This window comes from Pygocentrus nattereri, chromosome 9 (genome assembly GCF_015220715.1).
Source record: "Pygocentrus nattereri isolate fPygNat1 chromosome 9, fPygNat1.pri, whole genome shotgun sequence".
Lineage (NCBI taxonomy): Eukaryota > Metazoa > Chordata > Actinopteri > Characiformes > Serrasalmidae > Pygocentrus > Pygocentrus nattereri.
Window position 1 is genome coordinate 38174741 of NC_051219.1, and position 70493 is coordinate 38245233.

A 70493-nucleotide genomic window follows, 5' to 3' on the forward strand; every position below is an offset into this window, starting at 1 on the left:
TAAGTTCTACCTGATGGAAGTTGTTTACCTTAGTGTTCTGTGCATATGATCATTTTAATCACCCTCACTAATTAATGACTCTATTAAAATATTGGTTTACCAAGAGTGACACTGGAGTATTTTCACCTAACATGAGTTCATGAAGCAAGAGTCTTCTTACGATAGCACTAATAGAACATTTAGAGCCATAATTAATATTTTAATTACTTTCCAAACTTAAGTACAATTGAAGGCAAATCAATTACACTTACTTTGGGGGCAGTTGTTATGGAACTGGCCCTGTAACTGGGGATTGCTGGTTCGATCCCCAGTGCCGACAGTCCGTGACTGAGTCCTTGAGCAAGACACCTAACCCCCAATTGCTCCCCAGGCGTCGTGGATAGGGCTGCCCACCGCTCTGGGCAAGTGTGCTCACTGCCCCCTAGTGTGTGTGTGTGTCTTCACTAGTGTGTATGTGGTGTTTCACTTCACGGATGGGTTAAATGTGGAGGTTTGTGGGATTAAAAAAAGTATCACTTAAATACTTTTGTACTTTTACTCAAGTGGAGGTCTAAAGGGACTTTTAATTGAGTAATATTTTGCCTGGGGTGTCTCTACTTTAACCCAACTACGTGCTTTGTGTACTTCGTCCACCACTGGCAAAAGGTGTGTCCTAAACTAAATGGAAGGCAGGTTTTGAATGCGTTGGAGGTGTTAGCGCCCACCTGTAGGGGGCGCACCCTATAGTAAGCGCTACTAGTTTCCCCGACTGTGTGACAGGAATGGGGATGTTGCTCATGGTGTATCGTCGCTGCTAAAGCCGGCTGAGGTTTATTCATGTTTGTGGTGGTTAACGCTTAATAGACCCCCTAACCGTAGAGCTCATTGCGGCAGAAGGACAGAGATGTGACTGGGCTGTTATCCGTTGACAGCATACGGCGTTATTTATGTAGTTTTACTGCCTTAGCTAGAGTTGCTAACGGCGGTTTATTGCTGCAGTGTGACAGCTGCGACGAGAATGTCCGGTTATTCAGGACTGGCATGAACAGACTTTGTGCCCTCATTCTTTACTGAAAGACTCTGACCTGCTGCCTCTCTCGAGCAGAGTTTACTAAGCTATGGGAAGAAATGTGGGACATATGTTTGTGGTCACACGTTAAAACTCGTGACAGTCTCGTAACTCGGGTTCATTTAGCTTGGCTGGGTCGGGATTAACATCCCGTGTTAACATCATGTCTGATTCCTGTGAAACACCAGAGACCAGTCATGACGATTACAGAGTCAATGGATGTGGGACACACTCTGAGGTCGCTAGAAGTCCAGCTGCCTCGGTTCCAAGCTTACTGTCAGTTAAGAAGAGAAAGATCGTGCTTCACTTTGATCTCAACAACACCGTCCTTGTGTCTGATGCCGTTACTAAACAAGGAACAGTTGCTGCCCTTGAATACTTTCTGTCCACCGTGACCTGGGGACGGATGGCAAAAGGTAAGGTTTAGAAAGTCTTGACTGCCAGGGTCCTGCTTTACAGAGCAGCACGGCACTGTCTGGATCTTAGATTAATGGAAGAATCTTGTTTGTAACTTTTTGTATTGTACTAATTTACCTGGTTTATTATAGTACTGAGCAGAATCTGAGACAACCCCTCAGTATTTTCATTTACTGTGAGAATGGCCAGGAACTACAAGTTGTTCAGTTTTTAATATCAGGAAAAAACAGAAACTTAATCTAATGTTGTTGTTTTTTAAGTATATAGTGTGACCACCTTTTGCTTTTGACAGCTGTCATTCTTTTCAGAGGCTCAGTTACAGTTTCAAAGAAATCTGTATATTTTTCCACATCTCCAAAGTTCAGTCTTACAAGTTGGTTGCGTGCACCCCAAATACAAATTTAGACTCTTTAGTCTGTAATACCTTACACCACATCTCAGGTGTCCAGTTTTGGTGTTTCAGTTAAGTTTTTGTTCTTTTTTTTTCCTTTGTCTCAAGATTGGCATTTGGACAGCTACACGTCCTTTCAGACCCACAGTGTTGAGTTGTCTTTTCACACACACCCTTTCTAAACTGCTTGTCCTTCTGGGTCATGGGCGGAGCTGGAGCCTATCCCAGCAGTCATTGGGCAGAAGGCAGGACACACCCTGGACAGGTCACCTTAAGAAAGAGTGTAGCTGTCTTGTTCTGTTTTTCTGATTTCCATTTTCTTTGTATCTTTGAATAATTTTTTGGAAACGTCTCTCATGCCTGTGAATTATCTTATATCTAATCCCAAAGAACTTGCACTTAATGGCCATTCTGATGGGAAAAGAAGGGTGGTCTCTGACTTTTTCACTAGTAACTGCAGCAGGGTTTGGCTACTCTTCCTAGACACCACATCACTGTTTTCTTTGTAGGAAAGTGGGAGTGGAGGTGTGAGACTCCATCTCTCCTTCCACCCTGTGAGGGTGCTACTACTTACTACTCCCACTTTGGTAGAGTAGCAAGCTTCACCACAGTTGGGCCGGGCAAACGTTTCCGAAAGGTTCTTGAGGAGCATCTGGAGCTCCTGCAGTGGCCTTCTCACCTGGAGCCAGATAAGGAGCTGTGTGTGAGAGGAGAAGATGGCAAGCTGTACCACTGGATTCTTCCCTCCTTCTTTCAACTGCTGCAGGACCTGGCGTCACAGGGGCTGGAATTTTCCATCGTATTTCGCACCTTTGGCACTGACCTGCCCCGCGTTTTGATGGTTGTTAAGCGAGCCCTCGAGCAAGGAACCCATCCGCTCTTTCCTGACCTCCCAGCACTAAAGGTGGGTCTTTGTTATGTGTGCTTGCTATTTGAGACACCAGGGTGGGCAGAGTCCATTTGTTTTTGTAACACCTTTGCGAAGCATTCTCTACTCAGTTTTTCAGGACTGAAAATAGCCATTCAAAGAAATAACCTTTCCATTTAAAAGTGATATTCAAGAAGGATTTCTCCACTTGCAGATGAGTGTGAATGCAACAGCAGGCCTGATCAGGTGCAGCACTAAGGGTGCCGTTCTGACTCGAGGAGAGGAGCGTGTGTCCTCGCGGGAGGGGGAGCGGAGTCTGTATCAGTACATGAGCTCTTCACAGGGGCTGGGTGGCTTCCAGGACCACTTTGACTGGTAAGAATCCGATCCCAGAGGTATTGAGAAGCGTTGTGGTTATTGTTGCTCTGTTTTCATGGAATAATTCAGTGAAAAAAAATCACATTTACACAATTTTCTCCTTACTCCAAATCAACCAGCCAAAACACATTTGGTAACCTGTTTACTTTAGTTTTCCACTGGAGCTGTGAGGCTAATGTAGAAAACAAGTGAGGAGAGCACAGCACGAACTACGTGTTTAAATGACCTCACTTGCTTTAAACAATGTTGAGCTGAATTGTAGCTTCATGGTGTTTGTTTGCTACTGGTTTTATCTGTGCTGCATAGCTTTGTTCGTGTTTTATCCGTAGCAGTATGTCATTCAGTGTTAGAAACCGTATTGAGACATACTGACACTGTTATGTGATGTTTTAGGTATGTGTAATGCTAATTGGTTTAGAAAACATCCTGCAATTTATATGTTGTATATAACGTTGGTGACAGATGTTGGTATGACCCTCCAGTTAAAGAGGCATTCTGGCCGAAAACTACCATTCAGTTATTTGCCATGTTATGTAATATTGCATCCTGTAGACTCATCAGTTTGACAGAATTCATGACTTTTCATTCTTTTTATGTTTTCGTCTGTCAATGACTTCTTACCACAATGCCCAGTATGCATTGCACAAATACAATAAGGAAATCTATTGATGTAGAGGCTCAAAAATAACAAGGCAATATTCAGCTTCCTAACTAACAGCAATCTGGCTTCCTTCTGCCTTGGCCATTTTTTTTAAACAGCCCGCTCTTAATTTTCTTGTAATTTTTCAAATTTCCAAAGTACAACATTAGAAAGGGTTTATCTAGTTTCTCAAATCTCATTCTAAAGACTATTGTGGCACCAGTGTAGGATGCCAGTTGACATGTTTGTGACAGATGTAGCAATGTTTAAATTTTACTTTTTTATCCGGAGTGCTTCTTTATGTGCAAGCCTTGCTAGAAAAAGACTATTCATAATAAAGGTATTTCAAAATAGGTGGGCCCGGAACACATACTCCATTTTGGGAGGAAAACCACTATGGATTGACCCTTTTGACTCCACAGTCCAGCACATCTTCATTGATGACAACATTCGTCAAAATGATGAGGACACAATCGTGCATCCAAAGGTATGTGATGAGGCTCTGTCATTGCTTCAGTAAATACTCTCTGTTCTTATGTCAATGAAACAACTATGCCTACAATCCCTTTCTGCAGGTATTTTTGGATCCAGAAGGCTCACAGACACGTACAGCCTCCACTTCAGAACTGTATGATCTGTGTTTGATACAGAACGATCTCCTTAGAGCCATTTCAGACCCCACCTACTTCACCCAGCGCATCCACATATGCATGGAGAACTATGAGAGGAACCTTCAGCAGTGATTAAGCTAATCTGACTTTGTGTATTTTTGTGTGTGTTTTATTTATGCACCTGGAAAGAGATGGAAAGAAGATTGAAGAATTATGTTTGTGGTCATTTGATCACATCTGTGATCTTAAAAGATCAACTTGAATATGCAGTCTCTTGCACTAAACCTCAACTCATCCAATTTTGAGCATATTGATGTAAGAGTTCTGTAGCACACTGTATCTCGTTGGGTGTGTGTTCATAACCAGTTCAGATTATCAGCGCCACTGACTGAAGCATTGAGGCTTGAACTCTTGTTCGCCTATTCAAAAGTCACAATGTACGTAGAGTGTACGGCCAAAAAGACCTTATGTTACAAACTAGTGGCTGGACGGGACGTTAGATAGGAGGAATTCCATAATTAAAATATCCATTATAGGGGTGAAGAATATGGCAAATCACGATACAAAGTATTTTCATATTATAATACACATGCTTAGAATTTACAACAATACATATCATAATACATATCCTTAGAGTTTTCTGAAGTTTGACACTTTGGAACAGCCACATTACAGTACTTTTTAAATCATTATCCAACATTTTGTAGGCTGCACTGTATTACGTCCAACTATACAGGACCATTTACAGTAAAATACAAACGTTTGCCCACACTGTCATATATGTTGTTGATGTTCTAGGTGAAAATAAGTTAAGAAATCCTTTATATTGAACATATTGTAGTGCACAGTTTCTGATTATTTGCTGAGTTTAGCATTTTGGAAAAATACAACAGAAAAACTGGCCACAAAAAAAAAAATCAGCAAATAAACAGCCTGTTCTCTGTAGAGGATATAATCATTTATTTTCACTTGGGAAATCAACAAAAAGTGGAATTTAACTAGTGGGCACCCAAACTTCTGCATATTACTGTATGTTCTCGTGGACTTCTGACATTGTCAAAATTGAAGCTTGCCATCTCCAGACAACAGTGTAAAACATTACTCAGCTACTCCACTCGTCAAAATCTTTTTGTAACGAAACCTAGTTTGTCTGTGTTCTTTAAGTACTGAAGAAACACATAATAGTTTATCATAATAATAACGATATGGTCATATTTCCCAGTTCTGATCTGTGGAATCTGTGGAAGGGGTGGAATATTGAAGGAAGTGTGGAAGGGTGGAATATTACTTCTACAAGTAAGGCAAGGGAAGGTTTCTTCTATTTTTGGTTCATGACTGATGTATTTTGAAACATTATCCTTTATCTCTAATTCCGCTGTAGTCAATGTCTGTTTAAGATTTGTAACTGAAGTTTCCAAAACCGGTAATAACTGAACCACCAGTTGAGCTTTATGTTAAGTATCAAAGTAGATTCTACGTCATGTGACGACACTGTTATACTACTGGCCTACTTTACTGTGGCATAATGAAGAAAAATGACTTTTACATGCAGTAACAACTTCTGTGGTTTAGTTCAGAGATGTTTCTCTCGACCTCAGTATTCTCAGGGTTTATGATGTTTAACGTTGAGCATTATGAGGTATGTTTTGTAGGATTATTGAATTATATTTTACATCTTAGGATCCTCTGTGGACCGTTATACTTGAATTTTTGACCTGTTTTGCTTTGCTTACTTTAAAGGTTATGGAAAATGTTAAGTCTTTCCAGAATGTACTTCTCATTTATGCTTTACATGCATCTTTTTGCCATTTGTTGTTAAAATGTAGAGGATGGGAAAAGAGAGAGATGTTTATTTCTCCCATCTGACTGACAGTAAGACTTGATGAGAATTGATGAGATTGATGATGTCAGTTGATGAAAGTTTTTGGTGATGAAATGACTCTGCAGGTTGAATTTCACATTTGGCCACAATGTTTTATTAGTGTACAAAATATATTTTATTAGGGCTGAAGGACTATTTATCTTTATATTGATAGTGCACTTGTCAAATTGGTAGACCTGCTGTTTTAATTAAAACCTTCATTATTTGTTGTTGTCTTAAGTTTAATCTATCTAAGTTATGTTGCAGACATGTGACTATCATCGCCATATATTTTTTGAGCTTGCAGTAAAGTTATATATGATAGTTAACGATCATTTTATTTTTAAATTGTTTAAGGAGTTATTCTGGCTGTTTTCTTTGTTTCTAAAGCATAGGCAGTAGGGCGTATGGAGTAGGGAGTAAAGTGTAGGCAGTAGGGCGTATTGAGTAGGGAGTAAAGTGTAGGCAGTAGGGCGTATGGAGTAGGGAGTAAAGTGTAGGCAGTAGGGCGAATGGAGTAGGGAGTAAAGTGTAGGCAGTAGGGCGAATGGAGTAGGGAGTAAAGTATAGGGAGTAGGGCATATGGAGTAGGCAGTAAAGCGTAGGCAGTAGGGCGTATGGAGTAAAGCATAGGCAGTAGGGCGTATGGAGTAGGGAGTAAAGCGTAGGGCGTATGGAGTAGGGAGTAAAGCGTAGACAGTAGGGAGTATGGAGTAGGGAGTAAAGCATAGGCAGTAGGGAGTATGGAGTAGGGAGTAAAGCGTAGGCAGTAGGGCGTATGGAGTAGAGAGTAGGGAGTAAAGCGTAGGGCGTAGGGAGTAAAAGCGTTGGCAGTAGGGAGTAAAGCGTAGGCAGTAGGGCGTATGGAGTAGGGAGTAAAGCGTAGGCAGTAGGGCGTAGGGAGCATGGAGTAGGGAGTAAAGCGTAGGCAGTAGGGCGTATGGAGTAGGGAGAAAAGCGTAGGCAGTAGGGCGTATGGAGTAGGGAGTAAAGCGTAGGCAGTAGGGCGTATGGAGTAGGGACTAAAGCATAGGGAGTAGGGCATATGGAGCAGAGAGTAAAGCGTAGGCAGTAAGGCGTATGGAGTAGGGAGTAAAGCGTAGGCAGTAGGGCGTAGGGAGCATGGAGTAGGGCGTAGGGAATAGGCAGGACCGCTTTTGAATGGGGCGCGCGGTGAGACTGGCCTTTCTCGGATAGAGACCGTATGTTACTGTGGTAACGACTATAAACAACATTATGAATGGTTAGCAAATAGCTAAAACGCCAGTATTTATACCGTCTGTGTTAAATTTATTTGTTGTCAGATCTTAATTATTATATGAAGCACTTCGCTTCGCTTAACTTGAGGTAAGTATGGAGTAGCGTTAAGTTAGTTTACTACTAGCCAGCTGTCACTGTTAGATAGATAAGGTTAACTGGCTTCTGGAAACTGGGCTGGCTAGTTAGCTAACCTAGTTAGCTAACCCGTCTGTCCGGCTATCGCTTTTAACATTGTAAACAGGTAAGTTAGCTGACTGGTCACTCAATAAAAGCCGACTGAAAAATGTCAGACGTTGACGAGGACGAGGTGTTCCAGGGGGATTCAGAGGGAGAAGAGCAGAACGAAGATATTCAAGAAGAGGAAACGTCTGAAAAGGATCAGGTAGTTTGGATTAGTTGATCCAAATTAATTCCTTTAAAGTGAGTTACTGTAGATGCTACACTTGCCCTATTATTTGTCAAACTTGAGAGGATATAACGTGACTCCATAACTCAGCTGAGTCTTTTTTCTTTTCTTTTTTTGCTCTTTGGTTCCAGATCGAGGCCTGTCCTTTGACACAGGACACGATAGTCCAAGGCCTGTCTTTACTGTGCCGCACAGGGAATGGACTCGCTCATGCATTTGTCAAACTTGATCTAAAAGAAAGGTAGTTTTTCTTGGAAAGAGTGAGTGGGGTTGAGTGGAATATGAATATTATAAATTTTTACCACCATAATATTAAAATCACATCCACTTTCTTACCCTGTTCTTCAGTGGTCAGGACAAGACCACCACAGAGCAGGTATTATTTGGGTGGTGGATCATTCTCAGCACTGCAGTCACTCTGACATGGTGGTTTGTTAGTGTATGTTGTGCTGGTACAAGTGGATCAGACACAGCAGTGCTGCTGGTGTTTTTAAACACTGTGTCCAGTCACTGTCCACTGTATTAGACCCTCCCACCTTGTTCATCCATCTTGTTGATGTAAAGCCAGAGACAGTAGCTGATCCATTGATGCACAGTTTGTGTTAGTCATTCTCTAGAACTTCATCAGTGGTCACAGGATGCTGTTGGGTTGGTGGACTATTCTCAGTCCAGCAGTGACACTGCTGGGTGTCCTGACAATTAAAGAACAGGATAAAGGGGGGTTACAAAGTATGCAGTGTAACAGATGAACTACAGTCTGTAATCACTAGATATTGCATCTATGTGGTAAGTAGACAATGAAGTGGGTTTAATGTTATGGCTGTGTCAATATCTCAGTATCTCTCTCTTTACGTGTGTGTGTGTGTGTGTGTATATATATATATATATATATATATATATATATATATATATATATATATATATATATATATATATATATATATATATATATATATATATAGTGTGTATATGTATGTTTACATGTGTTTTAGAGATGGATATGCATACTTTCTCTTAGCATTTGTTTTCTTCATCACTATCTTCATCAGGCACCTGACCGATATTGTCTTGCTGAGCTCCTTTGTCCATCTGCGTTTCTTGGACATCTCCTCCAATTACCTGACAGACCTTTCTCCGCTGGCTGCCTTAACACAGCTTCTTTGGCTAAAGGGTGATAGCAATCGGCTTCAAAGGTTTAAAGGTCTGCCGCTGGATCAGCTCACATACCTGCAATGGCTCAGCCTAGCGGTCAATCGTCTGTGTGATATGGAGGGGCTTGGTGGGCCTTCCCTGGAAACCCTTAATCTAATTGGTTAGTTACACCTCTGGATGATTCATACATCTACTTTTGATTCGAAGTTGATTAAACGTTTCCGAACAGTATACTGAGCTCATAATGTGTCTGGACTCTACACTTTCTGGCTTTTCAGGTAATGGCATTCAGAAGGTTTTTGGTCTTGAATATCACAGACTGACCAATTTGGTCACTCTAGAGCTGCGAGGGAACAGCTTAGAAACTACAGATGGAATTTACCTCCCCAACTTGCGTCGTCTTTATCTGGTATGCTGCCCTTTGTGATATTTGATGAACATGCATTAACAAGATCAAAAGTTGAACTATGACCTAACCTTTCACCCTCACTGTCTAGGCCCAGAATAAAATAAAACGGTTAGGAGGTCTGGAGAAACTGGAGCGCTTAACAATTCTTCATCTCAGAGACAACCAGCTAGAGACACTCGATGGAATCAGTCCCAGTATGAAATCTCTGCAGTACCTTAATGTCAGGTACATGACAAATGCTTCAATGTACACAACCAGAGAATGAAATTATATAGCAAAGACTTTTGCCTAGACCAGCTGATGAGACTTGAACAGTTATGTCTCTATGTATGAGAAACAGTAACACAGAACCTTTATTGTTTAAAAAATGCTTGTATTTTATAAACGCCCCTTTACCCTCTCTGTCTCTCTGTCTCTCTCACTCCTCATTTTCTCTATTTTGCTCACTCTCCTTGAAGGGGCAACTTGGTACCATCCCAGCAGGCACTGCAAAGCCTGATGGGAGTTGCGCACACACTGCGGGCCCTGGTGTTGGCAGAGAACCCTCTCTCAGAGACGGAGGATTACCGGCTCTCTGTGCTCGCACAACTCCCATTTCTTGAAAGACTAGACAAGGAGTCTGTTTCCTCTGAGGAGAGGTCTGAAGCTCAAGAAAGATTCAGGGTATAAAGCTTTCTACTGCACTGATAGAGATCTGTCTAATGAATTATAATAGTTGTACAATTCTGCTAAAATGTAAATAAAAATATGAGTAACTTTATGAGAAGCAGTGTTCAGTGCTGCTGTAATGATGACTAGAATGTAATAGCATTACATAATATTAAATTGATTGTATTGCTTTATATTGATATAGAGCACTATACATTATCAAGAAGCATGTATGAAATGTATCAAATCATTCTTTCAATGTGTCATCATTTTAGGAATTTCAAGACTCCCCAGAACAAGAGGACCATTAAATGTGACGATAGGGAACAGAGTTACATTCATTCGTCTGCATTTCTGTTAAAGACATTGTTGGCCACAGCGCCTCACCAAGGTGTGTATGCTTCACATTAAGGGTAATGACCCAGAACAATGTTTGTTTATTAGAGACATTAAAATTGTGCCTAAATAAATGAATTCCATCAATTTTTTTGTCATTAGACAGTTTGATTCCGTTCATTCATTACAATCTGTTGCATGTTATCCTTCATTAGAGGATAAAGAGGACATCTCTTATTAAAGTATGTGAAATGATCAATATGATCATTTTTCTTAATGAGAAATATCAATAAGCAGACCAAGACACATGTAATGTATCTGAGTATCAGCATGACTATAGACCACTGCAGTCGTGTGTCATTCTGTAGTCCTCGTTATGCCCATATTAGGAACTCCGGGCCTAAGCCCCATTTCTCCAAGGCCGGAATGAATAGGGTTTTTCTAAAAATCACCTGTATTGGTGTGTTAAATAAAAATGCCTGCTTAAGGAGGCTGCCAGTCAAATGACATGAATTCAGTGTGCAGTAGCTTTAGCTCACATGTAGCAATATTCATATTTCAACTCTTTAATGACCTCGAAATTCAGAGGATTCATTGGTATTTGGGAGAAAAATGTTCACAGGACAATAACGTATCGGGTTCTGAACATTTTTATTTAACCCTATTCATTCTGGCCATAGAGAAACGCAGCTTAAACCCGGAGTTCCTAATATGGGCATAAGAACATAGTGCCGACTAAAAATGACAACACGACTACAGTGGTCTATAGTTTTTGAGGTCATCAGAGACATAAGAAGAATGATGAAATATACCTTTGTGTCACAAAGGACTTATTGAACCATCTGCATTACTGACAAAATGGTAACTTTAAAGGAGATGAAAAAATATATACTTTTAAGGTAAGGGGAACCAGACTTTTTTCCAAGTCACACACACACACACACACACACATATATATATATGTTACCTACACTTTGTGAATGGTACAGTGACAAACCCATACTACTGAATAGCATCATTAATCCAGTCATTGTGCCTCTGCATGAACAACACAGGACTAATTTCGTCTTCATGGACGACAATGCTTCAGCTCATCGAGGTCACATCATTAGGGAACGGCTGTGGTTCCTCAAATGGACTGGCCTGCACTTTCTCCAGACCTGAATCCCATAGAAAACCTATGGGATCAGCTGTGTCGTCGTGTAGAGGCTCGTAACTCTGTACCCCAGAACCTCAATGACCTGAGGGTCGCCCTTGAAGAAGAGTGGGATGCCATGCATCAGCAGACAATAAGTTGACTTGTGAACAGCATGAGACGTCATTGTCAAGCTGTAATTGATGCTCACGGGCACATGATAAGTTATTGAGACATTGACATTTTTTATTGGGGTATACGCACCACTGTTGTTGGCTTTTGTTTCAATAAATTGTTTGAGATGAGGAAATCACCATCGCCTGCTTCTATGTGCTTCTACTTTTCACGTTTTCCATAAATTTCACCCGAAAGCCAAATATCCCTTGCTTTTTGTGAGTAGTGTATATATATACACTCACCAGCCACTTTATTAGGTGCAGAATGGGAAAGAAAGGTGATTTAAGTGACTTTGAACGTGGCGTGGTTGTTGGTGCCAGATGGGCTGGTCTGAGTATTTCAGAAACAGCTGATCTACTGGGATTTTCATGCACAACCATCTCTAGGGTTTACAGAGAACGGTCCGAAAAAGAGAAAATATCCAGTGAGCGGCAGTTCTGTGGACGAAAATGCCTTGTTGATGTGAGAGGTCAGAGGAGAATGGGCAGACTGGTTTGAGATGATAGAAAGGCAACAGTAACTCAAATAACCAACCAGAATCTCTGAGGAACGTTTCCAACACCTTGTTGAAAGTATGCCACGAAGAATTAAGGCAGTTCTGAAGGAAAAATGGGTCCAACCTTGTGTGTGTGTGTGTGTGTGTGTGTGTGTGTGTATATATATATATATATATATATATATATATATATATATATATATATATATATATATAGCTGCTGTCAGAATAAAACCTTGTCCATTTTTTGTTGTTTTTCAGTTTTTGACGTAATTTGAAAATGCCTGTTGCTGGGATGGGCTTCAGCATATATACACACATACAAACAAAACCTTGTGGCACTCTGTTTTGCCATTTTCTTGTTATAAAAGAAACAACAAGCACATAAATAGGAATGCCATTAAAATCACGCCCTGTTGCTTTTCTAATATGTAAGAATGAGAGGGCACTTTCGCCACTTCCTGATTGAGTCATACTGTCCTCATTGCGCTCCCTTTTAAAGGAACAGGAAAAAGTTTGTCATAAAATCAGACAGTATATTCAGTCTACAAAGGTCTAACAGCAGTCTCTTCACTGCCGAGCTGCCACCCGCATTCTCTCATTTTCACTTTAACAGCTTCCCTGTAAATTCAAAAACACCCATCGTCATTCACTAAATCGGCCACCTCAGACCTAAAACTTACGTCATTTCATATCCGTCGTATTAAATATCAGTTTGATTATTTTCGTCACGCCTAGTTAGATGTTTATGAGACAAATATTTATGACAGATTTCCATAAAGGGGATGAACGTAATGCAATCTGGCAACCCCAGAGCAGCCGTCCAAGGACCTGATTTCACGAACCACCTCTGCTGATCTAGAATCGTTTTTGTCCGTCTTCATGACGGTCATGAAACCTGAGGAATCTGATCTGAGATCAGCCCTCCAACTCGCGACTGCTGAGTGAATACCAGTCCTGATGTCTTCCTATGGGAGTCGCGGCCAATGAGAAGGAGCCGTAGGAGGAGTCTTCATTCAGCCCCGTTTAAAGCGGCTGCACCAGCGCGCTGCCAGGCCCCCTCGCCCTGTCTCACCTGCGCAAGAGCTAAAATTACATCCCTCTCATAAGAACGCACGTTGTCTTAGGCTCTTGTTCCCCCAAACAGTGAACATGGAAAGCTACCACAAACCCGACGAGAAAACCCTCCAGGGCCTGAAAGACGTCGCTAACAAGCTAAGGATTCACTCCATCAAGGCAACGTGCGCCTCAAATTCCGGGTAAGAGTTTTGGAGTTCGGGCCAAGCTAACTAGCTTCCTAGCTAATGCATCTGTCACTTTTATTCGGTGTAAGAGCGTTTAGGGTTCGGCGAGGCAACAGTTACACAAGCCGACGTTATTTGCGTTTGTTTTGCACGTATTGGTCACCGTAATTCGTGAGTTCTGGTTAGCCAGTTAGCCATTAGCTAAGAGGTTGTGCAGCGTGCGTTCACGTTTGGTTGCCATTCATTCAGCGGACCTGTTTCTAGTCGCTTCGCCAGCGGCCTGTACCCGGTTCCGGTTACAGGTTCTGCTTAGCTTATCGCAACAAGTAGTTGTAATGAGCTAATTCGCATTATTAGTCTGTCATGGCTCGCTCGTGTGGCGAGGTGAAGGTGGAAATGGGCTTACCCTCTATAATTAGTAAGCTAACTGGGCTAGCTGTGCATGACATGCGTCGCACTTCACGTAGCTAAGACACTTAGAGGACCCGGTGGAGAAACTGGTCGAATAACCGGTCACAGTTTATATGCTTGGTAGTTAAATGCTTTACCGTAGACAATTCAGGTTTATTCGTGCTTGCGTGAACCGCGTGGTTTTTCACCACCTTAACCGCTATCACGTGCAGGTGGGTTGGTGGTCTCGTGGTCCCCTTGGCGCAGTCGCGCTTGTAGGGCAACTTTTTAAAAATCATGTAGTATTATTATTATTATTATGTGGAAAAGTATATATATCTACATGTATCTCAACCAAAAATAACATGCATAACTCCAACATTCACAGACCAGAATAAAAAAAGGGATTCAAATCAAACTGAAAAGCTTTCACACAGCAGTGGATCTGCAACACTTGTTTTCCTGATGGTGCAAATTCACTAGTGTAGGTATGTCATTACATAAGATGTGTGCGTGCAAAGTTAATGTATGAAGAGATTATTTTTTTTAGTAAATTTATTTTGTGTATAAATTTTATGATCAAGTTTATTTTAAAGTGCCCATCGTGGGTAGTTGTAGGGCAGTCCACGTGGAGTCAGCTGTATCTGATTTATTGCGTCATTAATAATTTTATCTGCAGCACTATTAGGACTCTAGAGAAACTATCCCAGAAATCCCTTGCAGTCACTGCAGTTCCATAGGCACGAAGGTATCTTGATTCCAAAATTTTCATATATATATATAAAAATATTAAACCCAGTCCTTGAGATGTAAACAGAATAAAGGCTTGGTCTGAAGTGATTCACTATAGAGACTGTTACATCTCAAACTACTTAATTATTTAGATTATTTTTTTTAAAAATCACTTGCGTTCCCCTTTTAAAGCTGATTGTGTAAAAGCTGTATAGGTTTGATTTAAAATGGCCATACAAGACATGGGTCTGTTGTTTCACAGCCGTGCCTCAAAACATAACTTACTAAAGCCAGGTAGCAATGATGTAGCCATGTTCATCGGAGGAACCATATAAGTTCCAGTCTGTTGTAATCGGTGAAGACACTTCCTTTTGACTTTGTTTCCTCATTCTTTTTATTGTCTAATGGATAGTGGTTTTTGTCTGTGTAACGTAACCGAACTGTAACCTGATTCATACTTTTAGGTCACTACAAAGAATAAAGGCGCTTAATCTGCATGACTCTGAGATTTTTCATTCAGTTTCCTTATGCTCATCTAGAGACATGTGCTCACTTCATTTCCTTTTGCTTTTCAGCATAATAAAGGCCTGTAGATCCCCGGATGGTAATTCATCAGTGAGATGATGTGAAGTTTGAAATATTGAGTGTGTTAAATAACATGAATGCATGTATTGTGTGGGTGGGTACTTGCGCAATAACATTTGGATATGTGATCACTGACAAGTTGCATGGTTGGTTTCCAAACTGATCTGACCTTAATCTTGCGACATGCAACCTGCAAACACAATGCTGTACAATGTCCATATGTTCTGTGAGTTGAATGTTAAAGGAATGATCCAATGAAAAGCTCAGTTCTTCCCCATAACCCCAAACATAGTTGAACAACCAAGTGTAGCTTCAAGGCTAATGTGGCTAAAAAAAGAAAAGATTGGAAATGGACATTAGCCTTGTAGTTCCCGTGCCAAAAAGTCTTACCAGCCAATGACATTTTTGCGTAAGGAAGAAAAGTTTTACTTAAATTCCTGTTTTGACTAAGTTCAGTTAAAAGATTGGGGCTTTGTTCTTGTGCTGTCTGAAAGGCCTGTAGAGGATGGTAGCCTTGCCCCCGCTGTCTCTCACACATGCACTTTGGCCTTTTCTGCAGAACTGAATTATTCAGGTCTCAATTATACTAAAAAAAAAACCCTAGTTCCCCAGACAATGAATCTGTTTCTTCTTAGAAATCACCCTCCATCAGCACAATAAGCTAGTGTTTAGGGGAGTTGTACATGCACGAACAATACTACATCATAACATCATAACCCCCTAACCTCACACACAAAGTCCCTAAAGGAAAATCGGAGAATGGTACAGACACAGCTGAGTGCCCTGTTTCTTTATTCTTCACCTAATCAGTACATTGATTTTACATTATGTTGAAAGTAGAAGTTGGGATGATAACTGCATGTGTTTGATGTCTAACATGTGGCAGTGTTTGAGATCATAGTTAATGGTTGATTGGCTGATTGCTGACTCTAGTGTCCTTTCTTGTTTAGGCACCCCACCTCCTGCTGCAGTGCTGCTGAGCTCATGTCGGTACTTTTCTTCCACACTATGCGGTACAAAGCTAGTGACCCTCGCAATGCCTGCAATGACCGCTTTGTCATGTCCAAGGTAGGCCTCAGACCTCTGTGGTCAGGCTTTTTTATTTTACTATATTTTTAATAAGGAGTTTGAGATGACTGTATTTTAGTCCATGTAAAATGCCTTGCTGAAGTATTTTAACTGTTGTGCAATTTGAATGTAATACCTAAACGTATCTACTTTAATTCCAGGGTCATGCATGTCCCATCCTCTATGCAGCCTGGGTAGAAGCTGGTTATGTGAAGGAGGCTGACCTGCTTAACCTGCGCAAGATTGACTGCGACCTTGAGGGCCATCCTACACCTGTGAGTGAAGTTTCAATATATCATTGTTTTATCATACAAATATTGATTATGGACTTGAATATGGTCAATATACACTCACCAGCCACTTTATTAGGTGTTTAGTTGCTTGTAAACACAAATGGCTAACCAGCCAATCACATGGCCGCAACTCAATGCATTTAGGCCTGTAGAGGTGGTCAAGACAACTTGCTGAAGTCCAAACCGAGCATCAGAAAGGTGGTTTAAGTGACTTTCAACATGGCATGGTTGTTGGTGCCAGACGGGCTGGTCTGAGTATTTCAGAAACTGCTGATCTACTGGGATTTTCACACACAACCATCTCTAGGGTTTACAGAGAACGGTCCGAAAAAGAGAAAATATCCAGTGAGCGGCAGTTCTGTGGAAGAAAATGCCTTGTTGATGAGAGGTCAGAGGAGAATGGACAGACTGGTTCGAGATGATAGACAGGCAACAGTAAATCAAATAACCAACCAAAATCTCTAAGGAATGTTTCCAACACCTTGTTGAAAGTCTGCCACGAATAATGAAGGCAGTTCTGAAGGCAACAATGGGTCCAACCTCTTACTAGCAAGTACTATACCTAAAAGTGGCCAGTGAGTGTATATGATGGATTGCCATGCAGCGGTGATTTGCCATCAGTTTTGGGCAGTGATGTTGGATAATACTGAACAAAGTGACATGTTGCAGTAATCTGATTACTTTTTGCTGTAACGTAGTACTGTAACACACCACAGATTACATTTTTGTAATAGTTAGTTACTGTCTAAATATTTCCATTACTCATGTTTTAAGACATGAATGTTAGTTATGCTCAAACCTTTTAAATCATAAATTTCTTCTTTTGTGTATTATCCATTCTGGTGCTTATAAATCATTTTCTTGCATGTACTTCCTGTAACAGCTGACCATGTGACTCTGATTGTAAATTTGATTAGTGTAAATTTGGCTAGTAATTGCTTTAAGCTCTGCAAGTGATTTGTTGAAGCATCTAATCAAGCTCACACAACTGATGTATGAAGACGCCTGTGCTTTAGAATAGGCCTTCACCATAACAGGCCACACAGTTTTTGTTCAGAGCAGCTCCACAAGCTTAATATTTTATTCATTAGGGAAAAAATGTGGCAGCTCTTTTGGACTTTTTTTTTTTTTTTTTTTTTAATCTGACTATTTTCTTAGTTTTCAAACGGCATCAGCCAACAGTCTTGTTCAACAGCAGGGATATGAGCAGGTTTTTAAAGTGCTATTTACCATTATTACCCACTTCTGTCTTTAAAAAAAAAAAGAGTATGACAACTGCTGGGTTTTAGAGTAAACTACAAGTAATGAGTGGCAAGAGTACTTTTTCCTGGAAGGTAATAAGTAGTATAATTCCCTTACTGTTTGAGAGGACTAAATAGTAAAATGTAATGGATTATTTTTAGAGTAGCTACAGCAGCACTGCCATGCATTGGGGCATTGCTATATTGCTGCAGTGTGCAGTGTTCTGTTCTGTTCTCTGATTAAAACACTGCCTTTCCTGATTTTCTGTTCTTTGTCTCCAGAAATTGGCTTTTGTTGATGTAGCCACTGGATCTCTGGGTCAGGGTCTGGGAGCTGCATGTGGAATGGCCTACACAGGAAAGCACTTTGACAAGTCCAGGTACAGCGACTGGGCTTCATATTATCTGGCCTTAGAGGAGTAGTTTTGTCTTTGCCATCAGTTTAATGTAATTGTTTTCATTCAGTTTGTTTATTGAACCCCTGCTTTTTGCTTAGCTACCGTGTGTACTGCCTGCTGGGAGATGGTGAGTGCTCAGAGGGGGCTGTGTGGGAGGCCATGGCTTTTGCTTCCCACTATGGCTTGGACAACCTGGTGGCAATCCTGGATGTGAACCGTCTGGGTCAGAGTGAGGCTGCCCCACTGAAACATGATACAGCTGCCTTCCAGGAGCGCTGCAAGGCTTTTGGGTGAGTGTGAAAAATGGTTTCTTTTCCTTTTCTCTTTTTTGCCAGTTCCTTCTCTGTGGTTTCCATCACTTCTTGATTTTAATTCCGACACAAAGGTTTTTATAGTACATGTAACACACATCAATGTCTTATCAGGTGGAACACTTATGTAGTGGATGGCCATGATGTAGAGGAGCTCTGTAAGGCTCTCTGGCATGCAGAGCGCTTCAAAGGGAAGCCCACTGCCATTGTTGCCAAAACCTTCAAGGGCAAAGGTCTCAAAGGTAGGTCACTATGTAAATCAGAGTAAACGTATTACTGTGTAAACTCTCCTAATGTTTTTAATGGTGCTTGTGGTTTTGTTGGATGCTAATATCTTCCCTGGACTACTTAAGCGCTTTTATGTCTGCTACAATTTGCCATGTACTTCTTGCTTCAGGAATTGAGGATCAGGATAGTTGGCACGGCAAGCCCATCCCTAAAGACCGCGTGGATGCACTACTCGCTGAGCTCCAGGCTCAGATTCAGGCTCCCCATAAACCTCTCCAAGCTGAGCTGCCCACTGAGGATGCAGCTCCTGTAGATTCCAAGGCCATCCAGCTGCTCTGTGCTCCAGAATACAAGATTGGTGACAAGGTGATCAAGCGACGAACACTTTTAGTAGTTCATTCACAATAAGATGGTAGTCTTGTTATTACCATATCTTAGGATCAATAAAGTATCTATCTGATATATATATGTGTGTGTGTGTGTGTGTGTAAATAAATTCCTTAGTTGTTCGTCTAAAACCTGTATGTCTTGTGCAGATCTCTACCAGAAAAGCCTATGGTGTGGCCCTAAAGAAGATGGGTGATGCTAGCCAGCGTATTGTGGCACTGGATGGAGATACTAAAAACTCCACTTTTTCCGATATCTTCAAGAAAGCTCATCCTGATCGCTACATTGAGTGCTTCATCGCTGAGCAGAACATGGTGTGTGTGCTTGCTTAACCAGCCTTTTCTGTCTTTTGTTAACAACTTCTGAAAATGCTTGGCAGCTGTTTTCAGAAGGGGTGGGCAATAGGGGAATATTTTATGCGCAGTGATGAATTGTCACAGTATGCTTTTGAGTGTTTTTAGTTAGTTTGTACTTAACCTGGATATACACTATCTGTGTTTCATTAGAGAGCATTATTGGTCCCATTTCATTGGATTTAGTACAGCAACATATGTGAAATATTGATTAAAAATGTGTCCCACCCCTTATCAGTACATGTTAAAGTTCAGTGAAAGTGAATCTGAAACATATTTGTGGGACAATATGAGCTAAGGGTGTGGTGTTTTTTTTTTAATACTATGCTAAAGGAGTCTGGCCTCATCACATTGAACTGTAATCAGCTTCAGCTCTAATCTCTCACTGTTCATTCATTGGCCAATTCTCCCTTACTGCTTATCATTCACAAGTGCTTGCTCAATAAGACATGACTTCACACACATACTCTGGCTGATAATCTTTCCCCTTCATTCACGCACACACAAAAAAGCTTCTTCTGAGTAAAAGTATGATCTGAAGGAGCTGTAAAAATATTACAGAAAATAAAATATGCACACAAGTGTTGGAGGTCCCTGGAGTTTGATTCAATATGATGTAATGATTTATTGTGTTTAATGACCGTGATTAAATCACTTGTTTAACCAACCCCCCCTTGTGCTTATATAGGTGAGTGTTGCAATTGGTTGTGCCACCCGTGACCGCACGGTCACATTTGCCAGCACGTTTGCTGCCTTCTTGTCTCGTGCCTATGATCAGATCCGTATGGCAGCCATTTCCCAGTCTAACGTCAACCTTGTAGGCTCCCACTGTGGTGTCTCTATCGGTAAGACTGTTGTTTTGTGAGTGGATGCTTTTAAGTTTTTTTTTTTTTTTTTTTTTTTTTTTTAAAGCTTTAATAATTTTCACATTTTTGTGCATAATCAATTATTCTATTTTTCTCAGGTGAGGATGGCCCCTCTCAGATGGCTTTGGAGGACCTTGCAATGTTCCGTGCTATCCCAACTTGCACAGTCTTCTACCCCAGTGATGGTGTGTCCACTGAGAGGGCTGTGGAGTTGGCAGCCAATACAAAGGTGCAAACCACACATCATTCTGATTTAAATACTGGTTGTTGGGTACTTGTTGCATTTAATCAAATACTAGTCCTTGTGGTGTGCGTGTGCAAGTGTTGTGAAGCCTAGTAAGTAAAGATGTTGTGCAGTGGGGTTGGAGTAGCTACATGCTTCATTATCACATACAGGTAGACTTATTTATTTTAAGACCGGTTTCAGTTCTTTAGAATTGTAGAATGCTAAATGCACAATTAGTTGTGTTCCATTGATGGGGTTAAATAACATTTTTATGCCCTTTTATTTTCAGGGTATTTGTTTCATCCGGACCAGCCGGCCAGACACAGCGATCATCTATGAGTCAGGCGAGAAATTTGAAGTCGGCAAGGCCAAGGTAAGTGCTCAGACCAGACTAGTGTTGTCAAATTAAAGGACACACAACCGAAACTGCATTTTTGCTTTCCAGTTTTTATACATTTGTGATTGTATTTACCATTCTTCGCCTCCATCTCGAAAAAGCAGACCCTCTCGGCCAACTTTTAAACTTTCTCCTCATCCGTTTCACATACAGGAATCTCTGATGGTCAGGCTTCAGTAATTTTTAAAGACAAGCTTTTAATTCAGTTAAATGCCTGAACACAAATAGAGCTAATCACAAAGTTGACCACACGTATTTAGTATAGTTTGCAAACAAAATGTGGATTGTTTTTCATGTTTTATTGAGGCAAATGTATGTAATTGAGACATGGGTCTTAACAAAAAATGTAGCTGAGTTTAAATGGTGTTTGTAGTTGAAATCTAACAAGTTTGTATCAACTGTTCACCATTATTTATATAGGATTTAATTTTAAGCTAAAATGTAATGATCTGGTGTACAAGTGCAATATGCACCGTCTAGCAGTAGCCATATAACTTAAACGAGAGAGAGCTTCTGGTCACATGACAACTGAGTGTTAAATGTGCTTGGAGTATGCAGTATGCACAGAGTCTCCTGCTAAGAGATTGTGAATCTCCAGATTGTTTGTTTAATGCATCTCAGTGTTGGTTCGCTCTCTGTCCTGTAGGTGGTGCGTCAGTCTGACAAAGATCAAGTGACTGTGATTGGAGCTGGAGTTACGCTACATGAGGCCCTCTCTGCACATGAGCAACTGGCCAAAGAAGGTTAGTGTGCCCTCTACTGCGCAAACTGGTAACATGCATCTGCAGCACATCGAAATCAAATGCAAAATAAGAGTTTGCATTATGGCATGCAGTTCAAATTTAAAAGTTCCAGAAACTAAATTGTTTGTTTTTTCTCAGGTGTGAACATCCGTGTGATCGATCCTTTCACTATTAAGCCCCTGGATGCTGCCACCATTGTGGCTAGTGCTCGTGCTACTGGAGGCAGAGTGATCACAGTGGAGGACCACTACAAAGAAGGTAAAGGGGTTCTGTTTCAGAGCCGTTTGACTGACTGTGACAGTTTAAATTATTGTCAGAAGGATGTTAAGTGTGGCAGTTTGAATTCAATGGTTGTGGCTGGTTTGATTGTGAAGAGTTTGAAAACAATGAACAAGTCAATATTTTAACTATATTTATAGTCCTATCCGAATGTGCCATTCCAGTTGTTTTTAGACTGCGTGCTCCTGCGTCAAAAGATTGTTGCCTTGTGCCTTTTTATAAAACAAGCAGTAGAAGTTGACATATGTGAAATATATTCTGTGCACAAGGAGATTAAGTATGGAAGTATTTGAAGAAGCATTTAATTATGTTCTGTGGCTAAACTCAAGCTGACGTGTTGTCCTCAAATGTCCAACTCCAAACATTAAAATGTAAAGATTATAAAAAAGGGTCTGATTTTATGCTCTGATGTCTGTAAGCTGCTAATTACCTTGCTAATAATATGGCATATTCTCTTAAGGCAGTGATGCCTATGGTTAGGTAAATGGAATAACATCTAAATTAAATGTTTTTCCATGCTTTTCTGAGGCTGTGTGTAAATAGTCACTACTTCATTCTTTTATAGTGTGTACGTTGGTCATAAACACTATGGATGACATCTGCTAAAGTAGCATTACCTTCCCATGGAGAACTAATCCTGTCTGAGTAATGCTTTAGACAGTGTCCATTTCCAACACAGGTGGTGAAAAAAGCCTTAGTCACACACGTTCAATTAAAATGGTTGTTGTGTGCCGCCCCCCCCATTTGTTCATGTGTGGACAAATCACTTTTTCTTTAGTTTAGTCAGTTTTTAAGGACACTTCACTGGAGCTCATGTCAACAGCAAACAAGTGAACCATGGTCCAACCCAAGTCATGGGTTTCTGCTCCCTTCCAGGCAAACTGTAGTTCAGATTGTTGCTGGTGGGAGCACATTTGATAGTCCACACCAAACAAGGGAATTTAACATCTGAGAATGCTTTTGGTGCATAGCAGTGCTCTACTGATGATGTAATCTGCCCATTGATGCAATGTCTGGAGTCATTCTTGCAGCAAGAGGTGCTGATAATGAAATGATTTGCTATTGGTTACCTGCTGTTATCACATGTGCAGAACACATTTTTGATAAGGTGGGTTGACCTGCTTGTTTGTTCAAAGTGACACAACATTAACCTGATGTCTTAAAGAAGCAAAATATTGATAGTGATGTAGATCAGGGGTGTCCAGTCTTCTCCACAAAGGCCCAGTGTGGCAACATGTTTGAACAAGCAGGCGCTCACCTGATTCTGCTTGTTTAATTAGTTGGCATCCATTAACTTATCCTGCTGTGATGGAATGAAAACCACTGATTGATAATTGATAAACTAATCGCCCCATCTGTGACAATGTCAGACTGTATATGGAGCCCTATCTCTTCTGCTGTTATTTAGTAGTGTCTTCTTGTTCTGCACAGGTGGGCTGGGAGAGGCTGTGCTGGCAGCAGTGGGAGAAGAGCCAGGTATCGTGGTCCATAGACTGGCTGTTGACCGTGTGCCCCAGAGTGGCAAACCCCAGGAGCTGCTAGACATGTTTGGCATCAGTGCCAAGTGTATTGTCGCTGCTGTCAGACAGACTTTTGCCAACTGAATCCCTCTTCTGAAAGTCTGCCCTCCTACTGCTTCCTCCCAAACTAGCACTGACCTAGAGCTTAATCACTTATCTTCTGTAAGAAGTTTCCCCTGCTTGGCACTATGTAATTAATGAAATCTTATAGATTTTCATTCCTACCCCACTTACATGTGTTCATATTTCACTTTGTTTGGCCTTCAAGGCTTTAGATGGAGCAGCTTTTGAAAATGTCCACATTGTTACACATTCATTTTAAAGATCGTGCTCAGTTACATATTGATAAGCATTTCATTCGTAAAATCAAGATTTCAACTCATCACTTCAGTGACATTCCAGTTCTGGTATTCCTCCAGCATCTTTTCTTCCCTGCTAAAACAATCACATCATTGTTGTATTGTCCTCTGGTCATTTGTCTGTCCTGAGTGCTTAAACGTGCGATGGAGTTATTCTTAAATGATGGTGCTCAAGAGGGCGTGACAGAGAGGCCTGTAGTCTCTTTCATTGCTTCTGTGTAGCTACTGAGTTAGGCCAGAGTTGCTTTTGATGCAGCGGATCTTGTGAGCTGATGAGCTGTATCTGTATGTCATGTTATGAAGTATTCATTCGTTGCTTGTGTGAACTTGTATATCTGGTTTACACTGCCTTTAATATACTGTAATAAAATTAACTTCACACAGAATGGGTCTACTCGGTGTTAATGAGATTTAAATGTCAGTTATGCTCTTCATCAGTGGCTTTTATTCTGTATATAAATGTAGGGGAGAAATTGCATTTACTGTAAACCAGGTCTGTTCATGAGTGTCATATACAGTGTTAAGGATGCACATAATTTACATACAATTAGTGGAAGTAAACTGGAACCACAGGCGCTTGTGAATTTGTAGTGCAAAAAGTCTTTAAAAGGCACACCAACTTAAGTCAAGAAAATCCTGTTTAATCTTGAAATAATTGATTATGCTTTGCAAAATGTGTAATTTGTCAAATCATTTCTAGGGTTTCTGTTCCAAAAACAAATGACAGCAAAATAGGAGTTTTTTTGAAATGTGATTTTCATACATTGACTAGTTTTTTGTAAGGGTATTAATTGCACAATATAGAATAATTCTCATTCTTATGGTAACAGTAATTTAACCAAGTCAATAACATGCATAGAACTAAGTGCCAAAAAAAAATCAATGTACGTGAAACAAATCTGGTTTCTGACCAGGTGGCAAAATGTTTTCTAATTTCAGTGAATGATCACAGTTGATAGTGCAACACTACTGATATCTGATCAATGACCAAATATCTTTGGGGCACTGGGTTAAAGGGGGCCCCTTGTCTAGAGGCTAATTTTTCCTTTTCTATTACTTTCCAAGTTATTTTGCATGTTTTACATCTGTTTAGTATTAGTGGTCATATGAATTTCATCCCAGATTCACTGGTGTCTTTAAATGATGGGACACACACCGTTTTTATTTTACCTGTTTTAATTAGTCACAAACTTGCTGCTTTGATGTGCACAGATGCACTGTTTGAACTTACAACTTACCGTTTTAGAACCAATATATACTAAGTAGTAATGAATATTATTTACACATTTTTCTAGCATCTTTTTCAACATATTTGTGGATTAGTTTTATGTTCTCCAGATTGAGTTGAGGGCACTGCTTTGTGTCCCATCTCTGCGACAGGGAATGATGAGGTGGACACATGGAGCCAGAGGAGATGCATCAGGGTTGACAGTTTTTACTCCACTCCCTTCATGAAGTCCAAGAACTCTGTTGGTTTGAGAAGATATAAAGAAATAAGATGTGGACATCAACTCTGGTCCTGGAGATCTAACTTCTTGCAGAGCCTAGTTTCACCCATAATCTGGCAAATCTGACCAGCTGTTTAACATTTTCAAATGTTCTTAATTGGCTGGATCAGAATCAATAGTGGTAGTAAGGGGAGGAGCAGCATGTTAGATGTACGCTGGAACTAAACTGCATGAAAGTAGATCTCCAAGAGGAGGCTTGGTGAACGCTGACTTAGACAGTGAGCTACATTTAAGTTCGTTTAGATGTGTTCCTACAAACTCTTGAACTGGCTTGAATGAAAACATACCATCATAGTCAATCTTGCCATCATTGTTTTTGTCTCCGTCCTTCATGAGCTCCTCAATGTCATCCTCAGTGATTGCTTCTCCTGTAGACTCCAGCATATTTTTCAGCTCGTCTAAGTCAATGTAGCCGTCTCCGTTTCTGAGAGAGAGATAGAGAGACATTTACTGTAGAGTCTTGATCAGGTGTGAAGGTGAAGAACTGATGCTGAAGATGTTCCTTACTTATCAAACATGCGGAAGACCTCTGCCAGCTCTTCCTCTGATTTTCCTTTGCTCTCCTCTTTCATGCAGCGCACCATCATCACCAAGAACTCATCAAAATCTACTGTCCCACTGCCTGCATACAGCCACAGTACCTCACAATAACCACAATAAGGATTCTGGATATCACAGTTTATAACTTTTGAATGTAAACAAGTTTGGGTATGAAATCTTTGGTGTGGTCAGCGTTGTTTTCTACACTTGTTCCTATGGAGAGACAATTGTAGCATACTGGGGTGCTCCATGTTGGGGGTGGGGGTTAGGGTAGGCAGTGTGAAGCTGTTAGCCACTGCTATAATAACTTATCAACCACTGATCCAAACATTAGAGGTGTAGTTCTGCTCAGATGCATTTAATAATCCATGTTATAATTCTATATTATCCTGGACAGCAAAAGTAGATCTGTATTCAGTGACCTCTCTGAACTTCTAGCTAATTTTGACAGTGAGGGAGATTTGTTTCCCCATCCCCAGTGGAAGCTACAACTGTGGGAGCCTCACTGTGATCTATTAGTAGCTGAAATGCATTCTAGGGTAGGAAAACTGTGGAACTGACAACTAGGGTGCCAAAGCGGAGGAGCCCTCAAGGGCACAGACCTAGAATGTCTGCTTTGGTGTACAAAGTTAACATTCATAAGTAATTAATATTGCAACTAATTTAATTGGCATAATTAGCCCTTTTCATATGCTTGCATGTGCAAGTTGGTCACACCCCTGGTCAAATCACATGTTTTGTGGATGTGAAGTTACATATCCTGTACAAGGAATAATCTTCAATATGATATTTGTCTGCAAATTCTGAGTTTAGCATATTTGGAAAAAGAAAATTCAACATAAAATTTAAAATGTGTTATAGGTTTTGCACAAGCCACATTTCCCCCAATACATTCAACAAATAACCAGTAATTCTGTGTTAAAATGTGTGGATGTGCTTATTTTCACTTAGAAAACCGCCAAAAACATATCGTTTTACCAGGAGTGCCCAAACTTTTGCATATGACTGTATAATGACTTCATACAAGATGTGAAAGAGGCCCATAGACGCTGCATTTACACAGGGCTCATAAAATTGTGAAGCGGCCTTGACTCTTATATATGACGTATAACGTGTTGCATTTGTTGGCATACCGTCCTCATCTACTTCGTCCACCATCTCCTGCAGCTCCTCTTGAGTGGGGTTCTGTCCCAGCATCCTCATCACCTTCCCAAGCTCCTTAGTGCTGATGCAGCCATCCTCAGCGTCCTGCACGAAGATGTCAAAGGCAGCGCGGAACTCTGCCAGAGACACGTTCACACGCATACCAGGCAGACACGAGGCATGACTCGATAGCACTGCAGAGTGGTGCTGCCATGGCACCAGGTCTAAACAGAGACGTGGGCCTACACCACTTCTTCTATAGATAGAGACTGAGAAATAAAGCCTTACCATTTTTCTGTTCCTCTGTCAAGTTCTCGACCTGTTATATGGCGGAAAGAGAAACAGCTGAAGGCTCTGGAGCTTTTAAACAGTAATCTGATATGTCGTGACAAGATGTCATTCCTCGGATACTGAGCGGGCTCTGATCTTCACACAGAGAAGTTACCCATTTTATTTTTGACACCTGTGTTAACAGCATCAGCCATCGGACACCAGATACTCTAGCCTGTGTTAATCTCAGTAACTGCTGTCCTCCTGACCCTCCAATCATTCACCAGCCATTGTAGGGTATTTTTTTAGCACCATTAGTATGTTTTATACCATTTGATTCATATGTGAACAGATTTTTACATTCACCGAAGTACAGAAGCCCTTGAAATTTCACTGGGAGGCCTCATTCTGACTCCATAAGTTGATTTAACCTTGAGTACTTGCTAACGTGACGTTCAGACAGCTTCAGTCCATGCTTAGCCATGGTAGGATCAAGACACAATGACTAAGATTTTCTCTAGAAAGAACAAGTGAAGAGGTTCTTCGTTGGTGCCTATTTGTCATAATTAGATTCAAATGAAACTAATTTCCCAAACATCATTTCTTACTTTTTCTAGAATTCCTTTAATAAAAGTAATCATCGCTTACCGCTGCTTTATATACATCATCCATGGCTGTCTGGAGTTTGGGCTCCTGTCTTCAGACTGTTACTGCAGTAAATCCAGCACTCCTCGCAGCACGGTGGACACAGCACAAAGAGTCGCAGGGCCACCTTCCCGGACCTTTATGCTTGGAATGGTTGCCTCAGAAAAAGACAAAGCCTGCTGTCACTCCCCTTTCCTATCTGAGAGGAGTAGAGGGGGTGTAGAAAAAGAAAGGGGGCAAGAGAGAATGGGGTAAGGGATGGAATGGGCTATAAATAGGGGAAGAATGTCAGAGACAACAGGCAGGAGAGCATGAGTTATGACAATAAGTCCTTGGCACTACTCCCTTTGGCTGTCCAGCCAGCAGGCCCATATCAAGCTCTAAACTTAACTGCTGGTCACCTGCATTTGCCAATCACTGTTAGAAGAACATCAGGCCTCTGCTGTAGGCAAGGCCAATAGATGAGAACACAAAGGGAAATGGCCATAAACGGCCAGGCCTTTGTCAAACTGCTATGGCACTGTTATTTTCACACCTGTTGCTGGTCTATTAATTCAGGCTGGAGCAGCTTTGGGGTTTGTGGAAGAGGCCTGGCCTTCAGAGAGTTGGGAAACTCTTTATTGAGCTTTTTATAGAAGCTGGTTTGGGGGGGAAAAAGTTTGAAACAAATACCAACCAAAAAAAATCTATTTTTACATGTCTGATTGAAAAATTTGCTTAACCCCTTATTTATTATTCTTATTCTTAGTTATTCTTAGGTTCTAAACATTTGTAATAAAAATCCTGGACTAAGGGTTGAATTTGATAGTCCAGCTGTTTTATGTTTACATAGGTCATTTAAATTGACTAATTAAATTGGATACATTTAGTCATTTATATTCAACTGCATAATATTTCAATTGCAACATGGTCCATCATTACCCAGGTTATGTAAGTGACTGATAATATCTGTTCTACCAAACAGTTCTGCCTTATTTGACACAGAATCTTTTCAGAATGAATAATTTCGTCATCAAACCCATGAAGATTTGAGCCAACACAACACTATGAGTCTGAGAGGATGTAGCTGTCAAGAAGCTCTTACTGTGAAAAGGAAATAATACAAGAAAAAAAAGTTGAAATCAAACAAAGTCTTCCTAATACTGAAAAATGACAACTTATTCATTGGCTATTTTGACTGGACATGAAATAGATGAAGACTTTTGCACAGTACTATATAGTTTGTTCTGCTGAACTGGTTCAAAGTCAAAACATTTTGGAAAATATGGCTCAGTAGTGACAGTTCTTAATGTCACGTACTGATGGCTTCGCTTATGGACTAAAACGCTGTTTCGGTAGTGACGTGAAGTTGTGGTTTCAAAAAATATTTTTCTTAGAATTTAAAAAAGAAACTAATGGGAAATCTAAATCTTTCACCTTCACTTGAAAAGAAACCATAACTGTCTTTTAAAAATAGATTTTTTTTTTTAAATCACAAAAAATGTAAGTATTGTTTCCACAAGTTGAAATTTAGGGTTTAGGGTTTGGGACAGTCACCTTCCAAGCAAAAGCACCCTATAAATTATGATTTTGTACATATTTAGCTTTATTTAGTATCTCTATTAATGTCTTACCTTTAAAAGGATCATAATGCAGTCCTCAATAACATCTAAGGTCTGAATACTTAATTCTTTTATTAATATATAATAAATAATAATTTTTAGTGTGGGACTGGATCTATCTATCTATCTATCTATCTATCTATCTATCTATCTATCTATCTATCTATCTATCTATCTATCTATCTATCTATCTATCTATCTATTCATTCCTCACTCTCTGTCTCTCCCTCCCTCCCTTGATTTTCACAGTGTCACTCAGTGTCACGCTACGGTAGCAGTGTTAAGGCCAGGTTGGGTGAAGGCTGCAGAACTGACGTCATAACACGCACACAGCTGCTGTGGGTCTCCTCTGGCCCTCTGGCCTTAACAGGCAAAGGCCATCCAGTTCTCAGCTCTGCATGAAAGCATGCGCCAGAGTGGACACGGTGTAAAGTGTGTTATCCACATTTACATCACAAATCATCTCTCTCAATGATCTATTATCTAACAGTGCAACCTCGTCTCAACCTCTCCACTGTCTGTGCACTGAAAGCCGAGCTGGTGACCTAATATTTATCTAATCTGCTCCTTGTGCTTGACAATAACAGGTAGTTTGTGGCTTGTGCTCGCGTTTTCCACACCCTGCATACCCCAACCACAGCCACCTCACACTGAGAACATGTCACAGCTGAGGAACGGGCGGGGGGAGGGGGAGAAATAGTGGTAACATGGGCGAGTGAAGGAGGAGGAGAGAGGGCTGGACAGTCCAGCGGGACGAGACTACACCGGTGGTTCAGTTTGAACAGGAGTCTGGGTGGTTTGTCAGATAGTTAAAATAACACAGCTTGCTGGTGTTCCAGTGTCATCACCTGTGTTTGTCTGGAGAGTCTCTCGGGGTCATCCATCCACACTCACACATACAGGAACACAGACGCAGTACTGCTCACACACAGAGGCATTGTTTATTTAGCCTGTCCCCACAGCTAATTTGAGACAAAGCTGGGAAATAATCTACATAAAATTCAGCCTACGGTGTTTGTGTACTATTTCCTCCAAGTGACTTCTTCTATTTGCAGAAGCGCTTAAATTAAACTATGATTTGAAACATCATTTCCAGCAAACTCAAGAGGTGAATCCTGCTATAGTAAATAATGTAGTATTTATACAGTTTGGGGTTATATTTGGTTGTTTGTTAAACCATATAAACGTTTGAACTCACCTCAGCTCCCCTCAAAATTATTATTATAGCAGGTTTCATGTATTTTAAAAATATCACAAGGCAGCTTTCCAGAATAGAAAACTGTAAATGAAAACATAAAATGAAAAATGACATAAAATCTTCAGTGTTTACTGTGTCCACTCTGTGCCTTTATCAGACTTGCTCTCAGGTTTATTTATATATATATATATAAATAACACACACAAACACACACGCTCACCAGCCACTTTATTAGGAACACCTTGCTAGTAAAAGGTTGGACCCCCCTTTGCCTTCAGAACTGCCTTAATTCTTCATGGCAGACTTTCAACAAGGTGTTGGAAACGTTCCTCTGAGATTTTGGTTGGTTATTTGAGTTCCTTTCTATCATCTGGAACCAGTCTGCCCATTCTCCTCTGACCTCTCACATCAACAAGGCATTTTCGTCCACACAACTGCCGCTCACTGGATATTTTCTCTTTTTCAGACCGTTCTCTGTAAACCCTAGAGATGGTTGTGCATGAAAATCCCAGTAGATCAGCTGTTTCTGAAATACTCAGACCAGCCCATCTGGCACCAACAACCACGCCACAATCAAAGTCACTTAAATCACCTTTCTTCCCCGTTCTGATGCTCGGTTTGCACTTCAGCAAGTTGTCTTGACCACCTCTACATGCCTAAATGCATTGAGTTGCGGCCATGTGATTGGCTGATTAGCCATTTGTGTTGTGCAAGCAATTGTACCTAATAAAGTGGCAGGTGAGTGTGTATGTATGTATATATATATATATATATATATATATATATATATATATATATATATATATTGCCCTGCGATGGACTGGCGACCTGTCCAGGGTGTATCCGACCCTGAGGGAGAAGGAAATGGATGGATGGATGGATGGATATATCGCTGTTTTCTGGAAGAAAACCTCATATCTCCAAAATAGTAACTTAAAAACATATTTTACATTTTACTTTTAGTCAATGGATCTTCTAGAATTTCTTTTTATTCTGTAAAGGGCATATATATATATATATATATATATATATATATATATATATTGAATATATAAACATATATACACCAATCAGGACACCCATTTTACTGTTCTTCAGTGGTCAGGCCCCCATGTGGCTCATCATAGACCAGGTACTATTTGGGTGGTTCAGACACAGCAGTGCTGCTGGAGTTTTTAATCACCTCAGTGTCACTGCTGGACTGAGAATAGTCCACCAACCAAAAATATCCAGCCAACAGCATGAGCAGCGTCCTGTGACCACTGATGAAGGACTAGAGGATGACCAACACAAACTGTGCAGCAGCAGATGAGCTATCGTCTCTGACTTTACATCTACAAGGTGGACTGACAGGGTAGGACTGTCTAATAGAGCAGTGAGTGATGGAAACTGTTTATCTTCAGTGTTTTGTGCTTATGATCATTTTAATAGACGTCAGTGTCACTAATTAATGACGTTCTATTAAAAGACTGGTTTACTAAGAGACACTGGAGGATTTTCTAAACTGAGTCGATGAAGCAAGTCTTTTTACAAAAATGATAACTGGACATCAGAGTCATAATTAATCTTTTAGTACTTTTACTTTTGATACTTAAGTACATTTGAAGGCAAATACTTCTGTACTTTTACTCAAGTGGAGGTCTAAAGGGAGGAACTTCTACTTTTACTGGAGTAATATTTTACCTTGGGTATCTCAACTGTAACTCAAGTACATGATTTGTGTACTTCGTCCGCCTCTGCTGCGTTGTGGCTGCAGCAACCCCAGGTTGAATCCGGGTCACAGCAGAAAGTCAAATTTCCAAGCAGAGGGGCGCATATCTTTATAGAGCAGTCATGGGCTGGAGGTTAGGGAACCAGCTCTGTAACTGGAAGGTTGTCGGTTCAGTTCCCAGAGCTGACAGTATGTGACTGAGGTGTCCTTGAGCAAGGAACCTAACCCCAACTGCCCCCTAGGTGCTGCAGATAGAGCTGTCCACTGCTCCGAGTAAGTGTGCTCATTGCCTCCTAGTGTATGTCTTCAAAAGTGTGTATGTGGTGTTTCACTTCACGGATGGGTTAAATGTATTGGTGAAGTTTCCCTGTTGTGGGTCTAATATGGGTCAGTTAATCTAAATATATTGTTTAAAACCATCACAGTATCTGAATTTTGAACATTAACTGATAAATTGCTCCATTTCAGGGTTTTGCATGCAGTTGTCTTTTATCCTGCTGTAGAATTTTATTGAATTGTTTTTCTCAAGTAAGTTATAAGGTTAGTGACGTTAGCATAAAAGCCTCGTGTTAGGATGCCATACGTTCAGGAAAGCTGGCTGGCCAGGCGGACACCAGCTAGACTGGAAAAGCCTGTGAAAAACATATAGCTGCTATATAAACCTGAATAGGTGTTATTCTTGTTGTAGCTTGTGTTTTCCAAGCAAATATTAAGGGAGTCACAAGGCCCCTCTCTCACTCTACAGTGATTCCTTGTGGTCAACATTGCGCTTGGTGGTGACCCCCAGAGCATGTGTGTGGGTATGCATGACCTTATATTCCATCTCTCACAACATATAACTCTTTAAACTCCCATAATGCTTGTTTTTTAACTATGGCAAGTAAAAAATGTGCATTCAAATTTGAGCGCCAGTTTCTTAGACTTAGACCAAAAATCGAATTTAGAGTAAGATTAGTCTTATTCTGATGTTGGGAAACCAGCCATTACAGTCAGAACTCAGGCTAGACAGCAGGAAGTTCTGTATATCATTTCATATTTGCAGCAATTCTAATTACATTCAATTATAGAGTATTTTGAGCTGCGGGTATGTATAGCAGCGGATGGTTGGAGGAAGGGAGCTGTGCGCTGGAGGCCGAGAGACACTCCATTTGTGTGTCTGTCTCCCTCTGTTTGTCTTCTGAGTTAGACAGCGCTTTCTTTATTTTTGGCCCATGTCTTTCTCCTTTTCGGACGTATGTGCCAATGGCCTTGTGCCAGACCGGAGTATGTTGAGGGTGAGATAGAGTCTGGATGAGCCAGCCTGTCCACTCCCCTGTTTTGCACCCGTTTTCCGTATCTCCCTCATTTGTCCATCTCAAGTGTTACAAGGTGTGAACACTGTGTCATTCTGGCATGCAGGATGTTAACAACACCCCAACATCACTGTCAGCAACGACTCTCTTTCTCATCTACTGCCTCCTCTACTGCCCCCCTTTCTCTCTTCCACAGCCTCCCCCACTCTCTCTTCTACTGCCTCTCTCTCTTTTCTTCTGCCTCGCCCTTTCTCTCCCTCTCTGTATCCTGCCTCTCTCTTTTCATCTCTTCTACTGCCTCCCTCGCCTTTTCTCTCTTTTGTACTGCCTCTCTTTATATTCTACTGCCTTGTCTCTCTTTTCTTGCATCTCCTTTCTCTCTCTTTCCAACTGGCATTCCCTCTTTCCTACTGCCTCTCTTCTACTGACTCTCTCTCTCTCTGTCTTCTGCTGCCTTTTTCTCTCTTCCACAGCCTCTCTTTCTTTCTCTCTCTTATACTGCTTCTCTCTCTCTTTTGTACTGTTTCTTCTTTTTACTGCCTCTCTCTTTTATATTGCCTGTCCCTTTCTCTCCCTCTCTCTATCCTGCCTCTTTTACTATTCATCTCTTCTACTGCCTCTGTCTTCTATTGCCTCCTTCACATTTTCTCTTCTATTGCCTCTCCTTTCTCTCTCTCTCCTATCGTCACTCCCTCTTTCCTGCTGCCTCTCTCTCTTCCATTGCCTCTCTATTTTTCTCTCCCTTTTCTACTGATTCTCTCTTTTTACAGCCCCCTCTTTTCTGCTCTACTTCTCTCCTTTCTTCTTCCACTATCTTTCTACTCCTCTCTACTCTCCTGCCACTCTCCTGTGTACTGTTTCTTTCTTTTACTCTCTTCTCTACTGCCTTTCTCCTCTACTGCCCTCTTCGACTGCCTCTCTCCCTTCTACTACATCTCTCTTCTCTTTCCTGTCGCCTCTCTCTTCTACTACCTCTCCTCTTGTTCTTACTCTCCTAATGCTTCTTTCTCATTGCCTCTGTCAGTTCCACTGCATCTCTTTGCTCCCTATCTTCCACTGCCTCTATCCCTCTCTCTTATGCTGCCTCTCTCTCCTACTGCCTCTCTCAACCTTTATTCTACTGCCTCACTCCCTCTCTATTATGCTGCCTCTCTTCTACTGCCTCTTTCCCTCTCTTCTGCTGCCTCTCTTTCCTACTGTCTCTTTCACTGTCTATTCTGCTGCCTCTCTCTTCTATTGCCTCTTTCTCTTTATATTCTGCTGCCTCTCTCTTCTACTGCCCCTTTCCCTCTCTCTTCTGCTGCCTCTCTCATTCTCTATTCTGCTGCCTCTCTTTCCTACTGTCTCTCACTTTCTATTCTGCTGCCTCTCTCTTCTATTGCCTCTTTCCCTTTCTATTCCGCAGCCTCTCTCTTCTACTGCCCCTTTCCCTCTCTCTTCTGCTGCCTCTCTCACTCTCTATTCTGCTGCCTCTTTCCTACTGTCTCTCTCACTTTCTATTCTGCTGCCTCTTTCTTCTATTGCCTCTTTCACTTTATATTATGCTGCCTCTCTCTTCTACTGCCCCTTTCCCTCTCTCTTCTACTGCCCCTTTCCCTCTCTCTTCTGCTGCCTCTCTCATTCTCTATTCTGCTGCCTCTCTTTCCTACTGTCTCTCACTTTCTATTCTGCTGCCTCTCTCTTCTATTGCCTCTTTCCCTTTCTATTCCGCGGCCTCTCTCTTCTACTGCCCCTTTCCCTCTCTCTTCTGCTGCCTCTCTCACTCTCTATTCTGCTGCCTCTCTTTCCTACTGTCTCTCTCACTCTCTATTGCACTCTCTCTCTCTACTACTGCCTCTCTCTCTCTCTCTCTCTCTCTCTCCCTATCTCTCTCTCTCTCTCTCTCCCGCTCTCTCTCTCTCCAAATATGTTTCAGTAAGTTAAACACAGACTGTGTAAGAGTGGGCTGATGTTTCTGGAAATGGAATGAGCACAGTCAGGGATGTTCCCCCGTCATCTCTCTGCAGTCTTCCCCCTCCTCTTCTCTCGGCTGACTCTGAGTCTTTAAGAGGGCAGCTGGAGGTGAGAGTGCAGGTACACGCTGAGTGAGAGTGTTCACGCACACAGCAGAGCAGATCAGCACCATGCAGGCAGTGTGGTTAGTGTGTGTGTGTATGAGTGTGTGTGTGGCAGCTTTAGCTCTGGAAGCGGATTATCCGAACGCCCTGGTAGAACGGGACAGTGAGAATGGGACAGATTCAGACTCGCCTGCCAATGCCATCTCAAACACACCTGCAGCAGAGACAGCGATGGTAGAATCGAGTGAGATATCAAGTAAGTTGTTGTATGATTGCATGAGTTTCACTCACTGCAATACACTGAGCTCTTACTGGAATAAAGGTAGAGTAAATGAGTTGTTGACTACTGTTTCTTAATGGAAATATCTTTTTTATAGGATTTGTGTTTCATATATACACAGGGTTGAGTAATTTCTTTCTATCTATATAGCACTGCTGTTGTAAGTTCAATCTTGTCTCTCCAAAGTGGTAACTTTACAGAAGAAGGCAAGAAATATTCTTAACTTTAATATTAAGTTTAGGACCACTGTAAATGTTCCATTCATCATAAAATGCTCAGAGAATGTAAAGAAATAAATAAAAATGTTATGAGGTTTTACCGCAGTTTTACTGCGGTTTTATGTACAGAACTGTGCAAAAGTCAAAGACCACCCTTCATTTATTCAATTTCCAGTCAAATCTAACATTATATAAAAGTTATGTCGTCAGACAGAAATCATATATTTTTAACTCATAATTACACAGAAGCCTCAACAGCTAAATAAACATGGTATAATCTGTGTTATTACAGGCTCCAATCTTTTCAGAAGACTTTCTATCAGTTTTTCAAAGAAACCTGCACGGTTGTTTTTCCACACATACAAAGTTCAGTCTTAGAACTTGGTTGCATTTTCTGCTTCTCCCACTCCAAGTATTCCCAAACCCATACAGTGATGTCTGGCCTCTGGGGTGGCCGGTCCATTTCTCTGAGAACACCAGCAGATTTTTCTTGCATATGTTCTTTTTTGTCTATTTTCTTTTCTCAGTACTGTCTTCTCTAATTGTCTTCTCACAGTGGAAGGATGGATAGAAACACCTGTAGATTTTTTAAACCAGAGTGGACCTTGATTTTCTCCTCTCTCTCAAAGACAAAAGCTTTACCTACCATTGATCTGATGGTAACAGTTTTTAAGTGATTACCAGGTCTCATATAGTTGTAGGAATCTCGTTTTCTCTTTTCATGGTGTCCAGGTGCTGCTGCAAGTCTCCTTTTAAAGCCTGAAATAATAAATTAAAAGTCAGGGGTGTTGGGTCAGATTTCGAGGGTGTTTTCAAGGGTGTTGAAGGATGTTTTTCAAACCACGTCATACATCTTTATATATTAGCGTCACACAGGCACCGAAAGAGGGTCCATCTTCATGTTTAGGTTTCAAATGCAATATTAACATTATATTGACAGAGATATGATGACAATAGTAGACAATTCACTTACGTCATTAGAAGACACGTCCTTCACCAAGCTTTGAACTCTCTTTCGATGTCCTTTCAATGCACTCGAATGCCAGGTTTTTCCGCTCATGGTAGCCTGAAGCACAACTGATGTTGCAAATTGTTCTTCCACACACTGCGTGTAACTACACATTTCCACCAGGGGGTCTCTCCAGAAGCCCTCAGCTAGCATAGTTTAGCTTTTATTCATTTTTTGGAAATTCAGTTCTGGAAACTGGCTATCCGTTTTGCCTGAAAATTAAATTAAGGAAGCATGGTCTGACTTTTTCACTGTGCTCTATATGTGTCTGACAAGGCTCTGATTTCCACACGAGTATAAATGTAGCATTCACTGCCAAGTGCCCCCTTCTTGGCTCACATCCTATGTACAGTTTTGTGTTGAGCTGCTGTTCAGTGTTGATGTCAATGTGTTAAATCATGGATATGTTCTTTTAGAGGGCAAGAGTGCAGACGAAAGCCTGAGAAAGACACACTCCGGGGGTACGGCTGCAGACACAGAGGTGGGGCTGGATCCGCAGCACAAATATTTGCCAACCAAAAAATTTGCTTGTCTTTTATTCACATTTCTGCTCCCTTTCTGACATCTTTTGTGAAAGTTTGAGAAATGGCCAGTTGAAACGAAACAAGTAAAAAGTCACCAGTACAACTATATCAAAGCATTCTTGTGTCCATGTCCATTAAAGGGCACGGCTCCTTTGGTGTGTGCTCCAGCTCAGCTCAGTATGATGTATCCACATTATAATGAGAGTGCTGGTCATTTTTATCTCTTTAACTGCAGTTTTCCGTCTCACAAATTGCTGTTTCTCTTTTTCTGTCTCTGCTATTTGACCACTATATTTAGTCTGTTTGTATGTCCATGGCAAATCCAGTCATTTCTGTATTTGATGTCTAATGATGGGCTCCATTTTTCTGGGCTGGCCGGCGCTGCTGACACATCAGATGCCCATGGGGCGGACGCTGGCCGTGTGGGTGGAGCTCGCTTCCGTCTTGGCAAGGAGGAGCGGAGCAACAGGTAGACTGAACACAATACTGAATGAGCTCAGAGAGGAAAAGAAGCGCCTCCTGGGCCTGGAGAGTGAAAGTGATGAGCAGGTGAAGAAGAAGAAGGAAGACGATGACGATGATGATGAGGAGGAGGAGGAGGAGGATGAAGAAGAAGAAGAAGAAGAAGAGGAGGAAGGGGAAGAGGAAGGCCAGGAAGAAGAAGAGGAAGAGGAGAATGAAGCATCTAATAACAGCACTGCGTCCAGAGATAGCTTCACAGACTTGCTGCCAGAAGAATGCCAGCTGGGCGGAGGCCGCATTTCCTGCAAAGACATTGGCATGTCCCATTTGCCCATCATCACTGACCTCAGCATCACCATACTCGAGCTATCTGGTGAGTTTAGCAGAGGACTGAAGACCCCAATGTGTCACATGTAGAAAACATCTGCAAATATGTTTGAAACATTTGGTAACTGTTCCTGCTTGTGATTGCTTTACATTAAAGGAAACAACCTCACCAGATTACCTCCTCGGGGTCTCTCTGGTCTGCCTAACCTGGAAGAAGTTGACCTGAGCAGGAACTTGTTGGATGACTCCTCTATCAGTCCCAATCTCTTTGTGGTACTGTATAAATATATACCCCTCAATTATCACTATACTTACTTATATCACTTCCTTACATTGGCAGCAAGGAGCAAAGAACTATACTCCATTCAGTGGCTACATCAAACATGCATTAGGGCCTGGCCGGTATGAACATTTTATCTATGATACCGATACTAGCACCAAAAAAAGGAGCAAAAATCCGATAACTGATAATATTAGCTAATAGAAATTTTCAAAAATTAAACAGACTTTAGAAGTAGAAAAGAGTAGAAATCCACAAAGTCTTAAATAAAGTCAGTATTGCACTGCCTTAGGAGGAATTGGAGTTAGGAGTTTTGTGACTAAACAAGTGAAGGGTAATATCTCAATATATCAGCTCTGCACAGTGTGAATGAAAATTGGTTTCAGACTAAAAAACCTTTGGGATGTTTTTCGTAAGCACTAGTTGATGAACTTATTGAAGAAGAATTTAAACTTATTTGTGGACAGCAAGTTATTTTTATTTTATTTATCCATGGTCTTTTATTTATCCATGACCTAAAGACGGCTGTAATTGTTGTTTCGTGGTAATTTAACCAGTGCTCATTACACGGCACATTGAATGAGGCTGGGTTGGTTTGAGGCAGTTTATGAAGTCATTTTTAGGCTTGAGTCAGTTTTGGATTCAAAACGTGATTATGTGGTTTGGGTTAGGGTGGGCTCAAAGAGAATTTAGTTGGGCTTAAGCCAGCTTTGAACTTAACACTTGATGATGTGATTTGGGTCAGGTTGGGCTTGTACTGAAAACCTGATGACGTGGTCAGACTTGGACACAAAGTCTTTGTTTTCGTGTTGAGACAAAAATTTCAGGCCTGATTGAAGCTCTTCTTCAAAGTGCCTTGTTGGTGGGATTTTTGCTGATTCCGATATTAATATTATTTTATGATTATATCATAAAATATTATCCGCCAACAGATATATTGATTTGGCCCTAACTGCCCTGACAGTATAAATATGTCTAAATATTTTACTAATGATAGCAAAATAATAAAATAAGATTGATTATATTTTGATTTTTTGTCACTTATTTGGAAAAGGTGGATGACTTGTGGAGGCTTAAGGTCATTTGTCATGCATTAAAGGGTTGAAAACAGCAAGTACTTTTGGGGTTTATTAAAGAGTTTTGATGTCACTGCCACAAGACGTTTTAGGGTTTCCATTTCTCTCAGCCTTTTCAGCAAATCATACTGTGAGAAAGGTTTCAGATGTCAGCCCTCAAAATACAATTGATGTGCCAGCTACACTGCGGTTTCAGCTGAGCCCAGATTCTCCCAGAATAACCATTTGTCTCTCTGAGACCTTGAGGAGTGGCCACATAGGCCTCCTAGGGCAGCAGCTGCTTCGAAAAAACCTGGAACCACACTCTGACCAGTGGAAAGTTCTGGAAAACTTCAGCATCCTGTGGTGCTCTGGCTCTGCAGGTCCGTGTAACGAGCTGGAGAAGCAAGTGCTCTTTAAAGGGGAGGAAATGGGGTCAGATTTTTCAGTGTCCACTCCTGATGTGCCACCAGTGTCGAGGGCCAGGAGACTAGCAGGCTTACAGTGACAGACAAAGAGTGCCATTGGATTGAGCTGATGGCAGGGTTTAGAAAGGACGGCCTTTACCTCAAAATAACTCACCAGCATAAGAGTCCCTGGCAAAAATGGAGACTATTCATTTGGTGGTTATCCTGGAAATATGGCAGATTAAATTGGCATCGCAGTTAAACAGATGATGTTTAATCACTGAGCCCAAAGCTATATTCTGCAGTGATTCATAAACGTCCTCGGGGAAGAAGGAAAATACGCTCTCTTTTTATCCCTAACAGAACCTGACAAAGCTGAAAAGACTGACCCTTGACGGTAATGATCTAGTGACAATCCCACGTCTGCCGCCATCTCTGGAGGAGCTGAGAATCAATGACAACAAAATAAACCAACTGCTTTCCCAAAGCTTCAAAGGTTTGGCCTGATGGTTTGTTTTATTCTCATTTAGAAGACGCACTAAATACCAAGCGTATATAATTCAAGCACAAAACTTTTTCATTCAATTCATTTCATATATTTCATTCATTCATTTTTATGGGAATTTCACAGAAGACATCCAAGAAATATTTGAGATCTTTGTTACAAGTATGTCTTTTAAACTTCCTGTAGGTTTGTCTAACCTGCTTGTCTTGGAGCTGACAGGAAACATCCTGTATGAGGGCAGTGTAGAGCTCTGGGCCTTCAGACCTCTGAAGGTGCTCAAGCATTTGAAATTAGACAACAACCGATTCAGCTCCATCCCAAATGGACTGCCTCGCTCCTTAGAGGTAAGATCAGTGGTTCTGCACATATTCCATGGTGTCAGGATCAGTAACTGAAATCATCAAATATTACTTTTTGAGAAAACACACAAACCATTATGTGTGTATTTACAGGATTTGAGGATGTCCCATAATCAGATAGTGGAGGTCCAGGATCATGTTCTGAATAAGTCTGTCCACCTGAGAGTGCTGGATCTGAGTCATAATCTCCTGAGAGAGAACAGTTTCTACCCTGGAGCCTGGATCAACCTGCCGTGAGTCACTTTCATGTATCTATGATTACTTAACTCTTGTGTGGTTTTGGGGTCTGTGGGACCCATTTTTAATGTTTACCAAAATAAATAATTATGCAAGTTATTATTATTTCCACCTCCACACGGTAAGTGCACATACCTTTATCTGCATAAGACGAATAACTGGTATGCATACAAGTTCACAAGCAGAGGCGCCAGTAGGAATTTTGGGCCCCCTGAAAATTTCTTGCCTGGGCTCTTTACCTCAATTCATATGCATTAACATGACCTGCCCCAATATTAAATCCTTCAGAACATCATCAGAGCTCTGCAGTAAATTTTGTTGTAGGTTCATAATCATAAATCTTACTTTCACCATGTGTTTGACTCCATCATGGAGGAGGCTGTGAATATATGCAACATGACTGCATATCAATGCACTCTATACAACTAGCTGAAATTGTAATGTTTATCGTTCCTATAAATTGTTTTTAACTGGTATTAAAACAGATAAATTATTCAAGGCCCACTATAATCTCTACAGACATACTTGTTTATCCAGCTATAGATTGTGAAATTCAGTCATGGACCCCTCTATTTGTCTTTGACTTTTAGAATAAACTTGTACATTGGAATAGTCAAGAGAGCAAGAAATCCTGACACAAACAAATGAAAAACACTGAGTGTCCAACAGTGTGATAACACTCCTAATTAGTGCATCCAGCTACATTAAGGTCCATTCATTACTGACACAGGAGTTCACAGCAGAAGTGCACGCTCTGGAGTAATGAAGCCCCAGTCAGCGCCTTTGGGATGAGCTATAGTAGGGTTTGTGATCCAGATTTACCAGCACCAGTAAAGCTCTTCTAGCTGAATGCAATCAAATCATCACAGTAATGCTCCCAAATCTAGTGCAAACCTTGTGAGTAGACATTGAACAAACTCCTTATTAATACCCATGGTTTCAGAAGAAACGCTGGATGTGTAGGTGTCTACAAACCTTTGGACATATAGTGTATTAATTTATGAGGGAAAAGCATGAGGTTCTGTTTAGACAGCTATTCACATCATTTCCATTTGATGGCTGCAGTTACTATAGCATAAGCTTCCTTTTAAATAGTGCCAGTATATCTTGATTAAACCCACATTTAACTGGCTAACATCCTCCCCTTTTTTCTGTCCTTCTTTTTTTGCAGAGTGTTCATTTTAATTTAAAACAAAGCTCTTGTTCTTCTTACAGACTGTGACTGGGCCAAACCTCTGAACAATTATGCTTATATGTGGGGGAGGGGTTGGTAGTGGTCACTGAGTGGTGACAGAATGCGGTATGCATTGCTGTTGCCACTGTACCTGAAACTAGTCTGTAACTATTTTTAAACGAGTGAAGCATTTCAATTAAGATCATTCAGTAAGCCTAAAACTGACGTTATAAAAGCTGCAATTGTTGCTCTTTTGAAGTCGCAGTCCTAAGTACCAAAGGTGGGCAGAACAGCCTTAATCCTGGTAAACTGTAGTGTTATTTCTATTAAACAGTTACTCAAGTAGAAGTAAAGTAGTCAAGATAGCCAAAATAGTTGGAGTAGAAGTAAATTAAGTACCAGTTCAAGCAAGGGGTGGGCGAAAAAATACTGAAATATTATTACTTCTGATTCTGATTCTTTTAGAGATTAAACAAACAGTGTTAATGTACAAATAAATGTGTGGGATAGAAATGACTTTTCCATGCTCTCCTCCTGCTATTCACACTCACAGGCACCACTATGCAGTGAATGGTCTATATTGGAAAAATGATTTTCCCAAACAGTTTATGTGGCAGCTTATGCAAACACGCTAATGCAAATGTGTTTAGTTATTATTTTTCACTATTGATATCAAAACGAGTTCCTCTTTTTTATGAGTGTAAAGAGACAGTGTCAGTGGACCTCATTCACCAACTGGCATTAAGAAAACACACACACACACACACACACACACACACACACACACACACACACACACACACCAAGCCACTTATCCTTCTGGGTTGGGGGGTTGGGGGGGGTGCTGGAGCCTATCCCAGCGGTCATTGGGCAGAAGGCAAGATACACCTTGACAGGTCGCCAGTCCATCACTGGGCAGACAGACACACACACTCACACCTAGAGGTAATTTAGCGTGTCCAACTGGCCTGAATGTATGTGTTTGGACTGTGGGTGGAAACCGGACCCAGAGGAAACCCACTCTCAATCTGACCTAAACTTTTTCTTAGGACCTTTCTCAAGAACAACTTTAAAAAAAAAACGTAGGAATATATTGCTAAATGAGGCCCAATATTGCAATTGCTATCTGGAGATCAGCCATGTAATCACTTGGCATCAGACCAAAAAGAAAAGTAGCGGTGTTGCCCATCACTGGCTCAAACTCAAGTATTGACTTTCCTCTGGAACTTCACTGGAACTTCTTAGTGCATCCCTCATCAATCAGGAATATAGTAACTGAAGTTCTGGCCTCATTAAAATGCTAACGCATTGCTGCTAATGCAATACTATATCGGTGTGAGTAACACAATGATACCAAACACAAAAGGAGAATTAAAAACTCAACATGAAAGACTCAAAGGGGAATTCCACTGATCTTTTGAAATTTTTGCTTAAATAGATCATTCAGTTGTAAAGAAAGTGATTCAGAGTCTGGCTGATGTGAAATGCTTCATTCTAAAGAAACCTGTCAACTCAGATTTCTTTACATTAGTTGTGACAGGAAATAGAGGTTCTACGACGCAAATAAACAAATGTACATATGCAAATATAGCCATTTTTGTTTAGGTTTACATTATGTATGTTACATAATGTATATTTCAGTGTTTTATATAGATATATATATATAATGTTGATAAGGTAAAATAGACAAGAAGCCTTTTCATCTGGGACTATTTTGTTTTACAGGGCTTTGTATGTACCTTTCCACCATGAATGGATTTTAAGATGATATGTAGGCCAAAACAGTCATAAGATAATGTCTCAGATATCAGGAACATATTTGTCATTATTTCACATAGTGCTTTTCTGGGAGGGAGCTTTCAAAGGACCTAAACTCTGTAGACGTCTAGATCCTCTCACCACCACTGTGACTCGATACGTTTCTCTAAAACGGAGCATTTCACATCAAATCACTCTGAATGATTTTGTTTACACTTCAATTGTGCAGAAATTGTATCTTCCCTTATAAATCTACATTCTTCACTAGAAGTATTATCATTTGAAAATGCTCAGATAAGCACAAATGCAGCAATATCTTACTTCAACAAAGATAACAGAGTAAACTTAATACCCTCCTTTGCTAAGTATAGTATCTAATCAGGTCATTTAGATCAGTGGTTCCCACTGAAAAAGTGGTTCAGTTCCCTAGGACCCCCTGCACTGCACCTTTTATTGTTTTCCCTGCTCTCCACGCACCTCATCCAACGAATCTGCTAATTAGCAAGGTCTTCCTGAGTTGAAGCAGGTGTGTATGGCAGGAAAATACAAAACAGTGCAGGGCTATGGATCCCCCAGGACCATGGCTGAGAGCCAATGATTTAGAAGATGGTTCCCATTTCACGTTCCCTGATTGTGATGCATTTCCCTTAGTGACCACTAGAGGGCACACATCAGCCACGTTTAGACCCATCACCCTTGTGCTTCCAGTAAGGGCGCTGCAGTGAGAGAGTCTCCCAGAATTACACTCTGAGCTGGCCCTATGTGTTTGGCCTCTCTCATGGTAAGTAAGTGAGCTGGCTTATCCTCTGTCCTGCACTTCTCAGCCTCAGCCTGGGACCCAAGGGTCACTCTCCTGCAGGGGAGACGTGTATCTCTCTCAGGGTTTCCCATCATTCACTCATGCACTACAGAAGCGCTCCAGTGACTGCAGCGAGCCGACAGCCAGCACACTCAGCATTACTGAGCCTCTTTCAACTGCCAAACACACCGAGTGATGGTGATAAGATTAGAACAGCGAGTTCGCAAACACTCGTCCTGTCGGCCACGGGCATGAGGCCCTTCGGTTGGTGGGTGATTAAGATGGCGGGCAATGGTGCAGTCACAGACCTCTGCAGGGCCCTGCAGCCCAGGGCTGCTTCATAATTAAGGATGAGCTGTGTCCCCAGAGGGCTCCTGTGGGCCGCTTGTGCTGCAGTGTGGAAGCTCAGCCAACTGTAGTGGGACAGAGGGTGGGTTAGCGGGCAGGCCAGGGTGGCTTTAGGCCATGTGAGGGAGGATTTGTGGGTTTTTTTTTTATTTACACTACAGTTCAAACATTTGGAATCAGGGTTTTCCAAAATATATACAACCATTTAGCTGCAGATACATTATAAAATCCTTCTAATACGCCAATCCTGTGAAACTTCACAGGTACTGAGAAATTATTCAGAAGTTGTCCAGAATTTAGAAGACTCTAAAATGACAGAGCAAGCTGTGTGGCATCTCAACTTATAAAATGAAAGGGAAATTCCACCAATATTGGAGGAATATAGCAGTATAACAGGAAGATGCAAACAAAGTCATTCAGAGTAGGAAGATGTAAAATGCTTAATTCTACAGAAACAGAGTGTCAATTGTTCACAGTGGTGGTGATGGGAACCAGATGTCTGAAGAGTTTAATGCCTCTGAAAGCTCCCTCACAGAAAATTATTACATAAAATTGGTTGTGAATATACTGCCTGATGTCTGAGACGCTGTTTTATGATAGTTTAGAGATCTGGTTTTGGCCTAAAACCGAGAGGTACATGAAGGATGTTGTAAGGCAATATAGACCCAAAGAAAACATGTTTTTTTATTTAGTACTATTTTACCATTATCTACCATTAATGCATAATTACAAAAACCTCAGAAGACCCATAGTTTCACTGGTCATTTTGAACAGTAAATAAAATGGCTATATTTGTGAGTACTATCTGAGCTGGTTTCTCTGTAATGCACCATTTCACATCTACTGTGAATGACCTAATTTATATAGACATTTTGACAATTTGGTGGAAATAGTGGCTATAGGTCTTGAGGCAGATAACTTGAAAAATATTTACAGTTGACTGTAAATATACATAGTATATTATTTATTATTGTTGTTCCCAAAATACTTATAGAAATATTTAAACATTTAAAACTACCTTTTGAGTTCTGGTTTATAACATTGCAACTTCCATTGTTATCATTACACATAAAGTAACAGTATTACTAACACAAGTAATTCCTAACTTGTAGGGTAGTGTGGATTGGGCGAGTGGCTAGAAGTAGAGGAAATGTTTCAGGGAGAAATGATGTGTGGAGATGGAGGGAGAATGAGAAGACATTGAGTTAAGAGAGGAAGATCCTCATGAATTTTACACTCAGGCTGAGGTTTCTGACAGGATGAATGTGTTCTCTCCTTAAGTCCTTCACATAGCATGTGTCACACAGACACGGCTGGCATTAGACAATCCAGTACATCTGTGTATGCTTTCTAGTACAACACAGCAGGAGGTCTGTCTGTTCATTAGCTCACTGACAGTCTCACTGTTCTTCCATCTATTCTCCTTCTCATTCGGTTTCTACTGAAGCTTTTCTGGCCATCCTTCAAATCTGACATGTTTTCTTGATTACTCCTCCCATTGTTACTCCTCTTTGCAGTGCTGGCTAAAGCTTTTAAAGATTTAGAGAACAGAGAGATCAGATCCTCTATGGATTATTCTGACAAACTGTTTGAAAATTGAAGCTTACTTTGGACTTAGACTTAAATCCTTTTGCTTTGAGTGACATTTTACCTGAATTATGTTGATCTTAATACAGCAAACAGCTGAACATTCCATTTTGTTGTTACCAAAACAACAATAACACAACCAAATGTTTCAGTAGCGTGGATAAAATAAGGCTCTGCATGTGGACTAAAACTCGGTAGTGACAAGTAAACTCAAAAGTCACAGGACACCGTTTTATTTTATTTTTTATTTTATGATTGACTTTTATCTCTTGGGTCATCTCAAACAAATTGTGTATGCTGAGAAAATCTGCAACAAACACCACCTTCAGCACCGCATCATGGAGGTTTGTGACAGCATTTCTCCAGAGATTGTCATGCGGGTTCATAACGATTGGATCCTGCACCTTTAGCTCTGTGTTCAGCACCAGGGACAGCACATTGAACATGTCAAATAGCTGTGCATCACAGGCAACGTTCCCAGTTGTTGTTGCAACTTTCTGTGTTGATAACTTTTGAACCACAAGAGATATTGCAAATCTAATTGCGGCAATCGATTTCTGAAACAATTCTGGTCTTCTTTGATCTGCTATATGACCACCTTCCCATTTGGAAAAACTTGCCCTTGATCCAATATGGCAACTTTCACGATGGTGGCCATGTTATGGACATAGCCTAAAAGATAGGCCCCCTCACCCATTACTTGCTGGGGTATTCAGATATGTCATTTTCCCTTTCGTTTCTGAAATAAAACACTATCCTGTGACTTTTGACTCACCCTGTATTTTGAAAAATAGGTTTTATCCATGATAAATGTAAATCTTTCAACTTCTTTTCAAAAAGAAAAGATACACAATAGTGTATATATTATTTTCACAAGTTAAAATGTAGGGGTCAGGGTTTTGGACAGCCTATGACTGATGGTTTTGTATATATTTAGCTTATTGCTATCTCAATCAATGTGTGTTGTCTGAGTACATAACTTTTAAAAGTAGTTTTGCCTTTATGCAAAAATCTAAATTAAAAGTGATGTGTATTTGTCATGTCAAGAGGTTGGTATGCTACACTATTTTGGTGCAGTGTAGTGAGTGATGCTATTTACCTCCATGTGGTAGACCAGGGTTTGATTCCGTATCTGGACATGCACACTATGCTATATCAACTATAACACTATGCTGTATCCCCACCTGGACATGCACACTATGCTGTATCAACTATAACACTATGCTGTATCCCCACCTGGACATGCACACTATGCTGTATCAACTATAACACTATGCTGTATCCCCACCTGGACATGCACACTATGCTGTATCAACTATAACACTATGCTGTATCCCCACCTGGACATGCACACTATGCTGTATCAACTATAACACTATGCTGTATCCCCACCTGGACATGCACACTATGCTGTATCAACTATAACACTATGCTGTATCCCCATCTGGACATGCACACTATGCTGTATCAACTATAACACTATGCTGTATCCCCATCTGGACATGCACACTATGCTGTATCAACTATAACACTATGCTGTATCCCCACCTGGACATGCACACTATGCTGTATCCCCATCTGGACATGCACACTATGCTATATCAATTATAACACTATGCTGTATCCCCACCTGGACATGCACACTATGCTGTATCCCCATCTGGACATGCACACTATGCTATATCAACTATAACACTATGCTGTATCCCCACCTGGACATGCACACTATGCTTTATCCCCATCTGGACATGCACACCATGCTATATCAACTATAACACTAAGCTGTATCCCCATCTGGACATGCACACTATGCTATATCAACTATAACACTATGCTGTATCCCCACCTGGACATGCACACTATGCTGTATCAACTATAACACTATGCTGTATCCCCACCTGGACATGCACACTATGCTGTATCAACTATAACACTATGCTGTATCCCCATCTGGACATGCACACTATGCTATATCAACTATAACCCTATGCTGTATCCCCACCTGGACATGCACACTATGCTGTATCCCCATCTGGACATGCACACCAAGCTATATCAACTACAACACTATGCTGTATTCCCACCTGGACATACACACTATGCTGTATCCCCATCTGGACATGCACACTATGCTATATCAACTATAACACTATGCTGTATCCCCATCTGGACATGCACACTATGCTATATCAACTATAACCCTATGCTGTATCCCCACCTGGACATGCACACTATGCTGTATCCCCATCTGGACATGCACACCATGCTATATCAACTATAACACTATGCTGTATCCCCATCTGGACATGCACACCAAGCTATATCAACTACAACACTATGCTGTATTCCCACCTGGACATACACACTATGCTGTATCCCCATCTGGACATGCACACTATGCTATATCAACTATAACACTATGCTGTATCCCCATCTGGACATGCACACTATGCTATATCCCCATCTGCACATGTACACTATGCTATATCAACTATAACACTATGCTGTATCCCCACCTGGACATGCACACTATGCTGTATCCATATCAATAAGAGTCATTGGGCAAGACACCTAACATCACATTTGCCTACTTCTTTCACATTGGTTAAAACTCTCAGCCTGTCTGGATAAGACAATTTAACACAGTTGGAAGCAATTTCATTTTATATTAATATGGATTTGAATTGATGTTTTCATAAATGGGGAACTCGATAGAGAAAAAGAAAAAATATCTTTGAAATTTGTAATGATTACAGTAACAGTCTAAATGAAAATCTAAGGAATAAAAAGTAAGTCTTCTCACTCAGAAATGTAATTTAGTAAAAAGCCAAGTATTCCATTTACAATAATGCTTGAGTTAAACATTTCCACCCCTGCTCATCTCTCCTCCTCTACTACTTTCGTCACCATCTTTCATTGTAAAAAAATCAGACATCATCAGCGTAATTCTTGTCACTGTTGTTTTATCCATGTTTGACAGCAGACTTTATGAGTTCTCAGTACGTTTGAGTAATCTATTACTGTCATCTTCAGTACAGGCCCAATGTCAACTTCACTGTCGCACTCTCTAAACACCAGCGCCGCTAAATGATGTTGTTCCTAACTTTTTAATACTTGTGTGTTTGTGTGTCTGTGTGTGTGTGTGTGCTGTCCTGTGATCTACCCAGCCACTCCTGCACCATGCTATTATCTCAGTATAAATCTGAGCCTTTCCCCGACTGAGACTTTCACTGTCTGCTTTCATCTTCTCACTGCTTGTAAGTGCCTGTCAGTCCAAATAAGCTCCTTAAACCTGCTCCCTGAACCCAGCCTAACTACCATCTCCATCCCTTTCCTCCCCAGACAGCCGTCAGCCTTAGAGCCTCCATAAAGCCCCCAGTCTATACCGAAACTTGGTGCTCATCTCACAAACCTTTACACGTTCCTTTAATAGCTTTCCTGCACACAGCACAGCTGCTTCGTAGTTCACAGCATTGAAGCGACAGTTCAGCCATAAATCTAATTTGTACATTTCCCCCTTACCCTGTATGTGGTTGATCAACCAAGACATGATTGCTATTCAGAGTTTGCCTATTTAGCATTGTACTGGAGCTACAGGGCTAAAGTAGTTAACAAGCAAACAAAGTTAAAGTCAACTTAAAATTAAAGCCTGTTTTTTGACCTTGTTAATTTATGTTCTTGGTCAGATCTGTTGGATCTCTTGTCACAGTAGCCATAAAATGCAATTTCCACCTGTTTTGGAGGAGGTTCCTCAGCTGAACTATGCAGTTTTTCTTCGGTACATATATGTATTTTTGTCTTTGTAGGTCATCAAACAAGTCAATGTTTATAAATGTGTATTTATTCTGTTTAAATTCTGTTGTCTATTGTGGCAGTTGTGCATGATTTTTGATACTGAGAAAGCTGCAGCTATGCCATCCACTTTATCTCAGCACATCCCTCATTGCTCATTAGCAGCTCAATATAGTCACACACAGAGCCACCAGCAACTATAATAATAATATTTCTATAGTACTTTTCATGCTTCTGGCAGCTCAAAGTGCTTTACAGACAGGTCATAAAGCTTAGCAGTAATACAATAAATTATGAGTATTAATTTGATTTCATATAAGAAATCAAATTATCAAATTATCAAATTGACACAGATCAAATTAAAAGATAAATACCATGAGATTTAGAATTTTAATTAAGCACAAAGTTAAGGTGATACGTATTTAGATGCTTTTTTAAAGTGATCACTGAGCTTGACTGAGCAATATAAGGTGGAATTGAGTTCCACTGTTTTGAGGCATAATGACTGAATGAGGCCTCCCCATGTTTTCTGTATGTTATAGATCAATATCTGCAGATATAAAATTACGTGTTGGAGCATAAACTGACTGGCATTTTCTTATGTAAGTGGTGTTTTAAGGTGATTTAGAGCCTTAAAAACTAGTAGCAGAACTTTAAAATCTAACGTCAATGATACAGGTAGCCAGATGAGCTCTTTTAAAACGAGTGACAGGATCTCTCAGTTTCGTTTTTGTTTGGATGCTGCTGCATTTTGTACGAGTTGTAAGGATTGTATTGTTTTCTGAGGAAGTCCAGTAAGAAGATCATTACAGTGATCAACTCTGCTTTTAACAAATGAACCAATGAACAAGTGTTTCTGCATCACTCTGAGATAGAAAATGCCAAACTTTAGCCTTTATAAAGTCTCAAATGGAAAAAAAAGCTTCTTTACTGCGTTTACTTGCAGGATAAAACAAAGCTCAGAGTCTAAGATCACAACCAGGTTTTGTACTTCAGGTTTAGTATATGAAGCTAAAGATCCCTCCTTCTCAGAAAGTGTTTATCTCTCAATTTTAGTACTAAGCATCAATATTTTAGATCTTTCATGATTTAAAGGTAGAACATTTGGTGATAAATATAATAATATCTGGCACACAGTGTTGGAGTTAACCTGATAACACAGTTACAATGAAAAAATAAATTGATGAAGTCGATTTTCATTTTATCAGCAAATTGCCACTAGGGAGCCTGCAAAAAGAGACCAAGCACATGTCATCATTTAAAAGATAAATTCTTGTTTTTCTCTATTTCTTCTATCAAAACATAATGGCTTGCTGCTGATGGTGTTTGCCTGTCTCGAAATCTCAAAACATGTTTTTGAGGCAGACCCCATTGCAAGTAGGCAGGGAAAAATAACATTAACAAATAATATCATGTTTCACCTCCCCGTCCCACCACCCCGTCCCACCACCCCGTCCCACCACTCCCACCTGTAATTTACCCCTTAAATCCCAGGCTTATTACATACTAAGACAAACTAGCTAAGATGTTCTTAGGCCATAGAAGTGTGTAGTAAAACTTTGGGCCCTGGTCTTTTATGGGATTAAGCAAAAAAAGCTCAGCTAGCTCAGAAACTCTCCCTGATACGTCCTTGATGTTTCACATTCTGGAAGGAAAATGCCTCAAACTATGTTGAGTTGGTTAGCGTTCTCATATAGACTTGTGGTTACTGACGCTGTATGACATACTGTTATCTATAAAAATGGACAAATTACATTGTACAGCTAAAAAAGTTAGTAACAACCACCTTTAACCTAGAATTTCATCCTTACTTTTATCCATTTTTATTTCACGCTTTAAAATGCTGACATTCACAAGGCCAGTAGTTCATTTAATTGCTACTTCTTTATTTGCTACTTCATGTCTTTGAACTATAGACTGTAAATGCATAGCAGGCCACATAATGTATCCTTGCTTACTCACAAAGCCAGTGGCACGCTTAAAAACACCAGGCTTCCTCCCTCCTCACCCCTCCTGCCCCTCCCTAAGACCCTTGCGCTTGCTCATAAACTCTCATTCCGGGTTCGGGTTACTCTTAACAGCTTTCACAATGTGCTCCCTTAAAAGTCCACTCACTTATACACGTAGTCATGTTTTTTTCAGTGTATTCTTAATGTAAAAGTATGTATAAGCACAGTGAGGCATGTGAAGCTGCTACAAAGTAATAATGAGCTTCCTTTATCAGTGACCCAACACTGACCGCTGATTTCACGTGTGTGCTGTTTGATCTAATGTCGTGGGAACGCATGGTGCTCGGGGGTGAAGGCCCTGTGGAGATCCACAGGGGGGTGATGCCCCAGGGCTCATGTGTGCGCAAATCTGTGCTTGTTTGCGTTTGCTGTGTGAGAAATGGCATGGGGGTCCTGTGTCAGTGGGAGAGCTCCCATTTGTTTCTGGTTAGATCGGAGCCAGGAACAGGATGTCTAGGTCCTGCTGTGGGCCGGAGAGGCAGGAGGGTTGTGGATCGGTTTGTTGCAACACTGAAAAAAAGTGATGGACTGAATTTATTCCATTCAAATGTGTACATTATTTACATATCAATAAAACAAGTTACATTAGGACAGTTTTGCTTTTTTTCTATTTCCACATTTGAAAATTAATGCACTGGGCATTACCATTACTGTTTCAGAGTTTGAGAGGTTGAGTGGTTGAGTTTCCAGTTTTCAATTCCCCCCAGATACAGTCAAGACATGTTTGATGTTTAGATTTTGCTTCTATAGTTCAGTACTTGAGCTACAAGACTAACATTGCTAAGACTAGAGGTCAGTAGTCACCCAAATCTTTTCTGTAAATACATCCATAAAACTTTTCTTACACTGCATCAAGGTTTTCAATAAGGTCACACAGATTGTCAGTGTGGTTTAGACTGACTGTGAGCTATAAAAATGAACAAAAGTTCACCATGTAGCTGAACGCTACGGGCAGCTACTTTAGAAATTCAACAGATGTTCTACTGTATTCTGCCACCCCGCAGCATTCACTTGAATGCACATCATGCAGGCACACGGACGCCTTTTGCCATTTTGATTGAATACATTCTGATTACAGATTAAGACTGAGGTGTCTATATCTCACTCTACTCAACAATCTGATGGAAAATCTGCTTACATGCTCACTACAAATAATCAGATCCAAAATTACATGCATGCATAGAGAACCACTGTGTAGACGTTACCATGCCAACCAGCATCTCATAGTCTAGTCAGAGTGAGATGAGCAGCAGTGAGCAGTGCTTGTGTTTTAATTACTTTAAAGTGATGTCAGACTCCTCACTTGTCCTTATTAAAGAAGGCCGAGAGGAAGACGTCATGTTCTGAGACACATAAGCTGGATGTCCATCCCATCACCGTCTTTTAAAGATCAGAGCATAAACTTTGTCTCCTCTGCAGACCAGTTTCTGCTCCCGCCATGCTGAACATTATAAACGCTATGACATGATGCACATGTGCACAATGTACTTAAACGTTCTGATTGGAAATGTTATCAGATGGCATTTAACAGATTATTTACAGGATTTACCACCTCCTTAAATCAGTTCAAAATTGCCTCAAATGGACTAGTATATTCTGACTGAGGTGTATACCTGGACGCATTCTATTCCAGTTGAGCTATTAATCATATTATTAACGGATTATTAGGCTCCATGTAAACATGGCTGGTGAGTCATAGTGTGCTCTAAACCACACTGACAAGCATGTGTGACCTGAATAAAGTCCTGCATACAGTTTTGTATATTTAGAGAAAAGATTTGGGTGACTTTTGCCTCGTAGTGTTTGTTAACAGTGTTAGCTTTGTAGCACTAAAGAAGGAAAATTCGGACACTGCACATGTCATGGCTGATTGACTATATCTGAGGTATGTGGAAAATATTTAGCTTTCTTTAAGCAGTGATATTATTATTATTACAAAGTAATACTATTCATTTTTTATAATTTTATTCATGTGGCAAAGGATGCACACATTTGAATCATTTAAACCCAATGAATCAAATGTATGATGCTTCTGTAGCCAGGCTGAAGGCATTCTGCTGTGGGCAAAGAGCGGGAATCACAGTGGTGGGGGGTGTTGGGGGGGGGGGGGGGGGTCAGGGTGAACTGGAGGACATGCTAAGCTTTCGTTCAGAGTGCTAAAAACACAAGCTAGCATTCTGCATGGTGAGATTTTGCTTTAGAAAAACGCACACAACAGCAGTTTCATAATGAGTTATGTAAAAGTCCCCCTGCCTGAGGAGACGACTGGGAGCAAACAGCTGGGCAAATATGAGGCAGGAGGCACTGAGCCAAACACACTCACAAATAAAAAAAATAAATGAAGGTTACCTAACCAGAAAGTTTTTGTAATCTAATCAAGAACTGACAAAATGCAGCTATGGCAGGATCCCTTGTCTTATCTGATTCACAAAGCTGGAAATGAAGGGAGTGGGGCAGGCCGGGCTCAGGCCTGCACCGCAGCATCCCAACCGGTGAAATCTGCCTCATCATGACGGCGGCTGTCCTGGCCAACATGTGTGGGGGTTGCGTAAGCTTGATTGTGTAACTCTGGTTACGGTGTGTGCCCGTGGACGTGTGGTGGCATCGACAGAATCTCTGCTTCTTGTTAAGCCAGCGCTCCCTCAGGAACCCTCCCACCATGTCTTATTGATTGCTTTTGGCTGATTGGCACAGATCCACAAAGGAACAGGGTCTTAGCTCCAGCAGATCCAACTCTGGCAGCATCAGCCAATAACCCTGAAGATCAAAACCACTTTTACAATCTGTCACTCTTTGAACGCTGTAATTACGCCTTATTCACTTTTTTTTACAAGGCTGTGTTTAGTGCTGGTTGGCTGTTGAGGTTTTTTCCCATGCAGAGTGTCCATCTTTGTAATTTTGCAATGACTCTGAACAGCTTTGACAAGGTTGACTTTGAGCTTAAACAATTTGTCGATTTATTGGCAAGGATTATGCAGTTTTCACCATGTTTGAAAAAAAAAACAAGTAAGCTATCTGGTATATTAAAATCATGATTTATTTTCAGCTTGAGTTTCCCCCAAATTCTGTTTAAACCGTTTTGTAGGTCCGATTTTACAGGAGTTTTTTTGGACTACGTTACGTGTCTTTATATAATACACGTCACACACACAGGCTCGAAAAGAAGATCCGGCTGGATGTTCTGGTCTCAAATGAAAACTCAACAATATATCAATGTAGATATGATGTCAATAGTAGATCATTCACGCAGAAGACATTTACCAAGTTTTTACTGCGTTCTCTTTGAATATTTCTTAAACTAACTTGTTTATCAGATTCATCCGTGCAGGGAAGGGAAGGGGTCCAAGAGCCACCAATGTTAGATAATGTTCTTCTGTCACTGTGATGTCATTTTAAATTTTTACTTTTTTTACATAATTTGAGTCTTCTCTGTTGCATGTACTCCCTGTGTCTGTGTTACTCCAGGTGCTCTGGTTTCCTCCCACAGTCCAAAGACATGCACTCAGGCCAATTGGACATGCTAAATTGTCCAAGGTGTTTCCTGCGTTCTGCCCAATGACCGCTGGGATTAACTCCAGCTCCCCTCACGCTCCAAAAGAATAAGCGGCTTGGATAACGAGTGTGTGAGCGTTTGAACATCATTTGAGTCGAGCATAAAATAAACACACACACACACACACACACACACACACACACACACACACACACACACACACACACACACACACACACACACACACACACACACACACACACACACACACACATCTTCTGGGAGCTGGAGCCTATCCCAGCAGTCATTGCATGTCCAGGACAGGTCACCAGTCCATCACAGGGCAAATAAAAATAACAAAAAATTCTATTTGTAAATTAAAATTTGTAAAATAAGAGTTACTTAACCTCTTAAACTCCTTGGAACCACCGGTGGTTCCAAAACACACTTCATCACATTCTTCATAACTTTCATATTTCATAAACTCTGTTCAAAAAGTGGGTGTTGTATGAGGCTGTGACTGTATTCTTTGCAGTCAAATAGGTGGGTAATGTATTTTTTAAACTTTACAGTAAAAGCAGCTACTGCTAAGTAGTTGTCTGCTGAATGTTGACCCATTTTCCCACAAATCTAAAAACTATAAACAGCGTCTTTTCAGTGATCTGCTCTGTAAAAATTATTTTTACAAAATAATACAAAGAGCATGTAAGTATTTTGGCTTTCAGCTGTAAATGTTAAGCCTATAGCAATATGTGTGATCATAAAACACATTTTCTGTTAATTTGAGGGGAGCTTTTACAAAAATAAATAAATAAAATAAAAATTTACACTTATATCATGCAGTTACTGAATAATTTGCCTTATGATTTGGTCATGTACATTCTTCAGATGGACAAGCGAAAATATACCCTGGATACTAAGGGGATAACAGAAAACTAAAAACTGCTAAGAAAGCTAGGAAGCTTTTTGGATAAAAGACTTTAGTAGAATTTATCCAGATTAACTGATCTTAAATAAAGTTTCCTAAGTAACTAAGGGTTATACCAGAAATTGAGCACACAAGCAAACTAAGCTATAAATAAATAAATAAATAAATAGGTTAGTGTTAAGATGTTAGTGTTTTACAGTGAAGGAACACCCACACCCTTGTTAGCTGTGTTGTGATAGCGATGAAGCCCATGTGTTTGGGATTTGATCATGACTAATACTGAAAGAAAAGTGGACAAAACCTTTTTTTTGATGATGAATGTTCTTCATCCATGGCAGAGCTATATCCTCAAAAGCCATGCTGACTGCAGACCGCACATCCAGCAGTGCTATGAGCGAACTGGTGCCAAAGGAAATGTGCTTCTCAGTCTTCCGGCCTTCTCTAGTCACACACAACAACATGAACACACACACGCTCGTGCATCTACATTTTCTCGTTTGTGGCTCACGCTAGCTCTGGCAGCCAAATGCAGGGTTAATGACCTGCCATGGGGCCCGGCCTCAAAGCAAACACTGGTGAATAACTTCCTGCCCATATAACATCTTCAGTCCTTCAGGAAAACATCAACCACAGATAATACGATGTAAACTCTGTGCGCTGACCATAAACTATACTTTCACTTGGTCTTGTATGAAAACAAGTTTTATTTGCTCTCACTTCACAAGGCAATTAAAGTATTTTTCTTGTGTGCTTATGTGGGTTTCAGCAGATTTGTTGTGTCTTACTTTGTGAAGTGTTTAGATAGCCCCCACCAGACAGACCACATTTAGCTGCCAGCACGCCTGTACCAGGTATTCAGTGTTCTTAATGGCTTGGTTCAGGCGTGTTGGGAGCTGGTATATTTTGTAGGTTAACAGTGTCTTATTAGTTGGTATAAGTAGATGTAAGAACCAATTGACAACTGAAGGCAAAATCGTTTTATTGTTCAAAATAGTAATAATAGTAATAGTAATATTAATATAGACTGTAATTGATTACACAGCAGGAGATGAGTGTTTATGTTTGATTTTCAGTCACTTCTGAATTGTTCCCAACTCTGCCTTTCGTCAGTTAGACTTAATGTGCCCTGCACCATTCATGTTATCTGCACTTATTTGTGGGATATCAGTATAAAAATACATTACAAAGAATTTAAACAAGCATATATGATGACCTGGATATCCATATACGTAGTAAAATAAAGATACTACATAAAATAAAGAACGTTCTAACACAGTTTTAACAATAAACTGTCTTAAATGCTGGAGTTAATGTCAGTGGACAGTAGTAAGTACATGTAACTGGTTACTGTAGATAATTATTTATGTATCTGTACTGAAGTTTTTCTGTTATGGGCGACTTTTTACTTTCACTCCGCTACATTACAAAGACAAACATCCTACTTTTTCCTCCACTACATTTTGTGAAATCTGTCGTTCCTTTTAGCTTATGTGTGTATAAAAACACAACATGTCAAAACGAAAGAAGCGCGAAGCAACAGCACCAATCAGGGCACAGCGCTCAGTTTGTTTTGAGTTTGTTTTGACCTGTTGGACATACCGACCCAGTTCACGTATTCGGTTCAACGTCAGCGGAGTAGCGTAAAATTTTGAGAGGGTCTATTCAACATAAATCATAAATGATGGACTGACCTAACTGACCTAACTGTGTAAATAGAGCACAATATAGAAATATGTCCACATATGCAGTCGTGACTGACGCGGCTTTTTTCTGATTTTATACAAACACCATTTCATTTTATAGTAAATTAGTTTGGGCTGGTTTATGTTTATGAACAGAGGCCTACAGATCAACATAGTAAAGGAGCTCATCTGTGATCCTGAGTTTAAAACCAGTTTTTATTAAACTTAAACTTGTAACTAAGTTGTAAATAAATCTTAAACTGAAACTTTGCTTGTGTGTAAAAGTGATTTCAGAGCCACTCGGTTCTCCCTGATGGAAACTGTTTACCTTCAGTGTTTTGTGCTTATGATCATTTTAATAGACATCAGCGTCACTAATTAATGACTCTGTTAAAAGACTGGTTTACCAAGAGAGACGCTGGAGTATTTTCACCTAAAATGAGTTCATGAAGAGAGTCTTGTTACAAAAATGATAACAGGACATCAGAGCCAGAATTAATATTTCAGTACTTTTACTTCTGATACTTAAGTACATTTGAAGGTAAATACTTTAGTACTTTTACTCAAGTGGAGGTCTAAAGGGAGGAACTTCTACTTTTACTGGAGTAATATTTTACCTTGGGTATCTCTACTTTAACTCAAGTACATGATTTCTGTACTTCGTCCACCTCTGGTTAATGTAGAACTTCTAATTCTCCAATCTTTAGCCCTGAAAGTTGACGTGTAGACTGGTGGTCACCATAGCAATGCAAATAACAGTCTAGCTACTAGCTAACGAAAAGGCAAAGAGAAAGATTAAAGACGAGCATAGATAATTTGGAGATGATTGGCCTTATTTGCATTTATAATCACTCAGCTTGTTTACTGATTAGTTTATTCTGCAACAAGAAACTGTCAAAAAGTTGCGATGCTGAAATCAGATTCTTGTTTGAATTTTCTCGTTCCACCTTAAATGGTGCAGCAGTTACATTCTGGTGTCTCAGGCACCATTTAAGGTGGAACGGGAAAATTAAAAAAATAAGCCAGCGAATGAGAGGCCTTTTATGAAGACTTCCGCTTCATAAAAATTTGAAAGCTGAGAAACATTTCAAAGGAAATTAGTCCACTTTTGGAAAAGTTCCCTGCCAGAAAAACTGCTATTCATGAACTAAAACTTAAAGCAGAGCAAAGTAAGTCATATTGTATTTGTTAGCCTATACTAGTACATTCATACATCCTGAGACATATTTATGGCCAAGATGGTAAAATGGACATAAAATGTTGTGGCTTCCAAAGTGGTTTGATTCTTGTTGAAAGGACCTAATGGCTCTTCTTAACATTAGGGTTGCTGACCCCTGGACTTTACCAATGGAAGTTTTTTCTACAACAGCCTGAGCCTTTTTAAGAACCTTTATTTTTAGGAGTGTAGTCCAGGCCACACATAGAGTACATCTCTCTCTTTCTTCCCCTATTCTCACAGGAAGTTGGAGGCTCTGGACATGTCTCACAATCAGTTGTCTGTGGTGCCCCCTTACCTGCCCAGAGTTTTACGGCAACTATCTCTCCAGCACAATCACATCCGTGCTATCCCCCATTACACACTGAGCCACCTTCGCCCAGGCCTCCAGTCCCTGCGCCTCTCTCATAACCAGCTGGTGGAGGAGGGGCTCCTGGGAAAGTCCTTCCGGGGTGCCTATAAAACACTGGTGGAACTTCTACTGGACAACAACTGGCTTGAAAGTCTCCCGGAGAACATCCGCCACTTCAAGCACCTGCAGCTGCTGCGACTGGATCACAACCGCATCACGTGAGTATGAGTGGAGTTTGGAGTCTGACTGTTGTCTCCACACAGCCTCTGTAGCCAGTCTCTTCTAACATGCTCTGAAAACTCTCTACACAAATTTGTCTCGCCTCATGATCCTTAAGCTCCAGGTCTAATTCATATCAAGGCAGAGGTAGAAGACTTTACTTTATGAAACTAGATTCAGACGTGATTGTGAAGCCTAAATCAAACTTTTTTTGCAGTTTTTCATCTTAGCATATTCATACTACAGTGCTGACCTTATCCACTCGGCATGTAGGTAGTGCAACCTTTAGAGATCTACAGTTATTATTGCTGTTTTATCATATAAAATATAATATAATATATATATATATATATATATATATATATATAAAATAAATAGTGATTTTCTGGATGTTAGTGTGTTTGTTTACCCATTTCCACACCTCTCCTCGAGGAAGCCCAGTATTGTATGTAGTTAAAAGCAGCTCCTGGTTTGACCAATCAGTGCTCAGTAAATTGAGCTCATGATGTAATTGATAATATTAACTAGTCTCTGTGGCGGCTGTGAAGGTGTCAAGGAAAAATATGGACCCAAGAAATTCTTGTTACTTTTTATTATTTTTATGTTTATTTGAATTATGAATGTGACTTTATTCTAATGTATATTGTGATAAACTACCACTGCTGAGGTAAATTATTTAAAAATTTGCTTAGATGCCTAAAACTTTTGTGGTATCAACTGTAGGTTTAGAATCTGCACTTTCAATAGAATTCCTTCACATCTTTCAATAAGCTAGTGAGATACAGGGATTCACTGTAACTTTGAATCTGAACTCAGTTTGTGTGTCGTGCCTTATTCCCATCGTCACTCCATTCACCCTCGCTTTCTCCTCTCTTCCCTCACAAAATCCACTCATAGTTTTTATTGGTTTGGATTGCCTTTCAGAGTCATAAGCTTGTCGCTGCCTTCAGGCCATCCTATCCAATTATGGCAGGCTGAAGAGTGTGCATGCCCTACCCAAGGGAATAGTGCACTGCATGAACTGAAAACTCCAGACTAATTAGAATATTTGTGTGTTTCCTTTGGCAGCCTGCCAATAATTGTGTGGATTCAAACATACAGTACATAGCTCTGAATCCGCTTGTCATGTTTCCATAGCTCTGCGACACGGAGCCTTACCAAACTCTACGTCTCTAGAGACATGACCAGAAAAACAACTTAACCAGCATCATATCTGGAGCTCAGGTCTTTCTTAAAGGATGTCATTGACTATACGCATGTGCTATGTGCTGAAGTATGCGTCAGAGGTTTATCTGTTTATAACTCATATATGTATATGTATATAATCAATGTTTTCCAGCTCTGTCCCAGTGAAGTCCGTGTGTAAAGTCAGAATGACTGAATCCTCCCCTCTGGTGGCTCTGCACCTGGAGAACAACCACATCAATGTGAAGAAAATTCGCCGCACCGCTCTCTCCTGCATCCGGGACCGTCATGGGGTCATACTAGAACCTCAAACTACTAATGAAATCCAGTAGAGCCCTATGAAATGCATCAGCACTTTTCTGCTCAAGTTCTTTTAACTACGTCTGGTGCTAAAATACAATCGTCAGAATTATTTATTCAGTTATAAATTAAGAGCATGATATTTCTATGTTTTTTCAGTCAATGTTTGTCCTTCCCATCCTCATTCCTCTCTCCATACCATTGCAGTACTATTGCTTATTCTGTAAACAAGACTGTTCTTTTTGGACTTGGTCTTGATGCCAAAGCTATTTCAGTATTTGCTGATATCTGTGCTGGTATTACAGTTCTTTTGCCAAATGTTTGTAAGTGTATAAACTGTCTTTTCACAATACTTGATGATCTTTTTCTGCAGTCTATGTTTGTTCTTGTTTCTTTATCATGATAAACAAGGTTTATGTCAAATGTCTTCTTGATTCACGTGTATATGAATCATCCCTTACAACAAAAAGCAATACCACGATGACAACTGGCAGTGAAAATTTCAGAGCCTGCAATGATAATGTTTGCATGATGTCTGCTAGAGTTTAGCCAACGGTGATAGTACAGGTTTATAGGCCACTGATGTCCATGCCATAAATAGTTTATATAATTGAACCCATTTATATGGGTTACTAACTGGAAGTCTGTCATACTGTACTCAGAATGGAATACAATCATAGGCTTTGCGTGAGTAGGTAAATAACTTAAAAGGACTAAAAGAAAATCTGAATGACAAGGTAATGAGATGGAGCTTATGGGCTGTGAGGTCTTGTGCCTTCATGTCTGAGTAGGGCCGCTTGGCACAGTCGATGCCAGGGCCCTTGGGTACGGAAAGGTTCACTTCAGTGCATTAGAACCTTACGTTTTTCATAACCATAAGCTTGAGACGCCTTGAAGTTGCCATAGAATGCATTTGTTCAGTATTTTCGTTCTCTGACGTCTATGTAGAAGGTATGTTGCTTTGGTCAGGCTGAAAAATGCCCAAATATGGTTTTACATGCCCATTTACATCCATATGATTTGGCTCTAGAATGAAATGAGCCGTTTCCCTTTTTCATTGGGGTCATGAATAATTTGATGAGCTCTGATTTGCTGGTTTACAGTGAGGCATCATGTGGCTCACACAGAAGCAACATGTCGAAACTATTTAGTTAGCTATGCTAGTTATTTGGCGCTTGCTAGTAGCTAACTCTACCTACACTAGCTACTTGCTTTCGATCTCAACAGCAACACAAAGTAGACTAAAGTTGTTCAATCACTATGAAACCTTCATTTTAAGATGATCTATCTTCAAACGTCAAAAAAATGGATAAAATCACACAGCATGGCTGCTACTTACAGGTTGCAGTTGGGGTTGTGATGCTAATAAAGTTGGAAGTGTTTCATCATCTCTTTAGTGTCAAATGTTGAGCGGAGCTGCTAGATAATGTCCAAGGTTTGATGAACTGTACAGAGCGAAATGTGCAGAGCAAACGAACAAGTTTAAATTCAAGTTGTCTTGTTAAACATGTTGAAGCTTGTTTTGGGAATCTTCCATTCCACCTTAACGCACATTCTGGCACCTGTACAAGCTGCAGCATTTAAGGTGGAATGGAACATTCGACTAAGAATTTGGTGAATAGGAAGCCAGCTTGAGCTTTGATTAAAGATGAACATCAGCCATGCTTTTGGAAGTTCGGGGCCTTGTCGACTTCCCCTTCACAGTCTGAAACGGACATTTCTGCACATAGCCTCCATTTTCATTCCTGTTGCTCTGTCACTGTTGTTTTGATGGGCTAGAAAGTGGGCTGTTGCATGTAGATTTTCAGGGTGTAAATATTAATGAGTCAAGATTGTTACAGAACAGTTTAGGAGTTTAGGAGAATTGTCCTCTTTAAGGTTCCCTTTTGCATATGTGGGATTTCCATTTGAAGGAGTAGACAACAGTATTTGAAATTTCTTGTACCTGTCAGTTCCATGTACTGAACTCTATTAACTCAACTATGCCAATGTAAATACAGTTTCTTCTCCTATTTCATATTAAGCTGTTGTCTTCTATAGTGTGTTCTCTGGTTTGCGTAGGTCTTCATACAAAGGCTGCTGGGCAAAGTGATAGAATGTTTGCTCCTTTCTAAGTAAATGTAATAAAATTTCACCCCAGGGACTCCTTTGGGGCCAAGAGAGCAGAAGTGCAATCAAAATCAGAGCAGAAGTAGCACTACAGTGATTATAGAGTGTAAATGCAAAATGAATATAGAATCTGGACCACAGAATCAAGGGGCAATGGAACATTCTAGACTTATTGCCTTTGCAGAAGAATTGGCTAGGGGTCTGGGGGGAAATCATTCCCTATTTGAAATTACCTAATAGTTTTTCATGTGCTTAGGGCTGGGCATGAAAACCATTGTAAAAATAGTTGATTTATACCTGTTTGACTATGAGTGACTATTCAGTTTTGTAAGTCATCAATATGAATCTGATTACCTACAGACACAACTGTGCGAAGTTCATTAAAGGCCAGAATAGGCCTCATTCACCAACTGTTCTTAAGAAATTTCTTCTTAAAACCCAGTTTTCATGGAGATTCTGCCAGCAGTGTTTTCTTATTTGTGATTTGTTCTTAGGTAATAGAATAGAACCTACCCACACAGAAGAGCACAAAGGTGTGATCAGTCTTGCAGTTTAAGAACACGTCATGAATCTGACGTAGACTTTTTTTAGGACCTCTCACAAGAACAAATCTAAGATGTTGGAGAATGAGGGCCAATATAACAACAACCAGTGCAACAAAATCCAGCAATGAAGCAATGACATGTCCTGCCTTTATAAAAGTAAGATTTGAAATATGAAATATGAAAGGGTTTGGGGTATGCACCCAAAAGTTGCAAACGGAGGATATATACGTTGCATTGGCTGTTTGACGCCTACCTCATCACTTTGTCGCAGGGGCAATGTGGCTTGTTCGACACTCCATATACTGAGGAGCACATTGCATGTTGGTTTGTTCATTGTTTTGACCGAGTTACTACAGAATATTCAGGGCCTCTTTTGATTGAATCTCCCTGTATATGGAAAGAAAAACTTGTATCTCCAAAATTGTAACTTGAAAAAAAAATACTTTACTTTTAATGTAAGTCAGTGGAACCAGAATTTTTTCCAGTTAATTTTGGGCTGTTTCTGTGAGTCCATTCACCATGAAATTATCTTATGAAAAATGAGGTATTTCAGTGATTCTTATTGTTAAAAATCTTCTTCTTGCTACTCTATACTGAGTGTGTACTGGAAAAGAGAGGACACTATTCCAGTAACTAATATTGTTCTTTCTTTAAGTTTTAACATCAATTTACTCTACTTATGTATGTACTTTCATGTAGGTTTACAGTTAAATTGTTATATGCAGACTACAGACCCCTTACATTACCCCTTCCCCCAAATAAAAGACCAAAGTTACTCTCCTGAATGGGACACTCTGTCTAGTTTTTTGTGCATCAGTGATAATACCGCTGAAGTACATGCTGTGTGTGCACGTGTGTGTTGGGGTGATTATTTGGCTTTGCCCAAAAGGAGATGGTTTTTATAACCCAGTGGCTGCTCCGTTTGCAGAATACAATGCCCACGTTCTTACAGCTCTTCTGTTCCCTGAGCAGTGGGGGAGATGGGGGTAAAGAAATTCTGTAGAAAAGAAATTAGGGCCAGACGTGGAGCTCCAAGCTGGGGACCTCTCCAAGCTCCTCTTCAGCTCACCCAAGCCACAAAAGCCCCAGAGATGTGCCAGCGCTGAACAATCAGTGACATCATAGTGTTCTTAGTTCTCAGTGTTCGCTTTCCTATCATTAACTTATTAGGCCTCACAGTGCAAAATGTTCAAATCGCACAGCAATCGCTATAAACCTTTATTCTTGCTCTGGAGCATGGCTCGAGTCCATCTCCTCTCTGAGAAAACGTTCTAAAACACTTTTGCCAATCACTAATTTTGAGCTTTAGGCGATCTTGGTCATGTTTGTGCCTCCTCCAGTTCTCCACAATGTTTCTCTTGTTTGCTCGTCCCTCTGTCTCTCTCTTTCCGCAGTCGGACAGCAAGTGAAGCCAGCGAGATCCCTGTGAGGACTCTGAGATTTGGTTAATCCCCCGTGTCTCCTCCACAGAGAATATAACTCATCTCTCCTAGACACTCTTCTCTCTTTCCTCTATTCATACTCCTCCTCCCACACGCTGGTTTAATTACCCAGTATGCCTCATCTCCCTGCTGAACACTCTAGACTGCTCTGCTCATAAATGAGCAAACCAATATTTCATGACAGTAAATATGAGATCTGATATATCATAATTTTGTTTTTTGGCGTTCCTGTCAGTCCTAATATTTCAACTTTAGGTTTTATCTTTATATTTTCACCTCCCGCTGTCAAACAGGCCACAACTTTATTCATCTCATTTGTACAGATTATGCCACTGGACACAAAATCATATTTTAATGTTGTTTTAAAGCCATGCTTTCCATATTTTCTCATGTTGCATTAATTTTCTAACTGATGCCTAATGTTGATCTGTCATTGTATCTCTGAGCAGTCGAAAGGCCGCACAAGCTTTTTCAGTGTCCAGGAAGTGTGGACTTAGTTCTTAGCTGGAAATCAATGATGTTGATTGTTTTGCTATTTCAACTCAATGTGTAACATCAGTGTTCCACATAACAGCGCTGACTTCAAATGCATGCTGTCAAGCTGTATTCAGGCAGTTTTTGTCCTGAGGGTTTCTCTCTACCTAATGTTTCCACTATATCTGTCAGCACTGTGGAACACAGCAAAGCTAGAGGCGAAATACCATGTTTTGATTATTTGACAATTATTTGATTCTAAATGAGGCCTCTTGACTGAACATGTTCAGCTCTGAAATCTAACGCCGCCAAGCTTCAAGGTCGTGTCTGTGAGCCAACTTTTCATCCAGCTTTTATAATTAGCAGCTTCATGATAGCAAAATGCAGCTTCTACATGGTATACTATTCAATATGTAGTAACATATTATATAGGTGATACAATATATTGTTAGTCATCTTCTCAACATTGGCCTTCACAATGCTGATAGTGCAGAGGGTTTTCTAAATTTGTCCTGTATGCTGGGAACATCTTGACACACAAGTGTTCCTGTTATGTGCTACAGGATGATTTGTTGAACCAAGGCATTGATGTGAGCCAACAAATACAAAATAGTGCATCATTAAAACAGGCCACATTTTGACATAATGGGATATAGAAGATGCACAAAGTAACAGGAACATCACATGAAATAGTCAATGGCTATTTTTCTGGTGTACCTACCATATGCTGGTTTACAATTACTGACTGTAGCCCACCTTTGGTTGTCGTCTGTTCCATTCAGCCATGCAGCAGTAGATTTGGGTAGTGGACTATTCTCAGCACACCAGGGAAACTCATTTGCTGAATGTTGTTGACATGGTATTGTGTGTGACACTGTTATGAGTGTATGTCGTTATCACTGTTGGGTTAAGAAAAGTTAAGAAAAAATATTAGCAAATAGTGGTCCTGTTCACAGAAAATGAACACTGATGAAGGGCTATAGAATTACTAATACATGTTACGTATCGACAAAGATGATCTACACTCTCAGAAAGGTATGAAACTGTCACCAGGGCAGTACGCCCCTGTCACTGGAGTGGTACCCTCAAGGGGACATCTCAGTACCTTTAGTCAGGGAACATAATTGTTCCACAGTTCATTCAATCCATTGAAAATATATTTTCTAAGTTGTATTGGCTCCACACACCCTGTCTCATCTCCAGGCTTTTTATTTTATTGTTCTGTTTTAAAATATTAGATTATGAAAAAAACTTTTTACCCGGCAAAAGCTTGAACAAGATTGAACAATGTTTAATTACACCCTCAATGCATTTCAGGAGCTTCCAAAATTCCAAAGTTAAAAAAATCATTAAAAGATATAGAGAACATGGGACTGTCTACCATTACTGAGAATTGGAACGGCATCACGTTTTGACAAATTTTGCACATATATTTGCATATTAAAAATTGAGACCTGCATGTTAGGAGCTTCACCAAAAGGGTTTTCATGGCCGAGCAGCTACAAACAAGCCAAATGCACAATGACAAGCGTCAGATGGAGTGCTGGAGCAGTGGAAATCTATTCTGTGGAGTGACAATTCATGCTTCTCTATCTGGCAGTCTGATGAATGAGTCTGGGTTTGGCAAATGCCAGGAGAACATTACCTGCATGACTGCATCGTGACAACTGAAAAGTCTGGTGGAGGAGGGATAATGATATGGGATTGTTTTCCGGGGGTTGGCCTAGACCCTTTACTTCCAGTGAAGGGAAATCTTAATGCTTCAGCGGACCAAGGCATTTTAGACAATGCTATGCTTCCAGCCTTGTAGGAACAGTTTGGGGAAGAACCTTTTCTGTTCCAGCATGACTGCCCAAGTGCACAAAGCAAGGTCCATAAAGTCGTGGCTAAAGTGAAACTGACCCTCACAGAGCCCTGACCTCAACCCCATCTAACACCTTACGAATAAACTAGAACAGAGATTGCGAGCCAAGCCCTCTCGTCCAACATCAGTGTCTGACCCCACAAATGCTCAGCTGGATGAATAGGGAAAAATTCCCACAGACACTCTCCAAAATCTTGTAGAAAGCTTCCCAGAAGGGTAGAAGCTGGTATAGCTGCAAAGGAGGCACCAACTCCATACTAATGCCTATGGATTTAAAAGCTCCTGCAGATGTCCCAATACTTTTGTCCATATGCTGTATATTGTTTAGCTGAATATGGCAAAATTTAGTGCAATGGCAGTGTGCAGCAGTAAAAATGCAATATTTATGCTGCTTATACTGTTGATATTTTACTTACATATTGTTCCATATTGAAGATGTAAACTCTGTCCTTAAGTGTCTGGCCCTAATGAGCACCCAACCTCCATCTTTGCCTTGTGACAGTATGTACAGCAAAGCATCTTTCCCTTTATGCTGAGCATGTAATCACACGTTACTCCTCTAAGTTCCTTAGTGTCCACCCACCTCACCGCATACTGCCTCCACTGTGTGCGTGCGGTTACCTTAATTGCACAGTCATTTTAGAGGGAACATTACTGTCTACGAAACCAGTCATCCATCCCAGCAGTGCTCGTGCTCCTCACACTCTCACTTTGTCTTACAGAAAATATCTGGCTGTGTTTTATTTGGCCTCAGTGTGTTTCAGAAAGTGTCATCTTTAATGTCATGCTTCAGCAGCAGTATCTTCCTCTGTGCCCTTCCCTTACTATTGCTGACCATCATCTAGAAGCCAGTATCTCTGCATGCTCGGGTACCTCAGCAGCGCTCCAGTGCCAGCTTCATTATTTCCCTGCCAGCCTCCTTTACTGTGACTGGCCTCAATTCCTTTGATGAGGGAACTCAGAGGATGTATGACTGTTCGCAATTTGGAAAAGAGGAGATCTACCTTATCCATCATATCCTCACTGGCCTAAAATCAAAATCAATTCCATCTTTTATTCTCTCTTCACTGTCCCACCTCGGGCTGTTTTCACATGCGGCATGGGTTTGGAAAGCAAGGAATGGCTTTGACGCACGCTCTTAGACATGCAAGGGGTCAACAGCCGCTGACAGATGAGTGGCTTTCAGTCTCTAGCCACTGTTTCAAGTTTCAAGATACAAAAAAAGAAAAAAAATATATTAAATATACACAAAATATAGACAAATTATAAAATTATACACAAAATATAGACACAATATACACAAGACAAAGAGACAATATACATTTAAAGTGACTTGAGTAAGTCTGTGCTATTGTTCTTTAAAATGGCTTAAATGGTTTAAAATGGTTAAGGTGTTAAGGTGGCTTAGTGTTACTGGCATTCACTTTCACCTTAACTAGCTGCACAGTTATTTTTGTTGATCATTATTCTGATGTTGATTTGATGATTTGCATTACTAATATTACAGAAGTGAGCTTTTGTGGATATTTGCTTATGAATGAATGCATACACATTTTTGTCAATATAATGCAGCACAGTCATTAATAATACCAGCAACAGTCCAACTGGCCAAACTAGGGGTGTCAAACTCAACTGCTAAAAGCATCAGATTGAAAAATTATATAAAAGCATGGGCCAGAGAATTGACCCAAACTGGCAAATGCCATTCAAAATATAAGCACTTACAGTGGTAGATT

The 70493-nt window shown here is 40.5% G+C and overlaps 5 protein-coding genes across 7 annotated transcripts; 4 read left to right on the plus strand and 1 right to left on the minus strand.

Moving 5' to 3' along the window:
* The first annotated feature begins 750 nt into the window (after window positions 1-750).
* On the plus strand, window positions 751-6440 carry si:dkey-32e6.3. The gene is made up of 5 exons (XM_017681535.2): window positions 751-1464; window positions 2366-2760; window positions 2939-3099; window positions 4097-4229; window positions 4318-6440. The coding sequence occupies exons 1-5, from the start codon at window positions 1212-1214 to the stop codon at window positions 4483-4485; spliced, it is 1110 nt and encodes a 369-aa protein (XP_017537024.1). The 5' UTR covers window positions 751-1211; the 3' UTR covers window positions 4486-6440.
* A 727-nt stretch (window positions 6441-7167) lies between these two features.
* On the plus strand, window positions 7168-11859 carry lrrc23 (leucine rich repeat containing 23). 3 transcript variants are annotated; one of them, XR_005130731.1, is made up of 9 exons: window positions 7168-7561; window positions 7716-7856; window positions 8012-8121; window positions 8930-9192; window positions 9311-9441; window positions 9530-9666; window positions 9900-10104; window positions 10365-10480; window positions 11481-11859. XR_005130731.1 is itself a non-coding variant. In XM_017681518.2 (8 exons), exons 2-8 carry the CDS (start codon window positions 7758-7760, stop codon window positions 10398-10400), a joined length of 981 nt encoding a protein of 326 aa, XP_017537007.1. In that variant the 5' UTR covers window positions 7168-7561; window positions 7716-7757; the 3' UTR covers window positions 10401-10588. The 3 variants fall into 3 exon arrangements, 2 of the variants coding, with proteins under 2 accessions (XP_017537007.1, XP_037397069.1); XM_017681518.2 differs by lacking the exon at window positions 11481-11859 and having other exon boundaries at window positions 10365-10588; XM_037541172.1 differs by lacking the exons at window positions 7168-7561; window positions 11481-11859 and having other exon boundaries at window positions 7604-7856; window positions 10365-10588.
* A 1402-nt stretch (window positions 11860-13261) lies between these two features.
* On the plus strand, window positions 13262-24239 carry tktb (transketolase b). The gene is made up of 14 exons (XM_017681528.2): window positions 13262-13492; window positions 16135-16252; window positions 16414-16527; window positions 18069-18166; window positions 18283-18474; window positions 18610-18737; window positions 18893-19089; window positions 19260-19424; window positions 20152-20308; window positions 20428-20558; window positions 20845-20928; window positions 21599-21695; window positions 21834-21953; window positions 23406-24239. The coding sequence occupies exons 1-14, from the start codon at window positions 13386-13388 to the stop codon at window positions 23576-23578; spliced, it is 1881 nt and encodes a 626-aa protein (XP_017537017.1). The 5' UTR covers window positions 13262-13385; the 3' UTR covers window positions 23579-24239.
* Window positions 24240-25011: 772 nt separating this feature from the next.
* On the minus strand, window positions 25012-27986 carry tnnc1b (troponin C type 1b (slow)). The gene is made up of 6 exons (XM_017681529.2): window positions 27963-27986; window positions 27333-27363; window positions 27035-27181; window positions 25869-25983; window positions 25649-25785; window positions 25012-25320 (listed from the first exon to the last, which is right to left on the minus strand). The coding sequence occupies exons 1-6, from the start codon at window positions 27984-27986 to the stop codon at window positions 25289-25291; spliced, it is 486 nt and encodes a 161-aa protein (XP_017537018.1). The 3' UTR covers window positions 25012-25288.
* A 7834-nt stretch (window positions 27987-35820) lies between these two features.
* si:dkey-32e6.6 (extracellular matrix protein 2) lies at window positions 35821-64732 on the plus strand. Its single transcript, XM_017681519.2, has 9 exons — window positions 35821-36074; window positions 37742-37806; window positions 38246-38684; window positions 38796-38911; window positions 40744-40876; window positions 41072-41229; window positions 41338-41477; window positions 60511-60837; window positions 62178-64732. Exons 1-9 carry the CDS (start codon window positions 35885-35887, stop codon window positions 62353-62355), a joined length of 1746 nt encoding a protein of 581 aa, XP_017537008.2. The 5' UTR covers window positions 35821-35884; the 3' UTR covers window positions 62356-64732.
* Window positions 64733-70493: the final 5761 nt, after the last annotated feature.

What these genes read in the sequence shown, in the direction of transcription:
- si:dkey-32e6.6 (XM_017681519.2), top strand. Translation starts at nt 35,885, where the DNA reads ATGCAGGCAGTGTGGTTAGTGTGTGTGTGTATGAGTGTGTGTGTGGCA. An exon ending in CACCATACTCGAGCTATCTG is followed by an intron (nt 38,685 to 38,795) that starts GTGAGTTTAGCA and finishes TTTACATTAAAG; the next exon opens with GAAACAACCTCACCAGATTA. An exon ending in CTGGATCACAACCGCATCAC is followed by an intron (nt 60,838 to 62,177) that starts GTGAGTATGAGT and finishes AATGTTTTCCAG; the next exon opens with CTCTGTCCCAGTGAAGTCCG.
- tktb (XM_017681528.2), top strand. Translation starts at nt 13,386, where the DNA reads ATGGAAAGCTACCACAAACCCGACGAGAAAACCCTCCAGGGCCTGAAA. An exon ending in ACGTGCGCCTCAAATTCCGG is followed by an intron (nt 13,493 to 16,134) that starts GTAAGAGTTTTG and finishes TTTCTTGTTTAG; the next exon opens with GCACCCCACCTCCTGCTGCA. An exon ending in AGTTGGCAGCCAATACAAAG is followed by an intron (nt 20,559 to 20,844) that starts GTGCAAACCACA and finishes TTTTATTTTCAG; the next exon opens with GGTATTTGTTTCATCCGGAC.
- lrrc23 (XM_017681518.2), top strand. Translation starts at nt 7,758, where the DNA reads ATGTCAGACGTTGACGAGGACGAGGTGTTCCAGGGGGATTCAGAGGGA. An exon ending in GGAAACCCTTAATCTAATTG is followed by an intron (nt 9,193 to 9,310) that starts GTTAGTTACACC and finishes CTGGCTTTTCAG; the next exon opens with GTAATGGCATTCAGAAGGTT. An exon ending in AAGCTCAAGAAAGATTCAGG is followed by an intron (nt 10,105 to 10,364) that starts GTATAAAGCTTT and finishes TCATCATTTTAG; the next exon opens with GAATTTCAAGACTCCCCAGA.
- tnnc1b (XM_017681529.2), bottom strand. Translation starts at nt 27,986, where the DNA reads ATGGATGATGTATATAAAGCAGCG. An exon ending in GACAGAGGAACAGAAAAATG is followed by an intron (nt 27,182 to 27,332) that starts GTAAGGCTTTAT and finishes TGTCTCTGGCAG; the next exon opens with AGTTCCGCGCTGCCTTTGAC. An exon ending in GTCTTCCGCATGTTTGATAA is followed by an intron (nt 25,786 to 25,868) that starts GTAAGGAACATC and finishes TCTCTCTCTCAG; the next exon opens with AAACGGAGACGGCTACATTG.
- si:dkey-32e6.3 (XM_017681535.2), top strand. Translation starts at nt 1,212, where the DNA reads ATGTCTGATTCCTGTGAAACACCAGAGACCAGTCATGACGATTACAGA. An exon ending in CTGGGGACGGATGGCAAAAG is followed by an intron (nt 1,465 to 2,365) that starts GTAAGGTTTAGA and finishes TTTTCTTTGTAG; the next exon opens with GAAAGTGGGAGTGGAGGTGT. An exon ending in TTCCAGGACCACTTTGACTG is followed by an intron (nt 3,100 to 4,096) that starts GTAAGAATCCGA and finishes ATTTCAAAATAG; the next exon opens with GTGGGCCCGGAACACATACT.